Below are 72,089 nucleotides of genomic sequence, written 5' to 3'. Positions count from 1 at the left end.
CCCACTCCCCAAAATATTTATCGTTCATAAAGAGACTACAAGCAAATATATGATTTGTTTCTTTATATTAAAAACCTTTTCTGGAGGTTTGGAGTTGAAAAATTCCAAAGCATTACAGGCTCCAGAACTGACCTAGCAGCAGCTGTACCCTAAAAACTCTTATCAACTCTAAACCCTGTAATAAATTGTATAAGTTTGATGAATTTAGTGTAACTTGTATTTTTTATATTATGTACTGTGTCAATTCCTTATATGAAGTGTATAAACTGTTTTTAAATATATGTATTAAAATGTAACTTGAAGGCTACCACCTCTCCATGACCCAGTTTGCATAATCCCTTAAGAAAGGAGACCATGACCAAGGTCCCTTCAGCTATTTCCCAAGCCAGATAACTATCAGAACCATTGCATTTATGTAGATAGGGAGGGAGCGGGAAGTCTCGATAGTCATCAGAACTATATAAAATGTCATGCATTTCTCTGTGTGTTTATGCTTGTACCTTTTGAAGTAAATTACTTGTACTTGAATCCATTTTGGCTGAATTGTAATAAACCTCTGTGACTTGTCTGCAACCTGCTGAGTTTATTTCTCAGTTTGTTTCTCTGTCTGGTTAAGCATGCACTTGCTGGGCACGGACCCTTTAACCACAGTCCTTGCTGAAATCACTACAACAGGAACAGAATGCATGAGTAACATTTCATTACATATCTGAAAGAAAGCTTCAGTATTCAGACACTACCTTGTCAGAGTAACATGAATAACTTAACAGGACTGAGCAGTTGTCGTGGAAACAAGAAGGAAAATCACGTTAAAGGAAAGAACTAAAGAATGGTTGAAGCCAAAAGTTGCATTGCAAAAAAGGAGGGACACTGAGAAAATAGCTACAGCGGGCAGGATGTCAAGACAAAAATATGTCAATTTTCTGAATTACGAAAAGGGAGGACACCATTGCTATTAATCCACATTTCTATGGGATTTCTCTTGTTTGTTTGACCAAGGAAATGGCTGAAAAAAGATCTCCTGCAATTAATTAACCTAGGTTTCCCCAATCTGATGTTTTTGAAATGTGTTGGATTGCTATTCTCTCTATTGGACATAGCTGTGACTCATGTTATCTTTGTATATTGAATTATGGAGGCTGTAGTCCAACACATGTAGAGGAAATCTATGTTAAAACTATCCAATACCAGCCATACTTCACAAACATGTTTTACCTTCCCTGAAGTAACAGGAGCAGTCTGAAAAAGCCTCACAGTCTCCTGAATCGTTACCATTAGCTTTAAACTAGAAGACATTTTTATGAGATATTAGCTCCAGGGCATGTGGTTTGGCACAAAAAGCACATTTATTCACGCACAAAACAACAACATTAATGTAACATCAAAATTTGGCTTAAATTGACATAGAGAAAGAAGGCCCTAGAAAAGTCAGGCATTGAAGCTGACAACATGTCCTCAATTCACCCTCTGTCTGCTTTCATATTGCAGCTTGTATAGTTTGGTAAACTAAGTGGAGTTCTCCTCCATTGGGCCTGGCTGAGGTCCATCAGATGCAAAACTTCCAGGGAGGTGAAGGAAAGCATGGGTCATTGCCACATTTATATTATCTAGGTTTCCATGGTTACTACATACTGGGACAAACCCTTGGGAAGGCTGCTTTAAACCAGAAGCCTCCCAAACTTGAAACAAAAAACAAAGTCGAGAAAACTGAGCCAGGAAAGGGATCCTTCTAGAAAGAGTACAAAACATTTTAGGAATAGAAAAGGAAAGGATTGTTTCCATTATCACCCTATTTGTAGACAATGAGGATTAGACTGCAACTGATGGACCCATCCCCACTGAAAGATATTTGAGTGTTCTAAGAGTCAGATCTCTTTCACACCACATATTTATAGTGCTGTGACTTAACTGCTGTGCCAACATCTATAGGATCTTGGGATTAGTAGTCTAAGAGGGGTCTGGAATTCCCAGTCTCAACAAACTACAAGCCTCACTCACCCATGGGATGCAGTCATGGTTAGAGAATGGAATTAGATGGGAAAGGTAGTGTTGTAATTATGTCGTATGAAAGGGACCTCGGTCTTTGTCCCCAGAGAACATTCTGGGAACTTTAGTGGAACTGAGGGAAAGGGCTAAATAAGAGTACTTCCAGCCAAAACGCATGCCAGAGCCAGGAAAAGACTTAATATTGCCTGAGGGAGAGACTCAATTCTTGTCATATCTGAAAGAAAAGGAGGACAACGCTTATCTTCATAAAATGCTAAAGAAAAATAAGGGAGTTGGTTGGGACAGATCCTTGCAGAATAGTTCCACAGGCTGAAATTCCTAAAATGGGGAATCTACTGTTGGATTTTATTATCCAAGGTTGACCATAGGGCAGGGAGAATCTCCTTCCTTCATTATGCCAGGTATCTGTGTCATTATCGTATGTGCAGGAGACTCTAAAGACTGGCAGCCAGTGGCTCGGTTTACAAGCCACATTTGAGTAGATTTACTCTCAGACTACATTTCTAGAATGACAAAGCTGCAGCCTTAAGCTTGTTTTCATCTGATGGCATCTCCCAATTGTTTTATTTTGGCAGGCTTCAATTATATCAGTGTTTCAGTTGTTTATCAAAATCAAGATGGATTAAAAAATGCTGCTGCATACTAAAAGTTTTTTTAAAAAATTGAAAAACTCAAAAACTAGCAAATGACCATAACACAGTGATACAGCACTTGCCTTCCTTGCACACAATCACAGGTTCAAATCAGGAATTCTTAGATATGATTGGGAGGCATTTTTGCCTGAATTCTTAGAGTCACTGTTAGTCAATGTAAAGCACAGACAGATAACCATATAGATTTGGAAAATGATATAAGAGGGTTAGCCATGCCACTGATGGAAGAGCTGGCCACACACTTTGAAGTTTTGGAATCCCCTTTCCAGAAGGAAGGAGAAGGAAGAGCAATGGAGACTCTGTTGTGGCTTGTAGATGCCAATTGAGATTTGCATTATAAGGGAGGTAGAGAGATTGGTAGTATAAATGTTATTGTGCTAGATCAGTGGTTTCCAACCTTTGGTCCTCCAGGTGTTTTTGACTTCAGTTCCCACAGTTCCTAACAGCTGGTAAGCTGGCTGGGTTTTCTGGGAGTTGAAGTCCAAAACAACTGGAGGACCAAAGATTGGGAACCACTGTGCTGGATGGACTAACATAATAAACCATCTTAGAATCATAGAATCGTAGAGTTGGATGAGACCTCATGGGCCATCCAGTCCAACCCCCTGCCAAGGAGCAGGAATATTGCATTCAAAGCACCCCTGACAGATGGCCATCCAGCCTCTGTTTAAAAGCCTCCAAAGAAGGCCTCCACACTCCGGGGCAGAGAGTTCCACTGCTGAACAGCTCTCACAGTCAGGAAGTTCTTCCTAATGTTCAGATGAAATTTATCATTTAAATATGTGCCAATTAATCTCACCAGATATTTTCCAATATGATATACCAGAGTTTTTTTTTAATTATTTGGAGCAATCTTGGATTATTTAAAAGCTAATCACAAATTATTCAAGGAAACATTGTGAAATAGTAGGCATGTTTTCTAGAAGAAAATTTGTCAATGACGCCTGCTCATTCTCTGCAGTACAAAGACTTAGCAGAATATTAGATGTGTTTGCCATTCATTCAGAATGTATGGTAGTGGGTCTTAGAGGTCTCACATGCAAATTTAATATGAAAATAAAAACATGCCCAAGAACATAGATAAGATTCATTCCTCTTTAGAAGACGCTAGTGACTGGGGTGTTTGGGGACACGTATTTCAAAAGGAAGCTCTTCTTTGCCATATCCATGAACATGTCCAGTTGTTTCCTGAGGGGTACCCAAGCATGTTTCTTTGGGATATTTCTCTATAAAAATGTTCTGTAAACATATGAAGTTAAAGAATTATTGATACACACTATACACCAGCCAATAGTGCTGTCAAATATTAATTTATGTCAATTATAAAATGCCACCGAGTGCCATCTGCCAGATATTCAGTGTTGAAATCAAATATCATTAAGCATCAAATGTGAATTCATAGGATTTCTCACAAATACTGCTGGGGAACATTTAATATGATCATGTAACCAATTAAATGTTGGCTGTTCTCATCCCCCCCCCCCCCCCCGAGAATTATCTTCTCAGTTCTTGATTTTAATTGTATTGAGATATGGAGAGGAACATAATTCAATAAATTTCAGTCAAGTCAGAAGGTAGAATTTATAATGTTTCTTAAAAGAATTTTTACCTTCTTTCCCATAATTCAATTGTTAAGACTATTGTCATATCGCTGTGCTCACCTTTTAATGCAAAACTAAGTACAGACATACATTCTAGGTTATTACTGAAAATCAATTTGACCGATTCTTCACTGGAATGTTGACTTCTGTTATGAAGTAATTTTGTGAGATAAATTATTATGTCATTATATGTTGTTACCTGTCTAGCTAATGTGAAAATACCTTTGTTTACCTCAATGAGAAACAAACTAATAAACTATTATGAGGTAATGTATTGTGAAAGGCTTTTATGTCTGGAATCACTGGGTTGCTGTAGGTTTCTTCAGGCTGTATGGCCATGTTCTCTTGACATTTCACCTGCATCTATGGCAGGCATCCTCAGAGATTGTGAGGCCTGTTGGAAACTAGGAAAATTGGGTTTATATAAAGAATAAACAAACACAGGGGAGCTCCAGCCAAGAAATAATCAGGGACAGCTAATCACCTCTCAACAAAGGATTCCAGGCAGTAACAAGCTACACCTAAAAACCATCAGGCCATCAAATGCTAATCAAGATGGCCAATTGAAACATTCACACCTAGTTCCAACACACAAGAGTTCTTTCTCTCACCCTGGACTTTCCACAGATATATAAACCCAATTTTCCTAGTTTCCAACAGATGAAACATCAGGAGAGAATGCTTCTAGAACATGGCCATACAACCCAAAAAACCCACAACAACCCTATAATGAGGTAGACTAATATGTCATTTCAACTGTCTGCGTGAAGGGTAAATATCTGAGCCATATTTGGACATGCTTTCTTTCTCCGCTGCTATAAAAAGTTGTACCATTTTCATAATTTTCCACTGAAAGGGCCATGTCTCCAGTAGATGGATAATAACCTAAGAATGTTGATAAGACTAATTGGAGAAATGTGAAGTCTACTATTAAGTATTTCATTTTACAACATTGCTTCATGTTTCACTTGCTCTACGTTGATAAGAAGTAACTATTTTACAGGATTTTGCATTCATCCATTAATATATTAAAAATCAAAGCTCACGGCATTCTACCCCCACCTTGTGCACGCCAATGATGTTTTACTAAAATTCATAGAATTTTCCAGAGCTGGAGTCCAACAGAACTAGACGATAACAGATCTGGGGGGGCTGAGCTATCAGGAAGCACCATTTGTTATGTAAAATGGCAAAGGCAAAGCAATGTTAATAGGGACTGTTGACTGCGTTTACAGAAAGAATATGCCTTCTGGTGTGCGAAGCATCAGTGAGGTGTCTTGTTTGGTGGGGAATACAGAGGTCTCCTTAGGCAAGGAGAAACTTCCAAGTGTCTGCCTTCATTACATAAACAGCAAGGGAAACAGAAACAATTCAGATCGGTTTTTTAAAAAGGCAAAGACAACAATATAAGACCAGAGGCAAGAGGAGCAGCTGTGTGAGCCATGTTGTCCTTGAAAGTAGGAGGGAGATGTTTGTCAAACACTGCCCACAGGACTGTTAGAACAGGGTGTTTATGACTGACTTTTCAATGCAGGCGATTGAGGATACAAGCAGAACTAGCACAGGGAGACCTCCAAGCCTCTCCAGATGGCCCCCGTTTTATATGGTCGCACAGGAGTAAATGAGGATGGAGACAGCAGGTTCTGAGCGTTCCTGCTTATTGGGGACAGTACATATTCTCTAGCACCTGTTCCTGATGAAATATTTAAAAATACTCATGAGATGCTTTTTAACATTTTGCTAAGAGCTGCTCTGTCATTATTCTATAAGTAAGAGAAGTGATTCCTGGGGCAATCCTGATGCTATTTTTTCTTGAGCTAATAAATCTCAAGAGATCACCAGTCATAATGACTGGTTTTCATGCTTCACGTTGAATCTTTTTCACTTGCCTTGTTAATTGGAAGAAAATGGAATCCTGTTATTTATCAACTCATCTACTCTCAGCAGGTAATACTTCCAGATCTCCAGCCGCAAGCCAAATGCCCAGGGAGGAGTTGTGATTCTCTCCATCTCCAGGCAGACATTCTCATCCCAGAGGGAACAAGGCTCCTGGAGGAAGTTCTGTTTTTGTGAGGAAGGTGTGCATAGGTATGTGCAGCGGACATAAGGGCTAATTTCTGTCTCTACCACACTATTTTTGGCTGCAATATTTAACTGGGACTTCCAGGTTTATTCAACTGATTTGTAGAAATTGGGTTGTTGCTTTGAAATATTCTTCTATTAAAATAATTTTTGTGAAGTTGCAAGAGCTCATACTGTATATGGAACAAAAAAAGCCCATGATGCGCAAAATGGAGCAATGGACAGCACTGTTTCCATCTTCATATACCCTAGATACATACACATCACCATCCATTCCCAGCTGATAACAAGATTTATTCACTATCACATCACAAAAATATGTGTGTTACACCTATGCACAAAAAAATAGTGCACAAGAAAGCCGAGAGGAAGGGAAGAGGACTGGGTAGAAATGTGGTAGACATGTTTACTTTGGTCCATCATGTTTTGTTCCTTCCCTCAGTTGCCGTATTACTTGGTTAGTTGGATTTTCTCCTTCCCTCCCAATTCTGAGGTTATTTGTTGTCCTCATGTCTGCTTCCACAATTAGCTGACCTAGAAGCAGATCCAACCCACATGGCCATCTCTGTCCTTGCCAAATCATTGACATCATAAAGATTTGCCACCTGGTCTCAGGCCTTGACCTTAAAGTCTCAGGAAATGAATGTCGCTGGTCTGGCAATCCTAACCCCTAAACCTGAATTGCAATCCAGCATTTAAATGGATTACTGTTATTTGTCTAGTAGCTTTTTATGAGTTTTAGATTTGTATAAGCCTGTCATACTCATTTCATAATATTGCCACTATTGTTATGTTTGATAGGTTATTCTGGGAAATGTAGTTCAAAAAAGAAAACTTGTCCAACTTTTGGTTACTCACTTGTGACCATGAGGACCATGTCATGGCTTTTCTTCCTTCCCCCCTCTCATCTTCCTTCATGGGCCACACCAACTGGTAGTAGGAAAGACACACACACACATCAGATCAGGTAGGTAACTAGGTTGCTACTGCAGCCAGCAGCAACATGGGGCAGGGATAGCAGTTGGGTACCTGTCCAGAAGCATCAAACCATTTTTGGCATAGCTTAGCATTGGGGGTTTCCTCCTCCCATTGAAGCAGCTCAGGGATTTCATATAGGGTTGCAAAGCAGGCAGAAACCAGTGACCCAGATGCCAGTTCCAGCCCACTTTTTTTGTCTGTGTAAAAATTCCTCAAGTCAATCCACCTATAAATGAGGTGTACCTTTTTTCCAACTGCCTTCAACTTTACTAAGCATTATTATCTTTTTCAGTGATTCATGTTGTCTCATATGCTCAATACACAATTGCCTTAGTTTATTAATTTGGCTTCTAGTTCAGAGAGTTCAAACTTAATTTGCACTCAGATCCATCCATGTACTCTCTTCCAGCATTATATTCCAAAAGGGTTAGCTTTCTTCCTTCATCACTGCCTATCTTTCACAACCATATGATTGGTATTAATATCACAGTATTAATTCACATAGTTATACACGGATCTTATTTGTTCCTTCATAGCTGTCCTTGCAAATTTCTTGAGCACATTTTGAGTGCATTTTGATTTATGACTAAGCCAAAGTATATACAGGTTGGCTTTCCATTATCTAGAATTCCAAAATCCAAAATACTACAAAATCCAAAATTGCCCACATAGAGGGCAGAGACAGTGACAACTTTGCTTTCTGATAGTTCAATGTACACTAATTTTGTTTCATTCACTAATTTAAAATATTGTGTATAAAATTATTTTTGCGCTGTGTGTAGCAGTATCATATATATGAAACAGAAATTAATGTTGTGTTTAGATTTGGTTCCCATTACCAAAATACCTCATTATGCAGGTATACCAAAAAATCCCCCCAAGCCCACCCCAAAATACAAAAGACTTCTGCTCTCAAGCATTTTGAATAAGGAGCACTCAGCCTGTATAATCCTTAAACATTCAGATGTGTTCATCATTCATTTTGAAGTTATATGTATCTTCCGTGGTCATTCCTTTTGGGAGGAGTGGGTTCCTTCACTACAATATATTTCAATGAGAATTCACTGGTTTAATGTATGGGCACATATCCATTCATGTCATTTAATTACTCAAGCCCCCGGTGGTGCAATGTGTTAAACCCTTGTGCCAGCAGGACTGAAGACCAACAGGTTGGAGGTTCAAATCCAGGGACAGCACGGATGAGTTCCCTCTGTCAGCTCCAGCTCCCCATGCAGGGACATGAGAGAAGCCTCCCACAAGGATGGTAAAACATCAAAAACATCTAGGCATCCCCTGGGCAACGTCCTTGCAGACAGCCAATGCTCTCACACCAGAAGCGACTCACAGTTTCCCAAGTCACTCCTGAAATGGAAAAAAAATACTCAACTCTTATCTTCTATGTCTCTTATTGCTAGTCTCAACTAGCATAGGCTCACTGAATTAATTAGATTGATCTACATGTTGATTTACCATTCACCAATTGATTAAAATAGGCTATTGTAATCAGAACTAACCAAAAGATTTAGATGATTGATTCTGATATTTTCATCTTCTTAATTTGCGGCAGCTTTTTAAATGCAAGACGTTCTAGATGAACATGCAATTAGTTAATCAAGTTTCACCCGTCTCTGGCCAAAACATGACTGTGACATTCAGCTACAGCACAGAGAATGGCATGTGTAGCTGAAATACAACTGGGAAGAACTGAAATTATTTCCACATCAACCATTCACAATAATAAATCACATGATTTACATGTATGCAGGTTTAAATCTGATTAGCATGAAGACCTGGATAACAAAATTTGCTATAAATGTTGAGACAAAAAGGCAGGATGCTTGGATTTACATGCCCACCAACTACTGTATCCCTATTTGCTATTTATTTATCATGTCAGAAGTGAGTTTCTTTAACTGTATTCCTATCTGCTAAGGGCAGTATCAATTAATCCAATGCCATGCCTACTTTTTCAGCAGCTTTTAAAATGTCCCAGTTTCTTTCAGTTGTTGCAAAGTTCAAAGTGCAAACGTAATTTGTATTAAATTATCTCATTGCAGGTGGGCAAAAGGAATGAGTAAAATCTTGCCCTTCCCAGTTGGCTCATCTAGCTTTTGTGCTCTTACTCATCATAATGTTTGCCATCTAGAACACACACTCATCTTTCTTGGCCACACCAGACTCATTTTTCATCTGTGAAATGTTCTTTTAAAACCGTCCAAAAACATGCAATTCACACAGAACAAACAACCTGTATTTTAAAATTCTTCAAAGGAACTGGATCAGATTGTTCATCATTGTGCTGGATGATCTTATTTTTATTACATGTTTATTGCTAAGGGTCTAACAAGTTTTACCACTTAATGAAAAAGTCATTTCCCGTGTGTGTAACTGTGCAGTCTGTAGGAGAGAGGTGACCACATTTGTTTTGTTCAGTAACGATGGTTCTGAAAAGCCTGGGGCGGTACTTGATTTGGGCAACTAGGAATCAGTTCTGTTTTATTCCTGTCTGATTTTATCTTGTTTGACAGACTAATAGATTCTGTCAGCTACAAATAACTGGGATGGTAAAGGAACAGTTTCTCATCACCCCCCCCCCCCCCCAATGCAATGCATTATTTCTGATAATCTGGTGATCTGGTGCAGATCTCAGTCAAAGTTAACTGTTGCATTAAAATGAAGTCTCCTTTCTAGCTAATGTATTTAGGAAATAATTGTAAGTTATTTTAAAACAACTAGCAAATTGCCAAAGGCTTTCATGGCTGGAATCATTGGGTTGTTGTAGGTTTTTCAGACTATATGGCCATGTTCTAGAAGCATTCTCTCCTGATGATTTGTCTTCATGTATGGCAAGCATCCTCTGAGGATGCTTGTCATAGATGCAGGCAAAATGTCAGGAGAGAATGCTTCTAGAATATGGGCATATAGCCCATAAAAACCTACAACAACTAGCAAATTATTTCTATCACATACATGATTACAAATAATACTGGATCTTGAAATTCGTTTTGACTACTACCCATGGATTCCACAGCCATTCTGCTCAGTGACCAGGCTTTCCAAAGGATTTGGGGAACTTCAGTCCAGAGTAACAAGATAAATGAAGAAGGTTATGTTTTGACAAAGGAACTCAGACCTGTTCCACTGATTTTTCAAAAATTTCCAAATGAGGCTTCCCAAAAGAAATACTGAAGGAAGTTCTGAAAGAAAACATGGCAGTAATTCAGAGCCCTCATCAACTGTATGATAATTGTATAGAGGTAAGAAGAGACAGGAAAAATATAGCCTTGCATAGAAAGGAAGGGAAAGAATTGACTGCATGTTCCTAATTCTTAACTGCAGCTGATGTAACCTTTAAAAGGATTAATGTGGTGTAGTGGTTTGAATGTTGAGACATTATCACACCAGGGCTTTAAAGTGGGCACTGGGCAGGCACGCTTTTCTGCTGCCTGCAAAATTCTGGGAAATGTAGTTTAGGGCAGGGCCTTTTGAATTCTTGGCTACAGAGGTCCTTGCCTTCCAAAACTACATTTCCCAGAATTCCACAGGCAGTAGAAATGCAGGGCTGCCCACTTTAAAGCCCTAGTGTGATAACATGGTTGGACTGTGACTCTGGAGACCAAGGTTTGAATCCACACTTGTCCATGGAAACTCACTGGGTGATCTTGAACAGGTCATACTGTCTTATCTGCAGAATCTTGCCAAGAAAAGCCCAAGATAGGGGTCACCTTAGGGTCATCATCAGTCACTGTGTACTGTGTCTATTCCTACTAGATATAGTGTATAAATTGTTTTTAATATATGTATCAAAATGTAAATTGAAGGCAGTCACCTCTCCATGCCCCAGTTTACATAATCCCTTGGGAAAAGGGACTGTGGCCAGGATCCCTCTAGCCATTTCCCAAGCCAGATAACTATCAACCCTATATCTATATATATATAAATTTCGTACTGGCGTCCAACGGGGAAGCAAAACTCTAAAACCCCTCCACAAAACTCTACCAAAATTGCCATGCCCCAAGGAAAACCCACTAGGTACAAACTAATCCACTCAGAAATCAAAACCACACAACAACAACCACAAAAAATGGCAAAACAACTGAGCATGCGCACTGGCGCAAACTCCCCAACGCGCGCGCACACATGGCCCCTCACCCTCCCCCCCCGGCGCGGCACACACACACACCCACGCGCGTGCACCCCCTCACCCCCCCGGCGCAGCACACACACACACCCTCACGCGTGCGCCCCCTCACCCCCCGGCGCGGCACACATACGCGCGCACGCGCGCCCCCCTCACCCCCTTGGCGCGGCACACACACACACCCGCACGCGCGCGCCACCTCACTCCCCGGCGCAGCACACACGTGCGCGCGCCCTCACCCCCCCGTGCGGCACACACACGCACGCGCGCGCCCCTCACCCCCTTGGCGCGGCACACACACACGCGCGCGCGCCCTCACCCCCTTGGCGCAGCACCCCTTCTAAACCCATCCCCCCTCCCCTCCTCCCTCTTACCCTTCTCACGTTACCTCCAAGCCACGCCCCCTTCTAATCTGTCAAGGAAGAAAGGAGAGAAAGAGGGAGGGAAAGAAAGAAGGAAGGAAGGAATGAGGTAGAAAAGGAAGAAAGGAGAGAAAGAGGGAGGGAAAGAAAAAGGGGGGAGGAAGGAAAGTTAGAGAAGGAAGGAGAGAAGGAAAGAAAAAAGGGAAAGAAGGAAGGATAGAAGGAGCGAAGGAAGGGGGGAAGATGTAGAGAAAGAGGGAGGGAAGGAAAAAGAGAAAGAAGAAAAGAGAGACTGCAGAAGAGAAAAAGGAAGAAGGAAGGAAAGAGGGAGCGAAGGAAGGGGATAAGATGTAGAGAAAGAGGGAGGGAAAGAAAGGAGGAAAGAGAGAAGGAAGAAAACAGAGACAGCAGAAGAGAAAGAAAAAGGGGGAAGGAAGGAAAGCAATAGAGAAGGAAGGAAGGAGAGAAGGAAAGACGGGAAGGAAGGAAGGAAAGAAACAGGGAGTGAAGGAAGGAGGGAAAGAAGGGGAGATAGGGGAAAGGTTGGCCACAGCAACGCGTGGCGGGTACAGCTAGTATGTATATATGCAGATAGACAATTCCCTTTGTCAACAAAATGAGTTCAGAATGTTTATTCATTCAACTTGAGGCTGAGTGTCTGCCACTCCCGAGGAAGAAGGGGCTTAGTTGACACAGATCCATTCACTTCTCAGTGACACACAGCCAAACCCATGATTGTCTGGAAACAACACTTTTCTCTTCTGGGTTTCGCACCTTTGTCTCACACAGAACTGGACATTTAAGTTAATCGGGGACTCATCAGCATATCCATAGCACTATTTTTTCATGAATGGTGCCCTCCCAAGGGGTGTCCCTGCAAATGATTAGTTCCTTGAATTATCCAATCACTAGCTGTTTTCCTTCCCACCATGGAAATCCTCACCTGTGGCCTGTGTATTGCTTGTACTTGCATCCTTTTTGGCCAAATCGTAATAAACCTCTGTGACGTTATCTTCAACCTGGGGAGCTTGTTTTTCTGTCCAGACCAATCTGGTTTAGCCAATGTTCACCGGGTATGGGCCCTCTAACTGCGGTCCTAACTAAAATCACTACATAATGCCTGTGATAGTCTAGATCTACCTCAAATTTAATTCCTGGGTGCACTTCTTTATTGTGGACCAATTGAAATATAAAACATTTATAAACAAAGTATTTCCACATGTGATTTTTTGGCCCTTTCTCCCACTTAATATTGTTACAACCTTCCCCCATTGTCCTAAAGATACTATGCAAATCAAGAAAAATCACATTGGTTCTCAGTTGTGATGAAAAGGAAAGCTCTAAATAAAGTAAATTATTAATGAATTAGTAATTAAATGGCTCAGTACAAAATTACCTTCTGGTCATCTGCTGTCCATATTAGTGTCGGTCCTTGGTGTTCTCTCTCCTAAATTAAAATGCACACATGTTCTAGACTTCTGAAACAAATTGAAAATGCCTGCAATTCCTCAGGAAATGGATTCCCATAAGAGATAAAGAAATAAAGAAAGGCCATAAAATCCATGGGTTCTGGGTGAAGATGACTTTCTGATAGGGTTTTATGAACTCTCCAGACTTTCTCCAGATTCTTGTTTGCTAAAATGCGACTAAGGAAGTTTTTTTCTGTAGATTAACTACATATTAATGGAGATACAAAAGAGAAGGGATGTGTCTAAAGAGGGAAGCTGTTCCTAAACCCTTGAATGGCATACAAACCATAACCTTTGAATGGCATACAAACTAACAATTCGCAATCTTGCAAAGATTGCTCATCTTAACAGAAGCTGGCATAATTTATTTCTCCTTGCTTCTACTGTGTTGTCCTGAAAAAAATGTAGCTACTAATTTAGCCCACTGGATTCTAACCTTAGTTAGAATCCAGTGGGCTAAATTAATTTTTGAATTTCATTGACATTTGACTATTTGGTTGACAGCTTTTCTTTGTCACTGCATCCATATATGTATATAGATAGTCCTACAAAGGGAAATTAAGACTTTATATGTCTGATGAGGTCTACTCTAGTCAATTAAAGCCTATTCCATAATAACTGCATGAGTATTTAAGGTGCCACGTGTTTTTTGGATTTGGAAAAGGTCCCATTGTGTTCACCAGGATTTACTCATAAGTATGTATGATAAGGATTGAGGCTTTAGCGGTTCTCTTCTCTCCCTCAGGAGAGAGTGAATTTAAATAATAGTCTTGTGATTTTGTGGAACAGCTTCAACTTGTCTTATCTCTTTATAGCAGTTGGGATGCCTGCATTTGGACTGGAAGATAGCAGGTTTACATGCTCTCTGTCATCTTAACTGATTGGCAGAAGTGTTCAGGACTTTCCATGTGTATCTCTTATAAGTAAAGCTATAATGGAAATGCATTGGGAAAAACTAGGCACGTACAAATGATTTCAACAGTATCTCTGGATGTGATCAAACTCTTAATGGTATCTTGGGAAACCATTTGATTCTCTTTACATTGGAGTACAGCTAATTCCTTTCTGATATATTAATGCCTACTTCACTAGTTAGCGTTTATAGGAAAATTTAACAGTTATAAATATTGATATTCTATTTTACCACTGTAAAGACTTCAGAGCAATTTACAAATATGAAGCAAAGGCACATGTCATGTAACAAAGTAGTGTTACTCACAATAGAAACCTTAGTATCAAAGGTAGAAATAACTTGAAAAGAATAGGCATAAGTTCCTACAGTATAAAAACACACTCACAAAACCCAGTTCAACATGCTTCACAAACTTATTGTCCCAGACTAATGAACAAGTGAAATGAAACAACCAGGTCTAGTAAGCCTTGTATAATGCTATGGAATCTTGGGAGTTGTAGCTTTACAAGGTCTTTAGGTTTCACTGCAAAATAGTATTGGTGCTTCAGCAACCTACAACTTTCAGAGTTCCATGGGATTAAGCCATAGCTATTAAAGTGATGTGAAATTGCATTAATTCTACTGTGTAGATGCACCCGCAGGTGCTACAATGGGAAAGCTTCATGTTGATAGTTTGGAAAAATTCTAGGAAGAGAAACTAAATTTGTTTCACATGCAAAAGTGAGAACTCAAATTTGACTGGCAGGTCCAACAAGATTGGTCAGAGGCCTTGGACAGGATAAAGGATAGAAAATTTATGGTATAGGAATCTGATGTGGTCAGTGAGAATAGAGTGGGTGGCTGAAGAAAGAGGTCTCAAGAGAAAGTCTTTGGATCCAAGGGAATTCTGCTGGAAGAGCTTCATACTAGAACTAATTCTGAAGTTGTGATAAAAATTCCATTTCTAAAAATTGAGCTGTTCTGTAAAGGCACCAGAGTACACCAAGCCAATTTTTATCTGCTCAGTAGCCAACAGCAAATACATAAGCATTAAATATAAAAGAAAAAGCATGGGCTAGAATTAAAGAGTAAAAGCTGTATCACTCACAAATTGAATTTTAAATAAATTTGACAATTTAAATTTGTATCACTGAAAGATTCACCAGTAAATCAATTTTAAATCAGAGTTGGGGAATGTGTGTCACTATTATGATAGGTTTCTAGGTTAATTCTATTTTGTATCTACTTTGTAGGCCTCCTTTAGTCCTATAGTAGGAGACAGCCTGGATATCAATAAAATAAATCATAATCATAAAACTGATAGATATCCCCCATGATTTTGCCCATCTATTTTCATTTCTACATTTGTGTCTCTCCAAGAACTCTGTTGTAAGTAACAAGTTAGCCGCCCCAAGTCCTTTTGGGGTAATGTGGCGGGGCAAGTCAATTGCAAATTTCCATGTTGAACTGGGCACTTAGCTAGTTTACTGCAGGGAATGACAAATCATATTGTTGCCTTTATCTGAAATGTGAAATAACTCAATTAACTGTTTCCCCATTATCTGTGTGATGCTGTTCTACCAAACAAATGTGAGTGCAAAAATAATACTTCAGTTTGAACTGTGAGTGTAAAGCAATGGTTCTCAACTTTTTTTGACAAGGGACCACTTGACCAGGGACCACTCACCAACATTAGTACCAAAAGGGTTATGAATCAGTTTTTGGTCAACTTTAGATTCAGTTTGGGGTGCTGATTCAGAAAATTGCATTGTATAGACATCAGCTATAGTTTCTGATACAGAACATATGGTCAGCAACAGGGAAGGAGTGGCAGGCGGCGCAAAAAAAGAGTGGAAATAAAATCAATAAAATAAAAAAGAGGAAGGAGGCTCACGCACCAGATTTTTATCCTTATGGCCCACTGGTGATCTGCAAGCCACAGGTTAAGAACCACTGGTCTAAAGCAATGCTTCAGACTTTATCTTATGACTATCAGGATGTGGGGGTTATCTTTTGTGTGAATTATATGCATTTACTCAGAAGGAAGAATTACTTTCTCCCATAAATCTTGCATTTGTAGAAGTGGGCATAGGATCTCAATCTTGCAGTATAATGGAATTTACTGTAAGTGGTCCCTTGATTTTATTCTAGAGCTGAAAGCTATGGTTATACACGCCTTTTCTCTTAACTAAGAACAAAATGCACTGTCTTGAAATACCTTTATTTTCTTTTGGATAAGACACAGAACACCTTTGTTTCAAGGATGAGTTTTGTTTCCTTCAAATTCCTCATGCAAGTAATGGAATACATCACTGAAGGGAAATGTGTGGCCCTCTTGATGTCAATGATGAATGTAACTTCCACCATCTCTCACCATGTACTTCAACACCTAAAAGGCCAAGCATTGCCACCTCTGCTGTTTAGGCAGTAAACTAAATGTAATGGGGTCTACCTCTAGTAAGCTATTGGAACTACACATGGTACCATTACCTCTATTGGGAACCAGGTGTCATTACTGTCATTTAAGGAGAGAGTTGTGGTACTTGGTCTAAGCTAGTGTTTATGAAACAATAAGAGTGCCTTTTAATAAAAGTATACAGTAGGTCCTCCACTTTCATGGAGGCTAGAGTTGTTGTTGTTGTTTGTCTTCAAGTCATTGCCAGCACAGATCAGCCCTATCACAGGCTTTTCTTGATAATATTTCTTGTCCACTGCATTCCTTCAACGCTTAAACAATATGTCTTGCCTCAGAAATCCACTGGGTTTCTATGACTGAGCAAGGATTTAAATTCTGGTCCCCCAGATTCATACTTCAAGACCCAAATCACTACACCACAATGGCTTTCAATAATTTCAATTAAAATATGTTCTCAAAATGGTGATTGCTATATAAATTGAGTATTTAGAACTGGTTATTAAATTGATATGCCACTTTCCCCTTTTCCATTTTAGTTTAATAATTATGCCATGGTTAAAGCTGGAAAAGTTGTTTTTCTGGAACACACATCTAAGGAAAAGAAAGGAGTTGATTTCTTTTCTGTGGGCTTATTTCACCAAATTGCTGCTGAGGCAAAAGGCAATGGAGGAGCCATGTTCTCCCAGGCTAACAGAGTTCCTTCCTTGTGAGTGAATGGAAGTTAAATCTCAAGATGTTGAGAAGCAAAGAGATGCAAGCCAGTATTTGCTTTTATATATTTTTAAATTACACATTCTAAAGAGTAAGGGAGGGGAAAGTAACTTAGCACTGAAATACATCCAGCATCTCTATGGAAACACGGGATGTACTGTTTCCCTCAAATGAGTATTTTACGTCTTCCTGGATCATTTAAAGTAGCCTCTAAGACTCTCATATATCTTTAATTATATATTCTACTGTGCTAGTAGTAAGTGCTTAACAGTTATTTTATACTTGCATATTACCCTTTGACTTTACTTTGCCTAAATGATAATGACTCATAAATCCAGTAATTAAACTTCAGAGCAGGGGGTTGAAAATGAGTTTTCCAACATTTCTATGCACTGCAACCACCTTGGCTGCCAATACCAAATCTGGAATTCAAACATTTACTTTTTTTGCCATGGCTTGCTGCCAAGGAAATCTTGATAAGTAACAGCATATGAACAAGGCGTTGGTTTTTCCTCAGTCAAGCTAGAGAAGGGAAATTTCTAGAAATCTGACATTTCAGGAAGGTGAAGGGGAAGGTTTTTCTGCCCTCCCCCCCACCCCCCGCCCCAATGGAAATGTTTAGGAAAATTGAGGGAAAAGTAACATCACGGTTCCCCATTTACAGACTGAAGGTCATTTTGTAATGTTTTAAGTTTTTACTTTATGATTCAACCATCTTCAGCTTGAAAATACTTTTTAAAATTCCCCAAACCAAACCTTTATTTTGCCATTTAATATAAGAAATACCATTTTACTGTGCCATTATATATACCATAATGGAATTTGAGCATCCACTAATTTTGGTATTTGGAATTTGAGCATCCATCAAATCCCAGCAAATACCAATACGGACATATTTTATTTGTGCCGAATATCTATCTTTGGCATAAAATTATCACATTGTGCAGAATATAATTACAATTTGAACTTTTTAATATATATATATATATTCTGCTACAAATGGAACTACAACACCCCGAACTGTAACACCTAAACCACAAGATCCGCCTCGGGGTGAGAAAAGCAATATATAAATACTGTAAATAAATAAATAAAATAAGATACCTCTTTCATTTTCCCATCTTGAGAAGCAGGCAAAATTCCCAATAAAAACAGAATAAAACATCAGTATCTGTAAAACAAAGAATGTTGCTTTCTCTCCATTACTACTCCATAGTTTCAAGCAGATTGTTGTTGTTGTTGTTCATTCGTTCAGTCGTCTCCGACTCTTCGTGACCTCATGGACCAGCCCACGCCAGAGCTCCCTGTCGGCCGTCACCACCCCCAGCTCCTTCAAGGTCAGTCCAGTCACTTCAAGGATGCCATCCATCCATCTTGCCCTTGGTCGGCCCCTCTTCCTTTTACCTTCCACCTTCCCCAGCATAATTAGAATTCTTCATTTTCATAAAATGAACTGACAAAAGGAAATCAGGCCCAGGAATTATTGTGATCTGATACTGTTCACAATCCCACAGAAAATCCTTCTTTTATAGTTTGAGGAAAGATTTAGAGGCAGCAAATATATGAACATTTTGTCTTAAGCATTTTAGTCAATGTTATAAAATAATTTTTTTTTCAATTTTCTAGAGGGGAAAAAAGAGGAGCTCCCAACAATACTATATCCATTGAAATGCTAATGGATACAACTGTTTCTTTGGGCCATGGTGGCACAATGGGTTAAATCCTTGTGCTGCTGTTCTACTGACCTGAAGGTTAGCAATTCAAATCCGCGAGATGGGTGAGCTCCCATCTATCAGTCCTAGTTCCTGTCAACCTAGCAGTTCTAAAACATGCAAATGTAAGTAGGTAAATAGGTACCACTTCGGCAGGAAAAGGCAAAGAGATGCTCCAAGCTATCTCGCCGACCATATGACCAGGAGGTGACAACACAGTCTTCTCTCTTACTGGAGCATCAGATCTCTCCAGAGAGGGGATGGAGAGATGAAAAAAATGGAATTTAGAAAAAAATTGGAATAACTATCTATTTGAGCAAGTCCAATCGGATATTATTACATGAATAACCCAAGAAGATTCACAGGAGGACAAAATAGAAGTAATTAAAGAGAAATGGGCAATTTATATGAAATGAGTAGGAAAAGGTGAGGCCAATATGGATATTGTACAAAGATTAAGAAGGTTGTGTTCGTGGTTAAAGATAAAGATATAGAGGGAAATGTGGTGGTGGGGTAGGGAAGGGAGGTGGAAGGAGGGGGGACAAAAATAAAAAATATTATGTGAATGAACATGTAAAGAATATAAATAAATAATATAAAGATACTATACCTCAATGTAAGCCTACAATAGACATCTATTATCTGTTCAAATATTGTGTTAGTTTCTATTCAATAAAAATATATTTTTAAAAAAGATATCTCCAGAGTCAGAGATGAGCACCGCTTCCAGAAAACCGGAAATGAAAGGAGAAGCCTCTGCCTTGGTTTGTGTTTGTCTGTCTCATTGTACATGATTGTAAAGGCATTGAATGTTTGCCTATGTATGTAAATGCTGTAATCCACTCTGAGTCCACCAGGGAAGAATATAAATAAAGTGCATTTTAATTTTAATAATTGATGTAATTGTTTTATGTGTTTTAATTCTCTATTTGTAACATAGATGTTTTTACCAATTGTATGTTTTTAAGGCATTGAATTGTTGCCGATAAGTGAAGCTGCTCTGAGTCCCCCGCAGGGTTGAGAAGGGTGAGGTACAAATATGGCGAATAATTTTTTTTATTATTATTATTTTCTAAATGTTTTATGTATGTAGGACAACTGTGGAGTCACATGAAATACTAACTTTATTACAAAATTCTCTTGTACTGAAAACTTATTTATAAAGTTCTGTGAATTCTGGCTGATCCCTCTTGGCAACTGTCCATTCATACGTGGATCTATAAGCAATTAAAGTTGTTGTTTAAGAGTGTGTTTTCTCTCTAGAAACAAGGTGAAAAACAAAGCATGCTAATGAATGGATTTCAATGAGAAATTTTCCACTTCTAGATGTACTTTAATAATAAAATTGGATGTACTGGCAGCCAAGGCAAAGCAAATTAATAAAACAGCTGCTCCTGGGACTCTAATTGTCTGCCGTGCGCCTTCCCATTTGTGTCCAAGACAGCTTCTTTTCAAACCTAATAGCTTCTGTCTACTCAGAGCCCTTGGCTAAAAGCTCTCCTGTTAGTCTTGCTCCAAATACAACTCTATAGTGTGTTGCTGCTACAAAAAGTAGTTTTAAAATGTAGTCAGTTATTAGTACTCTGTATAAACCTGCCAAAACAATTAAAAACCACACTGTGTATATACGTTACTAAAAAGAAGACCTGCAGACTTTCAAATGTTTAAATTATATGAGACTCCTTCCCATTTTTTTAAAAAAAGCATACAATTGCTTTGTAAAAGTATCATTTAATTGCATGTAAAGGAAATGATTCCTAATGAGTCTGCAATGGTTCAATAAACCTTTCATTGCCCTAAGTTGTAATTTAAATTCATGCCTCTTTTGTTGTGCCAGTCACAAGATTACACACAGTATATCTTTGGACTACCAATTATAACAAGCCACTTAGCTGAGAGATGTTTTAAGTTTTGTTCTCTTGCCTGCCTAGCAGGTTAATAGACCGAGATGTCAAGATGATTGACCAGCAAGCTAAGAATCAAGATTTATGGCTTTATAATTTGGAAGGTTAAATCAATGGTAACAGGCACACTGATTTTTTAGCAGCACTGACAAAAGGTGTGGCAATACATGCACAAGACTATACAAATCAAATGAAAGATGCTAGCAAAAAAAATCTCAGACAATAACATAGTTCTACATACATAGATACAATACCCTGATAGAAGACTGATGCCTAAGTTATTCAATGCTCTCAATCCAACTATACTAGCTGTCAATTAAAACTATTCTGTAGAAAGATCATTTTAAAGCAATTATATTATTTAAACTGGTTCTCACAATAAGGTTTTTTTTCCTATTAACGGTGAGGCAGGTAATGTATTTTAAGATAATAACAGAAGACTGGCTTCCTTAGCACACAGAATTTGGAATTGTCCCATAGTAGTTACATTATGGAATAAAGGAAGGAAACACACAAGGTAAAATTGATTTTGGAAAGATCCTTACATAGTCTTTTGAGTTATTTACCCGTTTCATGGAAATTAACAAATGGCTAATATAAGTTAAACATAAAAATCCAAGATTATGGCAACCAGAGTGATTGATAACTGGCAAATAGAGGGAGAAAACATGGAGGCAGTAACAGACTTTGTATTTCTAGGTGCGAAGATTACTGCAGATGCAAACTGCAACCAGAAAATCAGCTGGATTATGGAGAAAGGCAGGTGGTTTCAGAAAAAACAATAAAATACTGAAGAGTAGAGACATCACACTGGCAACAAAGATCCGCATAGTTAAAGCAATGGTATTCCTCGTAGTAACCTATGGATGTGAGAGCTGAACCATAGGGAAGGATGAGCAAAGAAAGATAGACGCTTTTGAACTGTGATGCTGGAGGAAAGTTGTGAGAGTGCCTTGGACCGCAAGAAGATCCAACCAGTCCATACTCCAGAAAATAATGCCCAACTGCTCACTGAATGGAATGATATTAGAGGCAAAGATGAAGTACTTTGACCACATAATGAGAAGACAGGAAAGCTTAAAGACAATGATGCTGGGGAAAATGGAAGGAAAAAGTAAGAGGGGCAGACCAAGGGCAAGATGGATGGATGGTATCCTTGAAGTGACTGGCTTGACTTTGAAGGAGCTGGGGGTGGCGACGGCCGACAGGGAGCTCTGGCGTGGGCTGGTCCATGAGGTCACGAAGCGTTAGAAGCAACTGAACGAATAAACAACAATGGAGGTTGACTTTTTACACCCTTTATACTGATAAAAGATTGATACTTCATTCCTGGAATGATAATTTTTCTCTACTGGTGATCCAATGGAGAGAAGATATAACAATACTTAAAACATTTTAAATAATGATATATATTTAAAAAAATAACAATAGATTTATATTTAGACATTTGGCCACTCTTTCAAAAACAAATATGGTTATTTCCACCATCCTTTTGTATTTTTATTTTTCTGCTTTTATTATACTGGAACATGTTTCTATGAAACTGAGAACCATTCTGAACATGAATAAAAATATTCAAGTTTAAGGAAAAAAAGAATGAGATAATAAGAGAACAAGCCTGCCAGTGAGTGAATAGCCAATTCATTTTTTTTAAATAATTTTTTATTGTTTTATCACATTTATTGCATACTATTACATTTTGTACATCAACCTCTTTAACATGTTGTTTTGTTGTTTTGCTCTGACATTTCCACCCCTTTTCTCTTTTTTTTCCCCCCTTTTTCACCACAGTGCTCCCCTCCACCCGTCTCAAGCCACCATTCTTACATTTCATCTGTCCAGAATTTCATTTCTTCTTGTGACGGTAATTTTCCTTCCTTATTTTTTAATCCATTTACCACAAATCTTCCCCATACAGCATCAAAATCGCTTTGTTTCCATATACCTTTTTAAACCTTTAATATACATGTCAATTTATCATTTATTGCTATTTTCCATGCTTCTTTATACCAATTCAATAGCCAATTCAAAGGCGGAGGAAAAACCTCATCAAATGTTAGCTTGGCTGAATACTGGTGGAGTGGAATAGTAGATAGTATCCCTCTTTTTTCCATTTTATCTTTTGCATCCCATCGAGTTTATGTATGCCTGCTTTAGGGCTTCATCACACTTGATCCTTTATCCACTTTACAAACACCAGAAATCTGCAGGAGGCAGTCACTGCAGAATTCTGGGGTTTGTAGTTTATGGAGAGGCCTTTAAACTGCTCATCCAGAGAAGTCCTGGGCCTCCCTAAACTACAAACCCCAGAATTCTGCAGGAAGCAGCCACAGAATTTAAAGTGGATTAAAGTGGATAAATGCTGAAGTGTGGTGAGGCCTAGTCTGCATGTAAATTTTCATCAGTTCTTAAGGCTTGTAGAGGAGTAGGGAAGCTATGGATTCAAAGCTTTCCCCAATTGCTCCAACTATCAGTCTTTTTAGTCTCTAGTTACAGTAGAGTTCTAACACTGTAAGGCAAAGGCTGTGGATGTTTCTGTGTCCTTCGATGAGGGTTTAATGATCTCTCTTATTGGAGCATCAGATCTTTTTTTCTGACCTTCTCAGACAAAGCTCTGAAATTCTCTACAAACCCTGAAAGCCCATGATAAGGACACTATAATAGTTGAAGGTACTTCTTACCTTCGTTCAGTCATTAATGAGAATGGAGACTGCAATCAAGAAATCAGAAAAAGACTAGAATTTGGGAAGAGCTTAAAAAGATCTTGAAGTGTAAAAATATATAATTTGAACTTGAAATTGGGAACATTCATGTCATTGGGTTGTTGTAGGTTTTTCAGGCTATATGGCCATGTTCTAGAGGCATTCTCTCCTGATGTTTCGCCTGCATCTATGGCAAGCATCCTCAGTGGTAGTGAGGTCTGTGGGAACTGTTGGAATTCATGTCATTGTGTTTCCAATTTTTAAGTATAGTTGCCATAGCTGGACAGTGAAGAAAACTAACAAAAGAAAATCATCTAAATGTGTTGGAGAAGAGTGTTATGGCTACTGTGGGATGCTAAAGAGACAAATCAATGGGCAAATGGAGTCTGACCTCTCCCTAGAAGACAAGACAACCAAACTGGCACTGTCAAGGAAGCCATGGCCCTGAGTTTGTAAGACCTCAACATGGCTGATGATGATAGGATGACATGGACGTACCTCAATCATAGACTCATCATTACGTTGAAGTTGATTTAATGGCAGTTAACAATAATTAGACATAAAACTATAATCATACTGCATAAGGCTATAATTCTATGCAAACTTACTTGGGAGTAATTCGCAGTGAACTAAATATTTTATTTCTCTGTAGACATGCACAGAATTAGCAACAGTATATTATGTAAATGACTTTATTATGGCATATGCTTCATGGACACTATCTGATTCATCAGATGTGGAAGACTGCTATGCCAGAGTGTAAAGAAATGCAACCGTGACCTACTACTATCACACGAATAAAGGCCCAATGTAAGACAGAAATCTTACAGTTCATGGCTTAATAAGCATGCTCACTGTGATGCTTTATTTGAAATCAGTGGAGCCCCCGGTGGCGCAGTGGGTTAAACCCCTGTGCTGGCAAGACTGAAGACCGACAGGTCGCAGGTTCGAATCCGGGGAGAGGCGGATGAGCTCCCTCTATCAGCTCCAGCTCTTCATGCGGGGACATGAGAGAAGCCTCCCACAAGGATGATAAAAAACATCAAATCATCCAGGCGTCCCCTGGGCAACGTCCTTGCAGACGGCCAATTCTCTCATACCAGAAGCGACTTGCTCCTGACATGACAAAAAAAAAAGTGGGGCCTTGCTTGAGGCATAAGAAGTAAGATGAAATACAAGTGCTTTAAAATGACAAAATCCGGCCACCCAACTGCTCACTGTGAAATTGTCAAGCAAAGAAAACCAAACTTTGGAGGCAAGTGGTTAAAAAAGTTTTTATTGTTTTATCAATTAACTATTACAAATTTTCAATGCACAGTGTATTGATCTACATAGTAGAACTAAATAGTAAACCAAATCTAGTTTCAACATGTCTAATCAAACAACTGAAATATTTTGCCTGCAATACAGAAATCCACAATGCTTAACTGTATAACTTCCAAGACTATTTATTTCCTCAACATTCAGAATCCAGAAGAACAGGTTCAGCTTCTATCTGCCCGATTCACTCATTATTGGAACAGGAAGGCCCTCTTCTGGATTATATTTATATGTTCAAGGAGCAATCCAATAAAGCAAAGGGATGTCAGATCTAAACTTTGGCTTTCCTTATTGCCCATTCAAATTCCTACCTAATTGCCTTTCTGATTATATATTTCAAATATAATATGGGGGACTGGGACTATAGTTAGTTCTTAGTATCTCCAACTAAAAGAAACATTTGAACATAATTACAAAATAGTACAGAAAATGTGTTAGAAATGTCCTTTGCTTAGACCAACAAATATTATCTGCAGTACAGTCCCCACTCAGGAATTGCAAAGAACAAAGTCCTTCAAAAACTAAAATTTCTGCAGGAGTGATTGAGATAATGACTTCTTTGCTTTCTGATGGTTCAAAGTAAATAAACTTTGTTTCATGGATGAAATCATTTAAATTTAATTAAATTACCTATATACAGATAAAACAGAACTTTTGTGTATAGACTTCATCCCATCTTCAGCATATCTCATTATGCACATACATGCAAGTAGAGATGTTTTGAAATCAGCAAAAATACAAAAATAAGAGATTACAAATTGCAATCCAAATGGAGTGCATATGTACTTATTGATGGTAATAAGTTGAATAAGTAAAAGTACAGATATACAAGCCGGCTTTAGAAAAGGCAGAGGAATGACAGACCAAATTGCCTATATCAGCTGGATTATGGAGAAAGGCAGGTGGTTTCAGAAAAAACATCTATTTCTTTTTTTATTGACTGTTTGAAAGTCTTTGACTGTGTGGATCATAATAAATTGTAGCAAGTTCTTGGTGGTATGGGGATACCAAGACACTTTGTCTGTCTCCTGAGGACATCACACTGGCAACAAAGATCCGCATTGTTCAAGCAACGGTATTCCCCATAGCAACCTATGGATGCAAGAGCTGGACCATAAGGAAGGCTGAGCGAAGGAAGATAGGTGCTTTTGAACTGTGTTGCTGGAGGAAAATTCTGAGACTGCCTCCTGAGAAATCTGTATAATGATCACAGAACAACAGACTGGTTCAAGACTGGAAAAGGAGACTGTCTGGGCTGTATACTCTCTCCTGACCTATTCAACTTGTATGCAAAACACATCATGTGATGTGTGAGGCTTGATGAATCCAAGGCTGGAGTTAAAATTGCTGGAAGAAACATTAACAACCTTATATATGCAAATGATACCTCTTTGATGGCCAAAAGCAAGGAGAAGCTGAGGAGCCTTATAACCAAGGTGAAAGAAGAAAGTGGCAAAGCTGGATTGCAGTTAAACAACAAGAAAACCAAGTTTATGGCAACCAGACTGATTGATAACTGGCAAATAGAGGGAGAAAAAGTGGAGGCAGTGATAGACTTTGTGTTTCTAAGTGCAAAGATTACTGCAGATGCAGGCTGTAGCCAGCAAATCGGAAGCTGTTTACTTCTTGGGAGCAGAGCAATGGCCAATCTCAATAATATAGTCAAGAGTAGAGACATCACACTGGCAACAAAGATCCACATAGTTAAAGCAATTGTATTCCCCATAGCATCCTATGGATGCAAGAGCTGGACCATAAGGAAGGCTGAGTGAAGGAAGATAGGCATTTTTGAACTGTGGTGCTGGAGGAAAATTCTGAGAGTGCCTTGGACCGCAAGAAGATCAAACCAGTCCATACTCCAGGAAATAATGCCTGATTGCTCAGTGGAAGGAAGAATATTAGAGGCAAACATATGGCCACATAAGAAGAAGACAGGAAAGTTTGGAGAAGATAACGATGCTGGGGAAAATGGAGGGGGAAAGGAAGAAGGGCCGACCAAGGGCAAGCTGAATGGATGTTATCCTTAAAGTGACTGCCTTGATCATGAAAGTGCTGGGGATGGTGACAGCCAACAGGGAGCTTTGGCATGTGCTGGTTGATGAGGTCATGAAGAATTGGAAGTGACTGAAAGAATAAACAACAACATCAAACATATACACTCCATTGGAGTGCAATTTGTAATCCAATAGAGCCAGTATTAGTCCTACACAGCATTGATTGGAATTTGTTGGTAAGAGCAAATTTAAAACCCATTAATTTGTATGGGTTTAGTATAGGTAGGACTAATATTGGTGCTAGCCTATAATTTTCAATAATCATTCAACATATATTATTGAATGAATATTGAAAAGTATAGATTATCACCAATATTAGTCCTATCTGCCCTACAAAACTATCTTTAAGAAGTGTTTTTGAAAATTTGAGAACCTTGTATTGACTTTTTGCAAGAACAGAAAGATAAAATGACAATTGTGGGTTTTGAAAATTAGTAGTATTGAATAAAATGCTGCAGTACATAGTAGAGGAAGTAGAGCCTAACATCATATATAATTATTAGTAAGAAAGTTGGCAACCAATACTTTATTTTTGTAAATGTAATCTGTATTGTTTCTAATTCTTCACTATCCATATATTTTTCTGCCTTGTATTTCTGTATCAGTTTAAATTCTATTTCAATTAACTGAAATCTTTTTAAAAGTAGCCATTCAAGAAATACTCAAGATTCCAATTTTCTAGATAGTTTTCTATAACAAGTATGAAAAAGAAGCACTCATTTCCTTAATGCAATAGTTCAGTTAATTCACTGAAACCAAACTTACCTTGTAAAGAATATGGCAAAAATTGGTCACCCATGGTCACAAGCCAATTAGTTAATTTAGACTCAGACAAACTAAGTTCATTTTTTTAGCCATTAAACAAGAATAAACACAAGATTTCTGCTAGTTTTGATGGACTCCAGAGGTAAGGGGCAGGGAAGTTAAAAATATGAATTGTGACATTATAAAAATCCCCAGAGAGCGAGTACAAGAAGAGACAATCCTGAGCTAGATGGACTGAAGGGTTTGCATGACAGAAGGCAGCTTCAACTTGCTGAGAAGTCAGGTTCTTAAAACAGTTATCAGTATGGCAGACTCTGCTGATAATGACCCTCTGTTTTTAGTACCACAGGTGAAACTGCTGTGGTGGGAGAGACACAGAGGACTTGGAGCATTGTGAATTTCAACATGCTTTTGACACAATGGCTGATTAAGCTCTTCAAATATACACAGAATTCTTGAATAAAGCTCTTTGTCTATGGCATTAGTAGTAGCAAGCCAGGTGAAGTTGCACCAGCCAAGCTAAGGACTGCCAAAATAAAGGTTTCTTCCTCTGGTGAGCTTCAAAATCAACATGGCCAAAATAGCTCAGTCTGAATATTGCTGGAAGGACACCATCTCCTTTCCTCAGCTCTCACCTCAAATGAAATGTACATTTCAAAAACCACATCTACCACTTGGCATTATGACAAACACACAAAGTACAGATTATGATATCATGTAGAGGAAACATATGCCTTGCTCCACCTCCTCGTGGCCTCCAAGAGTAGGTCTGCACTGCCTGGGGGTTTCAGTAATTCCTTATTTGTCCAGCTTCGGTTTACTATCCATCACTTGCTGCATTCTTTTTTTCGAACTTTTGATTTGGGTGCTGCCATAAGGAAAGAAAGGAAAGCCGTTAAGATTTAATGATGCAGAAGGCAATATTCATTAGGATAATAATAAAACTTACCATTCGGATTTTCCTGCCTGTAGAAGGTTTTCAACATTTCCACAGCTTCCTCAGACCGATAACCAGCTATGCACTGTAGAGATTAGAGAATTTTGTTCATAAAGGCACCCAAATAGTTTTACGAAGGTCCAATACTATTAATAAAGTAATTGGTAAGTTCAAATCAAAGAGATTTGAACAAACAGAGACAGTGGATCTCCTTCACAGCTCTGAAGAAGCTGCATTCGCAATTCAAGTGACACAAATATGTCCGTCACTCAGGCTTCTGCAAAAGACAGCAATCTTAGAAATTGACATTTACCGACAACAGCTTTTAAACCTAAGGTACTTGTGTGTGTTTTCGACAATTGCTGAAGTATCTTTCTGAATGATTCTGTTGGTCCTAACTGGTATAACATCTTGCAAAATAGAGCTATCTACAGATGTTGTCCATACAACTAGAAATACTATACATACAGTATAAGAAACGATGCAGCAAAATGGAAGGACAGTTTTCATCATCAAACCTACATTGTCAGATTCCCAGAGAAATATGTACAGCCGTTTTTAGGAAACTAGGTTATTTGACTTGAAGCAAGCATGTTTCCCTTCTTCCTCCCTGCACACAACATACTTTACCTTAACAGTTAAACCACAGCGAAAGCCTAGAAAGAAGGATTTTAAGAAACCCTTACAAATTATCAAGTTATCAGTGGTATCCTAAAAACTAAAGTTTATCAAATTGAGGCATCTGACTAGGAGGACTGGTTGTTTCTGGCACACAATGTATTCTTCCTACCAACCACAATTTGTTGTGCTGTGATTGTAACATTTCCACCAGCCTTTGCATTTCTGCCAAAGAGCTTATCTTCAGAAATGTGTTTTCCCCATAGCTGCTCAGACTTCCTTAACCCATCAAAATAACTGAGCTATGCTACAAGTTATTCCACCCACACATCGTTCCCTTCAAACATTTATTCTTTGAAATGTGTGAATGAGTGTGGCAGCACACTCTCTTTCATATACACACAGAACACAGGATGCTTTCAGCATATGCACCAGTTTAAAAAGCATCCACCTACATATAGAAATGCTTTCTACACAGCCATCAACTGCAATTGCTTGAGAATGGAAATTAGAATACTTTAATACAAATGTTTCCTCTCCCAAAGCTGCCACCATGTAAAAGTCAAGTGTCACCACAGTGCTAAACGTAGAGGTACATTTTTGAAAACCCGTTATTTCTCTTTCTTCTTCCTCTTTTTCTTCTGCCCCCTCCTTTTTAAACATTTGTTTCTATCTCCATTGTTCTTTCCAACCACTTTTCATTTTCTTCATCTAGATACCATATTATTCATTAAATGTGTTTTGATCTTACTCTTCCTTTTGAGGTTACATGACATTTTTTTGTTGCCGTCCATCCATGCATGAATCAGATTTCCTTCAAAGTGCCCTAAGCTGAATAGTCAGGTGTTTGCAGAACTCATTTGTGGAGCTTGTTTCCAAAAGGTACCAAATCCATCTGAACAGATGTTACAGAAATGGGGGGGGGGGGGGGGGAGTTCTGAGGATATACTATAAATTCTTTTACTATAAAATGCCATTTTCCAATAGCTGTGCCAGAGTGACTGATACATTCTGACAGCTTTGATATGTACATAATATTCTACTCCTAGCCAACAGTGTGCTGCCACCTATAACTCATTTTTCTTTTCTTTTCTTTTCTTTCTTTCTTTCTTTCTTTTTTTTTGGGGGGGGGGGGGGATTTAGTACCATTTGGAAACAAATTCCACATTTTGATTCCTCCCAATTTCCTTTTTACACCTTAAATCAGGAGTGGGAATTATATGACCTTCCAGTTGTCAGTGGGCTGACGGCCCCATAAGCTATTCTTGCTAGTAGTAAGGAGTGCTGGGAACTGCAGTTCAACAACCTCTCAATGCCCCCATAGTTCCCACCCTTGCTTTAATTTTTTTTAAAAAAAATGCCATGCTGCATTATAATAATGCATTCCATTGCAAAAGCTTGGAGAATATTAGGGAAGAACATTCAAGCAGTAGTTTATATTTAGAAAAAGACACAGCTACTCTAAATTCTAGACATATTTGTGAATGTGGTATTTCTTTCTTACTCTCAAGTCTAATTCAGACTTAAACTATCACTAGAGAAAAGCTCACGCAAAACTATAAAGGATGTTCAATGGTGGTTTCAGAATTAAAATACTGGGAAGAAGGGTTTTTTTTTAAAACAAATCCAAATGTACATGATTTACTTGAATGATTGAAATATGAAAGAACACATGCAAATTATTTCACCTGAAATGGTTCCCCTGTGCCTGTTAAGGTATCAGAAGAGATGTTCAAAACCGAACCACAGCCTCCAAATCGTTCATTTTGGCAGCCATAGACGACCAGTGGGATTTATATAAATTAATTAAGGTATTAAGACAAAAAATTGAAAGCCTATAGAAAAGCATCCTGTTTTAATTGATTGTATAGCTTTGCCGACATTTCTACACTTTTAAACTCATGTCTTCATCTTTTTTATCACATACTACAAACATCTGTTTTCCATGGACACTTTTATTAACAAACTCCTAATGCCTCCAGACAAACCAATTTTCACCACTTCTGCTCCTTTAACTCTACCCAAGGCACTCTTCTGCCAGCCTGTGAAGGGAAACTAACACTATTCTATAATTCCTCTAACCCAGAATCAGGGATAGAGTAACACATTTTGGCATCTGAAGGAAAAAATCGAAGGAGGAGGAAGGGGAAAGAGAGGAAGAGGAGGGGGGCGGTGGTGTCAACAGTTGTCTTTTGATGACAGCCACATATACTACCTGAGACAAGTCTCCTTATGTTGCCTAACAGTACAATTTGTGCTGCACTTTATCTATTGCTTGCTTGCTGTCACCCACATCAAAGTTTTCTAGAAAGAACTTCCTGTTCATTAAGAGACAGTTTGTCTCTATCATCTGTTGAAATGGAATAAGAGCAGAAGTGGACTTTTTAAAAACTTTAACTGGGCTTTCCTAGGGACATCTCATTGACCACTGTGGGAAGAGAACAGTGCCATAAGAAAGCCTTTAACCAGATCTATCAGGGTCCTTCTCAGAATCATCATTTCTAAAGATCTTATGTCATGAGAAAATTAATGTCCATGTGCTTGTTAGCAAGCAAGACAAATGACCTGAAAGTAACAGGCACCTGGATCATTTTGTGAAGGATACTCATCATGCGAAGGGCAGCCGCACACATTATACAAGGCTCTACAGTGACATACAAGACAGTGTGCAAAAATACTTCCTCCATTCTCTTCTTCTGTTGATGACACCAATCTATAGCCTGATCAATTGCTACCATCTCTGCATGACGGGTTGCCTGTGAGAATACAGGAAATAAATTGTAAGACACAGCAACATACACACCCACTCTATTTTTAGAAAAAAGACACAAATACAGAATTTCATATAGCAAATAGCAGACTGGATCAAACGGTCTAGTATCCCCTCCCCCCCAGCTATAAAATGTAACATAAAATGTAACAACAAAAGTGTAATTCTTTTAATAAGTGAGATAAACTAAACAGCACATAGCCTAGCTATTTGTTTGTACAGGCAGCCCCCAAGTTACAAACATCTGACTTGCAAATGACTCATGGATAAGATACAACAGGAAGTGAGAGAAATCCAGCATGAGGAAGCGAAATCCACTCCTGAAAGAGTTACCATGGAGGAAGGATGTCTCCACTGATGCTTTATCATCAGTCCTTGTTTTCACAATAAGCCAAATTTTTCAAAATCCAATTATCACAGGGACAGAAGGTGAGGTGAAATCTGAACAGTGGCGCAGACAGCAAAACAAACACCACAGGGATGTTAACCCTTCCCTATGCCACTTAAAGTTAAAAAATATAGTTTTTAATACTAAAAAATGTATCTGTTCTGACTTACATACAAATTCAATTTAAAAACAAACCTACAGAACTTATCTTGTGGGGACTGCCTGTAAAGAAAACATTATCATACCACCAAAGCTACATGTCTGAATCAGTACATGGTTGAAAAATATATATCCATTACGGCAATGCCTGTTAAAACCAACACTAATTACAGTTGCAGATTAAGTCAGATCTTTTATATTTCTGTTGTCAACGCTTCTTTTCTTTTAAAATTTGTGTTTTTAAACTTTACTATGGAGTTTCCAAAATGAAAAGAGCATTGATACCAAAAGTTAACCGCCACCATACAAAACCTGGCCGAAAAAGGGGGGAATAACCCATCCCCATTAAAACAGAAGGACGTGGTATTTTGTTCTTAAAAGGTGCTTCTTTTCCAGAATCTGGCATATAATTGAAAAGCAAAGCAAAAAAGGAATCTGGTTCTCTTTAGCTTTAGTTAACAAGTGTTAAATTAGTAGGCTCTTCCATTATAAACCAAATCTCAAGCACAGCACTGCAATACATAGATTCCTTTTTAAGCAAGGACAGAGAGGTCAGAGAAAAAAATGGCCATTTGAAGAATGAAGTGCTCAGGCAAAATGATTTTCCTGCTTGTCAGATATCAAGTTCCTATTTTGGATCCAACTTGGTCTATGAATAAACATGAGGGATGAAATGAGACCTACTATTCCTAAGAGCTTGAAGGGTAGCACTGGAGACTCTTTCAAGAGCTTCAGGCAAATCCATGAATTATATCTGCAGTCATTTCCAATTAGGAGCATCTGAAAATGTTTCTAGGCTGAACTGAATGGCAGTATTTTTCCATTAATCCCATCTAATACCTCTAACTCCATCTATTTGTACTATATTAATGTATACCTTCACCCACTGTTAAACTGACATGGTCCCCAGAGCAGTTTTTAGGAAAGTGCGTTTTAAAAAACAAAAAAACAATAAAATACAATCAACAAGAGGAAAAAGCAGTGCAGGAGAAAGCAATTAGTGAGTTTTAACAGAGTCTAAAAACCAAGAACTAAAAGCACAAGGAATATAAGTGGTATCAAGGGAAAATATACTCTGCACCAAACAAACTTTTTAGGGAGATCATTTCAGAGTTGCCACAATCCCATTTTATAGCCTTATCTCCAGTGGCAGTAAGACACAAAATCTGAGAATGGGTTTTGTAATATGTAAACCCTTTTGTGTTGAGGAAGGCCACCAGAAGGTACTCAGGTCACCAACTGTGTAGGTGCCAAAACAACTTAAACCAGCATTTTGAACTCTGGTTGGAAACAGTGCAATGGTGGTAAGATTAGCCAGATGCAGTCTGCACTTCTTGTTTTGATTATTAGTTTTAAAGCTAATTTCTGAACTTAGTACAATATATAAAGAGTCTCCAAAAGTAGCCCCATGTGGAAACTACTGCACTTGTCCAAATAGGAAATTACCAGGGCATGAATAACCCAACCACCCCCTCTCTGTCCAAGAGGCATTATGAGTAGAATACCAGCCTACAAGGAAACATGTTTTGGAGTGAAGAAGTTATCTGTACCCAAATATTTAGAGCTTAGGAAAAATGAGCTCTGCCAGTTTTGCAGTCTACTTACTGTTCTGTGCCTGTTAGGCACAAATCAAAAGCTCGGCAGTGCTTGGAACATTATTCAAAATAAGGAATTTGTTCCATTACTTGATACCTGAGCTACTTTGGCTGAACCTTGATTAATTCCACGTTATGGGATTTACAGATGTGGGATTAAATAAGGATAGGATCCTCATGCCTAAAGAGCAATCTGAGGAGATGGCAGATCCTCCCAAACTAACCTTCCATTTAAACTTTCCTTCTCCATAATAAATTCCAAGCTGTACAATTGCCACACATTCAAGGAAATTCCCTGGAAGCACTCATGACTAACTTTTTTCCTGAGTTGCTTTATAGGGTTTTATTACAAAAGTGAAATACTATATGTAAACTACAAGTACAGCACAATATTATAGAGCTCTAGAATGTTCTTGCACTATAATTTTAGATTTCCCTAAAGGTATAGCTTAATACAGCATCACATGGGGAAGGACATGATTAACACTTCTGGGAGGATTCTTAGAGTGCTTTGGAACTTCCACAAAGCTTAAGTTATAGTTTTTTAAAAAAGAAACAAAGGAGGACTAAGAGATTTAATTGGAATTAAAAAAGAAGATATATTTTCAAGGAAAATGCTCTACTCATAATAAATAGCATGAGATGACAAAAAAGAGGCCATCAATATACTCCTCCTAAAGTACTGTATTACAGGCAATTTTACTTGCAATACTTGCCTCAAGCTCTGGGAACTACCTCATTATTGGGTAAATTGCTCATTACTCTCTCACAGTGCATCATCTTCTGATCCATCCAATGTATTAGAAATACCAGTTTTTAAAAAGGTTTTTACAACAATGCCCTCCATGAAGCCACATTGTTAAAAGTGGGTAGTCAGCAAATGGATGGGTGACTGAGTGAGTGTGTGAGAGAGTGCATTGGCAAGTGAGTGATTGGGAAGCTTGAAGGGGCATTGTTGGAAGTGGATTGTCAGCAAATGGATGGGCAACTGAGTGAGAGAATGCATGAGTGAGTGAGAGGGAGGGTGGTTCTGTGAGTGGGCGAGTGGATCACAGGGCGGATGGGCAGATGGTCGAGTGAGTGAAGCAGGCAAGACTGCAGGCAGGTGGATGGGCGAGCAGATGGAAGCTTATGCTGGTAAATCAAGAGTGCAACTATTGTGTGAGGAAAGCGGAAATACCAAAGCCAGGACCCCCAAAATGGCCGAGTGACTATTACGTAATGACAACTATTATGCAATGAAATATAGTATGTAGCAGACATGCTTGAAGGAGAGAACTAGTAGTATTCCACCAATGCATGGAAACAATTAGATAAATGTTGTTTAGCAGGCGTCAGTGGTATCAACAAATCAGAACTGAACATCATATATAGCAAATAGTTTTAAATGAAGTTAAATTGATTTTCCTTCTACAACATGAATACAGTGCCAAGTGATATTTCTCAGAACAAATGTTTATTTATTTATTTATTTATTTAACTATATTTATTTATACCCCACTTTATCTCCCAGAAAGGGATTCGAAGCAGCTTAATATAAAAGCACCACCATAACAATTTTAAAAAATATACTAATATACCAACATTAAAACAAGATTAAATTAACTGTTAAAAACTATGTATTAATAATCTCTTCCTACATTTCCAGAACACAAAATATACAAAAATTCCAAATGTAGCAACATAAGGGTTTATGTCTATGCTCAGTGGTATTTAGTTTATGCAGCAGAGCTAATGACTTTTTTGTAACTTTTTTGTAATTTGTATGAATTGTATGAATTGTATTTTAATGTATTGTATATTGATGATGTATATTGTTTTATTTTATTGTATTGAACCCGATGTTGTTAGCCGGCCTGAGTCCCTCCTCGGAGGTTGAGAAGGTTATAAAAACTCTAAATAAATAAATGAATGAATGACAGTCTTTTGGATCATTCAATATATATATATAGTGCAATTATTTACATTACCTTAAATAGCTTACATTTTTAGTTTCATTCACTTCATTTTTTCCCTTCCCTATTACTTCATTATTGTAGACCATGAGGCAACCAACAGGCACTTCACCATTCTCGAGGGCTTCTTTGGCCTATCGAACACACACACAAACACAAGAGAATCAGGAAAAACGCTACATAGAAACAGTGTTTAGTATGTTAAATTTACCATACAGACTGCATGTTTGGAAACAAAGTACATTCAGTTACATTCAGAATTCACTCCCGGGGGAAATCAGAACAGCACCAACCCTCCTCTCCTTCAGGAGGAGGGTGAAGACATGGCTGTGGAACCAGGCCTTTGGGCAACCAGGCAATTAGACAATGACAACCAAATAAGACAATCAGATGTGTAAGATCGGCAGGATTGTCGAAATGGAACCAAAAACAGATCTTTGAGTTAATGTACACTGATGGGTAGGAGGAAGATCCAGGTTTGTATTGTTTTACTGATTTTATCATTTTACTGATTTTATTGGATAATGTTGAATTGTGGGAATTTGTACTGTTATATTTTTGTGATGATTGTTTGTGTAGCAGGCGTCTAAGTGCGCCTTGCAGCTGTAAGCCGCCCTGGGTCCCCTTCGGGGTGAGAAGGGCGGGGTACAAGAACCCCAAATAAATAAAATAAATAAATAAGGCTAAAAATCTTGTAAGACTGCATTTCCCATGATTCCATAGCATGAGTCTGAGAAGTTAAGGTGGTGTCAAACTGCATTAAGTGAACATTGTAGATGCCTCCTTAGCTTTCTCCTTCTCACTATAGCACCAGGGCTCCCCTCTGCTCTGCAATCCACCTTCTGGTTAGGAGCAAAGATGCTCCATTAATATTCCTCATCCCATCATCTCTGTAAACAGGTGCGAAAGAAACAACCTCTTCCACTCACCTGGAACTGGAAGCAGCCTCTTTTAACTAGGCCCCTTCCACAAAGCTGTACAAAATCCACATTGAATTGAGTTAGATAGCAGTGTGGACTCTGATAACCCAGTTCAAAGCAGATATTGTGGATTGTTTGCCTTGATATTCTGAATTATATGGTTGTGTGGAAGGACCCTATGATTCCCCCCCCCCTTAAATTATATATATATATATATATATAGGTGCAAAGATTACTGCAGATGCAGATTGTGGCCAGGAAATCAGAAGACGCTTACTTCTTGGGAGGAGAGCAATGTCCAGTCTCGATAAAATAGTGAAGAGTAGAGACATCACACTGGCAACAAAGATCCGCCTAGTCAAAGCCATGGTATTCCCTGTAGTAACCTACGGATGTGAGAGCTGGACCTTAGGGAAGGCCGAGCGAAGGAAGATCGATGCTTTTGAACTGTGGTGTTGGAGGAAAGTTCTGAGAGTGCCTTGGACTGCGAGAAGATCCAACCAGTCCATCCTCCAGGAAATAAAGCCCGACTGCTCATTGGAGGGAAGGATACTAGAAACAAAGTTGAAGTACTTTGGCCACATCGTGAGGAGACAGCAAAGCCTGGAGAAGACAATTATGCTGGGGAAAGTGGAAGGCAAAAGGAAGAAGGGCTGACCAAGGGCAAGATGGATGGATGGCATCCTTGAAGTGACTGGACTGACCTTGAAGGAGCTGGGGGTGGTGACGGCCGACAGGGAGCTCTGGCGTGGGCTGGTCCATGAGGTCACGAAGAGTCGGAGACGACTGAATGAATGAACAACAACATATATATATATATACACACACACACACACACACACACACTAGCCTTCCCCTGCCACGTATTGCTGTGGCCCAGTCTGGTGATCTGGAAAATAAAGTAATGAGAAAGTGTTGGTTTCTAATACATGTAATTTCTTTATGCTTGTGGGTAAACAGTATTTCTTGCTGTTTCTTTGTCAGTGTTGATGTAGTGATTGTCTGGTTTGCCTACTCTGGAACATGCATCATATAATTGTCCTTCTTTAGGGGTCCTTTTCAAATCTAGGATACTATATCTGTCATATACATATGTGCGTGTGTGAATCATCCCTATATATCTATATCTATGGCTGGATGGCTCTTTGTCTGGAGCAGGGGTCAGGAACCTTCGGCCCTCCAGGTGTGGTGGACTTCAACTCCCACAATTCCTTGGGCCAAGGTAAGCCTTTGGGGCAAATGCCGAGCCTCAAGGAATTATGGGAGTTGAAGTCCACCACACCTGGAGGGCCGAAGGTTCCCCATGCCTGGTCTGAGGGCTTTGGTTACATTTTCTTGCCCTGCTGAAGGGAGTTGGATTGGATGGCCTTAAGTATGGGGGTTCTCTGTGGGAAGTTTGCACCAGTTCTGTCGTTGGTGGGGTTCAGCATACTCTTTGATTGTAGGTGAACTATAAATCCCAGTAACTACAACTCCCAAATGTCAAGGTCTATTTCCCCCAAACTCCATCTGTTTTCATATTTGGGCATATGGAATATTTGTGTTTGGTTCAGATCCATCATTCTTTGAGTCCACAGTGCTCTCAGGATGTAGGTGAACTACAACTCCCAAACTCAAGGTCCATGTCCACCAAACCCTTCTAGTGTTTTCTGTTGGTCATGGGAGCCCTATGTGCCAAGATTGGTTCAATTCCATCATTGGTGGAGTTCAGAATGCTCTTTGATTGTAGGTGAACTATAAATCCCTACAACTCCCAAATGACAAAATCATAATGTATTGAGTGATGGTCACTCCTAGTGTTGTGAGACGTTTTGTTGCCAAATTTGGTGTGATTTCGTTCATTGGTTCTTTTGTTTTTAAGGTACTCATTATGCCCAGAGCATTTATATATACACACACAGCTTAAGCGGCTGAGGGGGGAAAGGAAGGGGCCTGAGGCTGTTAGGAATGGTGGGAGTTGGAGTCCAAAACACCTGGAGGAAGGGGCCAAGTTGGCCCATGCCTGGTGTAGACGCCCTGTTAGTTTTCTCCTTCGCCCTCTCCTGTTACCTACCATCCCTATAGCTCTGTCCATCCAGACCTCGACCTCTGCCGCAGTCTCCCCCTGCCTTCCCGTGGCTTCCATCTCTGCTCTATCAGAAGGCGCTTCTTCCGCCATTGCTGCCCGGAACGCAGAGTGCGGGGCCAAGCTTCCGGGGGGACGTGTTTTGAGCGCGGACCGAGGCAGCAGCGGGGGACCAGGAAGCGGCGGGACGCGCGTGGCCGGCGCCGGGGGGCGGGGCTTCTTCCCACTGCTGGGTCTCCGCAGAGTCTCCGGGATGCTGCTGTCCGTGTGGGGCTTCCTGCGGCGGCACAAAAAGAAATGCATCTTCCTGGGCGCCTTCCTGGGCGGTGAGTGTGGGGAGGGGGAAAGCCAGGCAGGGACACACAAGCAAAACACTCCCGACAGATGGCCACCCGGCCTCTGCCCCAGAGAAGGAGACTCCACCATATTCCACTCTTCCTGTCAAGAGATTCTTCCTCACGTTTAGATTGAGTCTCTTTTTCTGCCGTTTGAATCTATTGCTTTTAGAAAAACAAGCCTGCCCCCTCCTTAATGTGACATCCTTTCAAATATGTATGTATTTATTTATTTACGACATTTATATGCTGTCCTTCCCACCCCGAAGGGGACTCAGAGTGGTTTACAGGTTATCTGTACGTATAATATATTATTGGCATAGCACAATATTAGTGTTATATATTGTACCATTATACTGTAATATTATTAGTAATATTACATGTAATATGAAATATAACAATTATTATATTGTATTATTATTAGTGTTATATTGTATTACATTATAATATCAATATTATATGTGTATATAATATATTATATTATTAACACAGCACAATATTAGTATTATATATTACTATATTATATATTACTATATTGTATTACACTACTATACTGAAATATTAGTACTATTACATGTAATGTGAAATATAAAATTATTATGTCTTACTATTAGCAGCATATTGTATTACATTTCTAATATTATCAATATTATATGTGTATACAATATATAATTAGCACAGCACAATATTAGTATTATATATTACTATATTGTACTGTACAACATTTGTATGCTGTCCTTCTCACCCCAAAGGGGGCTCAGAGTGACTTACAAGTTACATGTACATGTAATATTATTGGCATAGCACAATATTAGTGTTATATATTGTACTACACCATTATACTGTAATATTATTAATATTACATGTAATATGAAATATAAATTATTATATTATATTATTATTAGTGTTGTATTGTATTACATTGTAATATTATCACAGCACAATATTAGCACAGCACAATATTAGTATTATATATTACTATATTATACTACACCACTATACTCGTAATATTATTAGTAATATTATAAGTAATATGAAATACAAAATTATATTAGCAGTATATTGTATTACATTTCTAATATTATCAATATTATATGTGTATACAATAAATTATTAACACAGCACAATATTAGTATTATATATTACTATATTGTACTATACCACTATACTGTAATATTATGTAAACATGACTGTCATGTTCAAATTGAATCCTAACCCTCAGCCTCCTTTTCTCCAAACTCAAACCCACCCAGTTCCGTCAGGGCTTGGCTTCCAAACCTTTGACCCTTTGGGTCACCCTTATCTTGATTGTTGATAAGCAGGCTGGTTTGCTGAAGGTTTTATGGCCGTAATGACTGGGTTGCAGCTGTGGGCAAGTCTACATAGGGACCACCAAATGCAGCAAGGCCCAAACATGAATCAAGGAGCATGAAAGGCACTGCAGAGTAACTCAACCAGAGAAGTCAGCCATAGCAGAGTACTTCTTGAACCAACCTGGACACAGCATATTATTTGAAAACACAGAAATGCTGGACTGCTCTAACAATCACCATGTCAGTCTACACAGAGAAACCATTGAAAGTATGTTGACAATTTCAACAGAAAGGAGGAAAACATGAAAATGAACCAAATCTCGCTACCAGTATTTTTTAAAAAAACTCTAAAATTAGGACCGTAAATAAAGAACAACACTCTAAACAGGGGAATTCCAGACATGAAACAATCATGGCCAGCTAACGCTTCCCAACAAAAGATTCCCCCAGACAGAAATCAGCGAGGCCTTGAAGCTACAAGGCTTTGCAATCCTAATAAGGGTGATTAATTGCAACATTCACACTTGCCTCCAACAGGAAGACAAGTGTTCTTTCTCCCACCCTGGACATTCCACAGATATATAAACATCCCTTGCTTAGTTTCCAATATACCTCACAATCTCTGAGGATGCCTGCCATAGATATGAGCAAAATGTCAGGTGAGAATGCTTCTGGAACATGGCCATACAGCTCGGAGAGCTCACAGCAACTCAGACTCTGCTTTCCTATCTTTTTCCATTTTTTGTAGCTTTGCACATTCCTCCTGCTTTAGAAAACAAGTTTTTCCCCATAGTAAGGATCGCAATAATGCAGGGAATCAAGTTGAGGCCCATTCTTCGCGAATCTGCCTGCTGAAGCTTAATCTCTCCCTTTGCTCACACCTGCAGGCACAGACTCATCCCTGTCCTGCAGTTCCAAGTCTTATAATTATAACCTCTTCTTTAGAAAAGATGTCCCCCTCCTTCTTCCAAACTCTTATCTTAATGCTTAACCAGATGTTTTATCTTTCTTGTGCTGATATAATAATGCATCCCAGTTAGTTGGGAGCTTATCTAGAAGGAATACGTCCAGCAGTGCATTGAGAAATCACTGTGTTTATGTAAACCTTGTTCACAAAAGTGGTGCCAGTTCAAAATGCTACTTGTACTAACCTGCAACAGGGCGATGTGATGACATTCCTAAGTAGCGTCTTCAGGGGTGCTAAAATCTCTTTTAACAGACTGACAGAATTTCTTAATCCTAAAAGGCTTTGCTGTAAGACTGGTTTGTAAAACATTGTCCTGCTAATTGCCTACATCTTTCTCTGTAGGAGAGCCACATCCGGAAAGCCACGTGATTCCCACCCACAACCAAAGGCAACCCACTTCCTAAGCCAGTGGTTCTCAACCTGTGGGTCCCCAGATGTTTTGGCTTACAACTCAAAGAAATCCCAGCCAGTTTACCAGCTGTTAGGATTTCTGGGAGTTGAAGGCCAAAACATCTGGGGGCACACAGGTTGAGAACCACTGTCCTAAGCAGCCCTTAGAATCATAGAGCTGGAAGAGACCTCATGGGCCATCCAGTCTAACCCCCTGCTTCCTTCATTTTAAGATTTTCTTAGCCCAGCAGTTGTCCCTACTTAACACTGGAGAGAACTCCCATGTTGTCTTCACTAAAGTGTACTTTTACTGCATATTAAACATAGTTGTGTAGTGTTTTCAGTGTGGGGTATTGTGTAGTTTTACCATACACACTGTTTTGAAATGAGTTCTATTCTTTGTATCACTTAATCTGATTAGGAGAACTTGCTCTGGGTAGCACCCTTTTCCTTTGCAGCTTATTCTGTCATAATTTAAATATCAAAATGTAGCACCATCTGACACAAAACAAAGATATCAAGAAAAGAACATTTATGGTGTTGTAAACCATTAACCCCTCTTTTGTAGGAGTTTATGTACTTGGAAAATATGGGCAGAAAAAAATGAAAGAAATTCAAGAAAGAGAAGCAGCAGAATATATAGCGCAAGCACGAAGGCAGTATCATTTTGAAAGTAACCAGAGAACTTGCAACATTACAGGTAAGGTATTGCTATGGTTGGTTCAGTTTGAGCCACGTTATGGATTTTAGAAACTATACTTCAAACAAACCAAATGTTTTGCTCATGATCTGCTTGCGTTTCATATTTTATTCACATGTATTATAAGGTTTCTGGTACAGTTCAAGAGTATTAATTGAGCTGTTATTTCCATTATCTAATATGGGAAATGGGCATAATAGCTAGACTTCAATGAACTGTATCAGGTTTGGTATGTTCAAAGAGTTTTTTTTTTTTTTTTTGGGTGGGGGGGTTCTGTATAGTTGAGATTTTTTTTCGTGCCAGAAGTGACTTGATAAACTGCAAGTCACTTCTGGTGTGAGAGAATTGGCTGTCTGCAAGGATGTTTCCCAGGAGACACCCAGATGATTGATGTTTTACCATAGTAATAGCTCATAACAAATATGTTTTGAAATGTTCAAATCATTAATCCAAAACAATATTTTTAATGTATCTGTAATGGTATATTATTTTGCTGTATTTTTAAAAGCAGGCATAGCCATATCAAACTTCCTTTACTTTAATGGGCAAAGGCCTCTTTGTTTTTATAACACAAGTCATACAGTTATTTTTGTGTTAACACATACATCAGTTTTGAATAATGGTGATCAAAATTAGAAACAGTAATTTGAGACATTTCAATGTAAAATATTCTCCTTATGTTCTCTTCGAAGCTCATTTAGATAGATAGATAGATAGATAGATAGATAGATAGATAGATAGATCAAGTAGTACTTCCAGATTTTCTGAAGTCTATAGTGAACATGTTAGGCTTCTGTTACAATGGAAACTTTAATTTTTTACTTTCTGATTCTCTTACAATTTGTCATTATTACTATATGTGTTTACAACTTTATTATTTTTAATTTGGTGAGGAGGCAAAAAGTGTGATTCTTTTCTTTATCATTTTTTCCCTTTGATAGTACTATCTATGCTTCCAACGTTAAGGGATGCTTTAATGTATCAGTTGAACTCTGAAAGTCTCACTTCTCTACTGAAAAACAAGTAAGCACAATCCTTGTTTTCCCCTCTAAATTTGATGTTAAGTAGTGTGTGTATATCATGATAGTGTGGGAGAACTGTTCTCTGCGACCCTATTTTGTAGGCTGCTGAACATTTAGAACCCTTTAATCGTAACAGAGCAACTTAGATTTAAAGTGACATATCCTGATAAATATGGGAGAGAATAATCACACTTTTAAAAGTCTAGTATCTGTCCTAGCATGTACTCTCAGAGGAATATATTTTAACCTTGCACTATAGCGTATAACAAATCCCACAGTGTCTCACGTAGTTTGAAAAATGCCTGCTGATATTTTACCAAGGCCATACAAGTTATCTTTTTAAGTGTAATTTTTTAAAGTGTAATGTCTTTTAGCTTTATGATAGCATAAGGAAGGGTGAGCACCTCTGTGATGTTTGTTTTGTTGTCTGTGCCCCTCTTCACAAGATTTCACTTCACTTTCTGTCCCTGTGATAATGGGATTTAAAAAAATTGGCTTGAGGAAACAAGTATTGATGAGAAAGCTTTAATGGAGACACCTTTCCCCCATGATAATAACTCTTCCAGGAGTAAATTTCCCTTCCTAGGGGTAATTCCTAGTTGTCTCACCCCATTCTTAACTATGAGTCGTTTGTAAGTTGGATGTTTGTAACTCAGGGATTGCCTATAATCACTTTGTAAATATTACTTCCCATAATCCCAGTATTGAGTAAATACTTCCTTTCAGTCTTGGTTTCAGAAATTCTGCACACTTCAACATCTGAATTTCCAGTCAGATGCAGATTTGTTGTAAATATTTTCTTTTTCTTTTTTTCATTTTACAGACCAGCCAACAAGTTAGAAATATGGGAAGACCTGAAAATTATTAGTAAGTACAAATGAATAATGCTTCTGACCCAGTGAATGTGACGTTCTGACTATTGCTTAAAATGTAGATCTTTTTACAGGAACATATTTCTAATGCACATGATACATTGTTGTAAGGATAATGTAGCAGTATGTATTGATCTACTCACATTTTCATGTTTTCGAGCTGCTAGGTTGGCGGAAGCTGGGGCTAACAATGGGAGCTCCCTGGATTAGAACCACCAACCTTTCGGTCAGCAAGTTCAGCAGCTCAGCAGTTTAACCCACTGTGCCACCAGGGGCTCATTTGCTGTATCTAATATAAAATCTAACATGCTTTTGATAATCTTGAGCTCTTGGTTATTGTATAATATATTAAAGAATACAAAAAATGAGATCCAAACAAACTATATACTTAACTATAATATAACACAAAGTAATAATTGCTATGTTTGAAACATAGTCTATATAGCTTTTTATTATAATGACAGCTTTTTATTATAATGACAGCATTCTAGAGGAGTGATTCTTAAAGTGTGCTCCGAAGCATACTAGGGGGTTCCTCAGTTACCTTCTCCTCTCTCCTTCCTCTTCCCCTTCCAAGCTTTTCCTTCTCTTTCCTTCTCCCTCCCCCTTTCCCCTCGCCTTCCTTTCTTCCCTCCCACCATTCAGGGGGTGCTTTGATTGTGCTTTCCCCGCATGGCAGAAGGGAGTTGAACTGGATGGCCCCTGGGGTTTCTGCTGCTGCTGCTGCTGTTGTTGTTGTTGTTAAGAGCAGATGGTCATCTGTTGGGGGTACATGGCTGATATATATGTGTGTGTATATATATATACACACACATTATGTATGATACAATATATAAACATTGCTTGAGGCTACACAAGAAACTTTTGCTTCAAAAAGAGCTGCACAGCTGAAAAAGTTTGAGAACCCCTGTTTTAGAGCAACAATTGCCCATTTTTTTATTTAGACATCCAATTAAAATAATATCTGCTTGTTTATTAAAGGTTTTACAAGAAGTATTGTAGCAGTATATAGCACATGTATGCTTGTAGTTCTTCTGCGAGTCCAGTTAAACATTATTGGTGGATACATCTACCTGGATAATGCAGCAGTTTGCAAAAATGACACAGTAAGTACATTGTTTGAATTGTTTTAGTCTCCAGGATGGAAAATTTTGAAAGGGGCAGTGGTTACTTTTGGAATCAGAAACACTTGTTTGGATCCCATTAAATTAAATTATACGAGTTTCCTTTATTAGTAATAAATAATAAATAAGTTTTATTTCTGCTCCACCACCATCTCCCCAAAGGGACTCAGGGCACCTAGGAAAATACAGACAGGTGCCACATATAGACAATACATAAATCTAAAACGATAAAACCATAGAGTTACAGTCATGCACTTATGTAATTATTACAATGTAAAACACTAAAATTCATAAAATGCAGTCATAGCTGCAGATAAAAACAAGTTGTTTCCAATTGTACTGAAGGACTGATCTGATAGGCCCTATATCCCAGGATCTGATCCCAGGTTTTTTTGCTTTAAACTGGATTATATGAGTCCCTACTGCCAGATAATCTGGGATAAACAAAAAACCTAGAATCAGGTCCTGAGGTATATGGTCTGTCTGGAGGGCCCTGAGACTTCTTATTACAAACAGGACAATGTTGAGAAGTAGAAAATGTGGATCATTTTGTTTTTGCAAGGGGATTTGTAGAAGTATACCTCATTTTACAAAGTATATGTGTTCCTAGGCTTTATTTCTGTAATGGAAACTTTTGTACCAGAGGTAGAAATAACATGAAAATAATAGAGAGAGGTTCCTACAGAGTGAAAAAGTAGACAATTTCAGCAAACTCTTTATTCAGAACTGTCATTGTGCACACATGAAATAAAATCATCCAGGTTGATTTTATGCAGCTTTGGAATATGGAAGAAATACTCTGACTGTTATGTTGCTGATGATGATTTTTTTTCAATATGTTTGATTAAAATTCTTAACAAAGAAACCACAAATAAAAACCAATACTTATACATACATAAACACAGACATACCTAACAACAATTATATATCAAACTGTACAACATATATCTCTTTTCTGATTACATATAAGTCTAAACTACAAACATAACATACATTGATTTTAAAGGTGAAATTTCTTCCCTTTTTTGATAATTTCTCACCTTTATCTATTGATTAAGGCAGGGAGCAACAGGTTAAAATATAGTAATAAATACTCACATAACAATACAGTTAAGAGAACGTAACATCAATTTAAAAAGCATACACATTTATTAAATTCACAATTTAAAAGCCATCTGGATAGGCCTGAAGGAAAAGATTGGTCTTTAATCTTTTTTAAGGGCTCCTATCATGTTTGCATTTAAGTAAACTCCAGAAAGGATCTCTGAGGTTTCCCCCACCACCTTTTTGAATTGTTGTGTCCTCTGCTGTTCTGTATTCAAAGATGGCTGAGGCTGTTAAGAACCAGGATGCCTTGAAAGTGGTCCCAGCTGCAGGAAAGAGAAAGCAAGGGGAGGGGATGCGGCCTCCTGATTGCACAGCCCTACAGACATGGAGGATAAACACACTGCTCCATAAAGTAACAGAAACATGACAGAATGTTTTTCTCCTCATAGACCCTTCTTGCTCCCCCTGACGTCCAACAGCAATATTTATCAAGTATTCAGCACCTCCTTGGAGATGGTACAGTATCCACAAAAACTACTTGTACATGATTTTGATTTTTGCTGAGTTCAAACAAATGGCAATCGGTCCTCAATAACTTTCTTCTTCTCTCCTAGGTTTGATTGAATTAATTACTGTGGTTAAAAAAGCTGTGCAAAAAGTATTTACTAGGTAAAAACGACTGCCTTTTTTTTTAAAGTTTCTGCTAAAGGCTTAATAAATATAGCATGACACAGCACCTGCAGTTTCACCTATTCTCATCTGCCAAAACAGGTCCTCTCTACAAGTTTTCTAAGTGGTCCAGGCAATGTTATGGTATGCTTCTGCTGTAGACGTTGGAATAAAATCATGTTGGAAGACTTAACAAATGTTTCTATGGCAAATCTATGGTATTCACACAGATTTGATTTTAATGTTTTATTAGGTGTTTTAATTCTTATATTTAATTTTTAAATTATATTTTAATTCTGTTAAATTTAATTATATTTTTATATTTAATTCTTATATTTTCTGTTTTAAATATCCTTTTATCTTATGATTAATTGTCCTATTGATTTTATTCTTAGTTATATGGTGTTGATTGTGATTTGGTCTATATATGTAAGCCATTGAATTTTGCCACTATTTCTGTGTAAACCGCTTTGAGTCCCCGTCCCCAAGGGGGAGAAAAGCAGTATATAAATACTGCAAATAAATAAGTAAATAAATAACTTCTAGTGGAAGTTACTGATTTCAATTGACTTTGCTATTATCCAGTTTCCTATTTGCCTCCTAATTCCAGGATGTATTTCCCATTGATACAGGGCTTGTGCTGTATATGAATCATTTGGTAGAGGTACAAGTAACTCATGTGATCAATATTTGGTCACATCATGTTAGCCTAGTTAACATCACTGGCCACACAATCAACTCACATATCTTATTGAACCTTCATTGGCTTCTGTACATTAATGTGGATGTTTTATATTTAGGTTTTATGTTAGATATAATTTTTGATAGGTTACATTTTATTTAATTTATAGAAGATGACATGTTATATATTATTTTCATATAACATATAATGTAATATTTTGGGCTATTAAATGTTTGTATTTGTTGTTGTACTGAGGCATTTAATGTTTGCCTTTTTGTTTGTTGGAATCCGCCCTGAGTCCCCTCTAGGAGATAGCAGAATATAAATGAAGTTTTATTTATTATTATTAATTAACTCTCTTTCTTGCAGTGTTTCACTTAAACATGCGCTTTCCCTCTTGGATTTGGATGAGAAGCTTAGAGAAATAAGGAGGGCAGTAGAACAGCCTGAAGATAATCTCACATCAGAAGAAACTGGATCCCATTCTCTGCTCTGTCATTACATGATGCCAGATGAGGAGAATCCTTTAGCTTCCCAGGTATTTCCATTGATTAACATAGTTAGGGTTTGTGTGTGTTTTTATTTAACTACCACTTAATGATTATCGTTTAACTGGATAAATCCGAAAAAGAACCCATCCTCCCAAAGCCAAATTATCCTAAATAAATCAAATCTCACCAAAGTGCTTTTATACTTATCTTTCTAGGCCACTGGACTTACAGAAAAAGATATTACTACTATTAAGTTACTTAATGAAACAAGAGATATGTTGGAAAGGTATGTAGTTGTGCTATTGCAACAATCTATATTTGTGGTAAACTTCTTGCTTACATGAGGAAAATTCACGTGGATTGAAATTTGGAGGTCTGTCATATAACTGATCCCTTTATAACCTTGTGAGTTCATTTCTGCTTAGATAATGCCTGCTTCCCCCTTAACTCAAAACATTGTAAAATACGCATTTATGTGGTTGAAACAGGCCAGCCTTTCTGATGCTTCCATTTCATTTTGTTGGAATTGATCTTATTAAATGCTTTTGTTGTTTTGCATGTTTGAAAATACTGTCTAAGACCCCATCTATACTGAAATATAACAATTCAATTGAGTTAAACTGCATTCTGAATTTACATTATATGACAATGTAGATGTGGCCTATGTGTATGAGGACAAAAGGGGAGGACCCAATATGAATGGACATTATCAAGTATCAGTCTACCTCTAATAATAATGATGGCGATGATGACATGTGTACCAGCAGAGCATTCATAATAACGGGTTTGTTTTATTTACTCCAGTCCAGATTTTAATAGAGTTTTGACTTCATGCTTAAATAGAGGATTTAGTAGATTACTGGACAATGTGGCAGAATTCTTCAAACCTACTGAGCAAGATATTTGTCATAGCGCTTCCATGAACAGGTAACATTATTTTAAAATACATACTGAAAGAAGGTTCATTTCTATATAAAAATGAATTTATGCAGAAGCTTGATGTATACCTAACTGGTGTTAAAGAAATTAATTTTTTGACCAAATAAAAAGACATTACTTAAGATTCCACTGAAGTCAACCTATCTGTAGATATAAGTTATCAAAACTTAAGTATTTCCTTTGGCTCATTGTTTTAGAATATTCCATTCTAGTTAGGTTGTAGAAATGTAACACAATACTTGGAAAGAGTAGCTTTAAAATATGATTGTTAGTAGTAGTAGTGGTAGTAATTTTAATTGTGGTAACTGTGTTTTAACTCTATATCAATGACACAAATATTTATATTTTTGTATTTGCTTTGTTTTACATTTGTATTGGTTTGTATCATGTTATTAGCTGTCTTGAGCCCCTATGTAACTCTAGCCAAAATATATATTTATTTTAGCTTTGGATAACATAGGGAAGGGTTAACACCCCTGGGATGTTTGTTTTGCTGTCTGTGCCCGTTCAGAAGATTTCACCCCTCTTTCTGTCCCTGATTTTGAAAAAAAAAATGCTTGTTGTGAAAAGAAGGATTTGGTGATAAAGCTTCAGTGGAGACATCTTTTCCCCATGATAACTCTTCCAGGAGTGAATTTCCCTTCCGAGGGGTAGACTTCTCTCACTTCCTGTTGTCTCGCCCCCATTCTGAACCACGAGGCATTTGGAAGTCAGATGTTTGTAATCCAGGGACTGCCTGTATATGAAAAATTTAAATCAGTGGTGGAAAGGCTCTAACACTCTTGTATATGAGATGCTAAAGTCCAGAGTTAATCAGCTGCATAGGGGAAGAATGTCTGACTTGTAAGTTTCTGGTGCAGGTAGTCTGCACTTGCTGTTCTGTAAATAGTTAACAATATGGTCTTCCACATTTATATTAATGTAACCATGTTTCACTTCCATTTTCTTGCCTAGTCTTTCTAGTGTCAGTCTTCCTTTAGCCAAGATAATTCCTATAATAAATGGGCAGATCCATTCAATCTGCAGTGAAACTCCTAGTCACTTTGTGCAGGTAAGAAGACATTTTTGTCAACTCATTATTTTAAGTCCAATTTAAGATATGTCTACAATTGTTTCTGCATTTTGCTTTCATGAAGTCATAAAACCAATTCAAAACAGTGTAAGGCCAAAAAACCAAAATAATTTTGCATCCCAAATCAAGTGAAGATTTTCAGATACTTAGGAAAAGCATTCCATCAGCCCATTTTGTATTATTGTTACAGACATTGTATTATTGTGTGTTATGATAAGAGTAAGGTGGATATAGTACTAACAGAATGGCCAGTATTTTATATGGAAGAGGAAATTTAGAAACATAAAGGAAGTCCACTGTTGGTTGAAAATATATTAACAAGAGTCAGGCCAAGAAAGTAAAATATGATCAAAATGGCTTGAGATTTGCTTGATGTAGAATACTCTTGGGACTGCACTTGGATGTGATCCAGTTGTAACTGTCAGCATGTATATTTTTTGTATTTTGTTGTCATGTTTCAATTGTATCTCTGACATGGTTTGTAAAGTACCATATATACTCAAGTATAAGCTGACCCGAATATAAGCTGAGGCACCTAATTTTGCCACAAAACTGGGAAAACGTATGAATTTGAGTATAAGCCAAGGGTAGAAAATACAACAGCTACTGGTAAATTTCAAAATAAAAATAGAAACCAATAAAATTACATTAATTGAGGCATCAGTAGGTTAAATGTTTTTGAATATTTACCTAAAACTGTAATTTAAGATAAGACTGTCCAACTCTGATTAAACCATTATTCTAACCTTCTTCAATGTAAATGTGCTTACGTATCCTTCCAATAATAATAGAGTAAAATAATAAATGTGATAAAAATAGAGTAAAATAATAAATGTAGTAGTAATAATAATAATAATAATAATAATAATAATAATAATAACAACAACAACAACAGAGTAAAATAATAAATAACGCTGGCTCGAGTTTAAGCTGAGGGGGGCTTTTTCAGCCTAAAAAAGGGCTGAAAAACTCAGCTTATACTTGAGTATATACAGTATCTTCAACTTGAGTCTAAACACTTAGTGCTGTATAACACATTGTGTGATTGTGTCATAAATGCTTGTTGATGCTATTCGTTTATTGTGTTTAAAAAATCAAAATTAAATAATCAGTCGTCGTATATTGTTTCCAGGACCTGTTAATGATGGAACAAGTGAAAAATTTTGCTGCTAATGTGTATGAAGCTTTCAGTACTCCTCAGCAATTACAGAAATGAGGCACATGGCAAGATGTATGTGATACAAATTAATAGTGCTCCATCATTGTGAATATTTTATTTTAAAAAATCTCATTATCAGAAAAATGTAGGATTATTAGGCCAGCAAAAAGTCATTCTAAAGAAATACAAATTCTACATTTTATGTTGATGAAAATGTCAACTGACAGGTAAAATTTTATTGGAAAAAATCATTGTATGGTATGCCTTTGTATGAAGGCAATCTTGGCTGTTGAACAACTTGCTGGATATATAACAAGACGTCAAAGCCAGGCTTCTGTTCTTCAATAGGAAAGGTGGGTGAGGAAGAAAAAGAGGTGATGTTTTGCTAGTATTTCCCCGATATAGGAATAGTGCATGGCCTATGAAACAAACTTCCATTCAAAAATCAGCAGTAACAGAACACACCAGGATTGGCAATGGATGAAACATATCTAGCAAATGAGCTTGAAACCTCTTTTTCCACTGGCACAAACAACTTCTAAGTTAACTCTTTCTTAATAAATATCAGTTGTTAAACACAAAATTTGGCCTGTATGTTCTGTCTACAGCTACTTAAGCTGTGAAAGATCAAATGCTCATTTCCTATTATATTAAAAGAATGCAAGCAGTTTGCAGTTAGTTCTCTTGTTCACCTACTATCTCACCTTCAGGTCTCCTGGCCAACTGAGTGTAGAAAGTGTTTGGAAGGAACATATTGACTTCTATGCTTTTGACCACGCATGGGCAAACTTGGTCCCTCCAGGTGTTTTGGACTCCCACAATTCCTAACAGCCACAGTCCCCTTCCTTTTCCCCCTCAGTTGCTTAAGGAAAGGGCCTGAGACTGTTCGCAACTGTGGAAGTTGATGTCCAAAACACCTGGAGGGCCCAAGTTTGCCCATGCATGCTTTAGACTCTCTAGATTGGGGCCTCTAGAGTTGAGAATATAAATTGAGGAGCTATTTTTTGACCAGTGCAATGCTCAGTGTTCTCCTGTTGCAGAGTTGAGCTGATGTTTCTAGCAAATATTATGTCTATGCTGTTTACAAACAGCTACTGCTGTACACATTCATTTTGTAAATATTTTTAACTTGTATTGATTGAAACCTAATGAAACATTTAAATAAAAATAAAACTATTTTTAAAAAGTGTGTGTGTGTAAACACTCAACATCCCAAATAATGCCATAGTTCCTGTTTATGAGTTTTTTGTTTTTTATTTTATTTTTTTGCAATGGGAAAAATAAAGTGTTTAATTTTTGTAAGAAAAGAAATACAGGTCATTTCAAAACCCCAAAAGAAGTGTTTATTTTTCTTATGCCTTGCTTTGATATACCATATTTGTTCACAGAAGGACATTTCAGTTTTGAGGGCATAGTTCCAGTGCTCAGTTGTTCTTACTCTTGTTTAAGAGCATACATGACCAAATCATCAACATTATAAAAAAGTCTTGAAAACATCACAAACCAGATGAGCTGTACAAAAGATGTATTGAAATACTTACTTGAAAATCCAGGGCTACAGCAACTAGCATGTGCAAAGAAATTGTAACTTGTGTACAATAGCTGCCATTGTTAGACATCTTTACACACAGTGCTTATTCCACTGACTTTCTAATATAGTTCTAATTCAGTCCCCTAGATATTCTCTTAAAAAATTATAAAGCATCGGCTAGACCCTGCTCCTCTTAAGATAATTGCAATTGGTTGACAAATGAACCGAAAGTCTTCCTCTTCAGCCTGGAGTGTTGTGACTACTAGGGTACCAGTAAGTTCTGTTTGATGGGATAAAGCACATACTTATCAAGTTGGCAGATGATACCAAATTAATAGGAGGATCTAATGTGATAAATAACCTTAACAGAACTGAAATGCACAAATACAGGATTGGTAACACCTGGCTTGACAGCTGTACATGTAAAAAGTATTGTCGGTCTGGCCACATGCTTAATCATGAGACAAGTGTGATGGAATAGTTTCAAAGGCCAATGCAATTCTAGACTGCAGTGAGAGCACAGTCTAGATTGAGGGAAATTACAATCCCACTGTTCAGCTTTCATCACATCTTATCTGGACTACTGTATCAATTTCTAGGCATCATCATTCAATTTAGGATATTGACAAACTGAAATGTGTCCAGAGGTGGAGTAACATGGTACAATATCTGAAACCAAGCCATATGAGGAGTTGGATATGTACAGCTTGGCGAACAGAGAGGTGATATGCTATCTTTAATATTTGAAGAGGTTTCTTTTAGAAGATGGAGCAGCCCTGTTTTCTGCTGCTCCAGGAACTAGAACACCGACTAGCAGATTCAGCTTACCCACCCCCAAACTGAACTTTAGACAAACCCGGTGGCAAGTGCTGTTCCATAATGGACTAGATGGCCTGGGAGAATGAGGGATCTACCTTCTGAAGTTTTCAACTATGGTTTGAATGGGCATCTCTTGGGTGCTTTGGTTGTGTATTCTGACAGGAGCTGGGCTACATGCCCCTATGGATCCCTCTACCTTGTGGCTCTATAGCTTTTATTTCTATTGATGAAGGTAGTTAAGTGTGATTAAATCTCATTGCTTTTTTGACAAGATTAAGGTTGCAATAACAGACAGACACAGGAGCAAATTCCACTGAACCTCATGAAACTTTTAGCTTTTGTGTAGACAAGGATAGGATTCTATGAGCGCTTGGTTTTTATTTATTTTTTAAGAAACTAAAATCTATGCATCGACATACAAAGCATTAAGTGCACCCAGTTTATTTTGAGACACAACAGGGGAGACATTGTATCCAAACTCTTTTGTCTAAAATTCTGCAGCAATCCCAACACTATGCAAAATTGACTTTTTTTACTTCTTTTGTGAACCTCTAAAATTCAAGAATACTATTGTTTTAATTCCATTACCTGGCCATTCTTGATATGTGCTGTAAGTACTTCATAAGGGTTTACTTTGAAAGGTGTCTGGAAAAGTTGATTATGGACCAAGATCAATGCATTACATCTTTTCTATTTCATATTAATCATCTTGACCCTCTCTCCCCCCCCCCCCCCCATGCACATACCCAACAGTGATGGGGGATTGATTATCCACAAAAAAGTCTTAAGATAGATCAAAATCTGTTGTTGACTAAGAAACGTGAGTCAGTGCTAGAGTCCAGCCCCACTGATGTGGAAACTTCATAAATGACAACGGAGGTATAGCCACTACCATTCCCTTTTTCACCAAAGAAAACCATGGCAATGATTCTGTATATCCTAGCAATGTCACCTGAAATTAAAAAGACATTATTAAACAGAAGTACTGTTTCAAAGATTTGTTGACACTAAAGGGCACTAGATCTTAATGTAACTTCAAGAAAACAAGGCCCCATCTACAGTGACCATTTAATGCAGTTTCAAACCAGTATTGAAGAAAATGGTTTCTCCATGTAGATGATTACATAGGAAATCCTGGAACCAGTTTGAGGGGTGGATGGTGATTACATAAACCACAGAGCATTGATTCACATTTTGTGGGAATTTGTCTGGCTGATGCAGTTTTGAACTATTAAATTATCATTGTAGAGGGGCCCCAGACATCAGAATGACTCAGTCAGTTTTAGTGTCATGCTTTCATTGTGGCCTATGGCTTTAAGTATACAAGAAAGCCCACTTGCACAATGACACCTTAGTTTCAGCTTGAATTATAATGTCAATCTGTGTAGATTTCTAAGGCACATTTATCTGAGTTTCCCAAATTGAGGCCACATTGTCCCAGATCCAATTTGCAAGATCCACCCCCCAAAGCCAGGTTTTTGAGAAATAGATGGCTTGGAGTTAACAGCTTTATCCTCCAAAAGAAAATTGCCAGTGCAGAGAGTACCGTATACAACTGTAGGATCCCTGCTGCTGTATACAATCAAAGCACTTGTAATTTCAAGGCATAGCTAAATCCAGCCCACCTATACAGTAGCCACACATAAACACTGTCATAGGCCCCTTCTACACAACTGTACAAAATCCACATTGAACTGAATTATATAGCAGTGTGGACACAAATAATCCCGTTCAAAGCAGAGATTATTGGATTATCTGCCTAGATATTCTGGGTTATATGATCATGTGGAAGGGCCCATTGTTATCTCTTGCGATTGGATTTCTGGTAACTGTCTTGCAATTCCTCATGGTCTGTAAGTATTCATGCTAAGCCATTCAGTTTCTGAGGAAAAGGCTATGATTTAAAGTTATAGTCCTACACATAAGGAAGTTTGGGGACATGATACTGTAATAGATCAAATTTTAGTGGTTCTCCTATAGATGTGTTTACTGTACAAATCGAGAGTGATGGATGACACCCATGATACTCGCTCTGAATACTTTGTATGACTATCTAGCCATGACTATTACCATAAGAAGAGTCTTCATTGCTTTTATCCCATGTTTTGACGAACATGCTTAACAGTATTTCTTTTAAAACTCAGCCACCCTTTAACAGGCAAATATCCCTTACCTTTGTCTTCCCAAGAACACCCCTTGGTTCACCAAGCAACAGAGTTCCTGAAGTTGGCCAGTTAAAAAAAATGGCATATACAGTATCTTCATTTGGTTTGAAAGTGTACCTATAAAAAGTCACAAAAAATAAATAATATGAACAATGATATCAAGTATAAATCAAGTATGGGCAAACCCAGGCCTGGAGGTCAGATGCAGCCCTTGGGCTCTTTTCTCAGGCCCTCCTCTCTCACACCATCCTATCCTATCCTTCCTTCCTTCTCTCTTTCCTTCCTTCCTTCCTCCTTCCCTCCCCCCTCCCTTCCCTCCCCCTTTCTCTTTCCATCCTTCCTTTCCTTCCACCCTTCCACCCTTCCTTCTCTCTTTCCTCCCTCCCTCCATTCCCTTCCACCCTTCCATCCTTCTCTTTTTCCTTCCTCCTTTCCTCCTGGCGGATGTTTAGCTGGAAGAAGAGAAGGTAGAGAGGGAACATGAGAACCATGTTTCAAAAATTAAAAGGGTGTCCCATTGAGGAGGGGGAAAGCTGGTTTTCTGCTGTTCTAGAGACCAGGACACAAGGGAGCAATGGTTTCAAATGGCAAGGGAAAAGATTCAACTGAAAGATTAGGAAGAACTTCCTGAGGAATGGCATAGGTTGCCTGGGAGTGTGGTGGATTCTCCTCTGGAGGCTTTTCTGCAGAGGCTATCTATTGGGAGTGCTTTGATTGTGCCTTCCTACATGGCAGGGGATTGGACTGGATGGCCTTTGGGGTCACTTCCAACTCTAGGATTCTATATCAGGAGGAGGCAGTACGGGATCTAATGGATACACTTTTTCTCTCCAGTCAATCATCTCATCGTGACCAAGATCAACCCTTTTGGGATCCCAGCAGTTCCTGTCTTTCCTTCACTTTCTTTCCCCAAAAGAGAAGAGGAAGGGGGGGAAGGGCAGGGAGGGGACTTGGGGATAACCCCCTCACTCCTGGGCCGCCCACACAGCTCCCAAGTTAGAAAGTTTGCCCATGCCTGGTATAAACCCTCCCGGGCAACTTACAAGTCACATCAACACATATTAATAAATTAAAAAGTAAACATATAAAATAATTAAGATCCTTCCAGCTGGACAGTTGGTGACAAATGTCTCTACAAGAGGAGAGTCCAACTAGGATGTCCTCATCCACCCCAAGCAGTTAATGGTGGATGGCCCAGTGTAGGGTGGGAGGACAGGCACAGTAAAAAAAATCTTTTTGTGTGTGGGGGGGTATTTACAGAAATTAATTTCACCATTCAGTGGATTTGTTCAGCCATTTTTAACAAATATTATCACCAGAAGGGGTTTTTTGTCTAAAGTTATATGCATTCTTCCTCCAGAACAGTTACCATGATTATCACCCTCTGGTTCACACCTACTGGTCCCAAAAGACTGAGATATTCCATTAAATATTATGCTTGCTTATGAAGGTGCATAATTTTCAATAAGTAAATAAAGATATTTAAAACTGTAACATAAAACTGTAACTCCTATATAAAAACTCTTTAATACTTGGCATGTATTTTCTGCATTTTTATTTGTTTGTTCCATGGATGTACCATACTCCTGGGGTGGAACTATCATTCTGGGCTCTCCAAGGTTGAGTGTTGAAAATGCCATCCTCGTTTATTGCCAACCAGGTCCCCATCTGTCTCAGGCGCTCTTCAAAAATGACAGGAATACGACCATCGTGAGTGGGCCCAACATTCACCAAGAGATTTCCCCCACATGATACTGTTTCCACAAGTTCCTGAAATTATTTTGGGAACAGAAATAAAAATAAAACCATAGTGCAAAATGAATGATGAATGTAGCTATCTAAAGTCTGAACCATTTAAACCATTTTAAAGGCAGCAGGTGGAATCCTCTGTCACAGTCTACATTATGTAACTTTATAAATAATAATAATAATAATAATAATAATAATAATAATAATACTTTATTTGTACCCCGCTACCATCTCCCCAGGGGACTCGGTGCGGCTTACATGAGGCCGAGCCAGAATACAACAATACAAGCAAAATAACAACAGTACAAGCAATTAAAATATAAAAAACACATAGACAATAAAATATACAACTTGAACAGTAAGACAACACACAATTAAAAACAGTGGGATACTTAGCTACGTAGCAGAAATCCTAAGAAACCCTATTCATGAATTCTGAAAGTGTGTTATGGACACCAGCAAGTATGTTCCAGTGCACATTAGGTTGTAGCAATGCGCTTCATTACTCTCTAGCAGGGGGTTCCAAGACATAATGGTTTCAATGTGCATTGGTCACTTTACCAGCTCCCTAACATATTGGCAGCCCCTTTCTGAATACAGACATTACCTTACAGAACTGTCCAATCCTAATCCTCACAGACACAAGTCCCCAATAAGATTCTAGCCAGTAAACTGATAAGGGCTATTCATGTTTCTATATAACAACGCCAGAACTTTACATTAAATCAGAAAGGGAAACAGATCTTGATTGAATGAGGGATTCCTCAGACTGGCTATGCTTTTGGGCTCATGGAGGTTGTAATCTAACATCTGGAGAAATATACATTGCCCATCTCTGCTATAGTTTCAGATGGTCAAGCAAAGATGCCTCTTCTGTGGTTTCCATAATCATTTTTGTTAACATTTAGAATAAGTGTATTATTTTTCCAAATTATGCACACACATCCTTTTATAATTCAATTATTTTATCAAAGCGTCATAACTAAGACCTGTGGTTGTAGGGACATAAAGGTGCACGTATGTGGGGGTTTGTTTTTTCTTGTTTCTTACTCAGGAAGTCTATTTGTAGAAAACCTATGACAGTTCCATGATTTAATAAAGATTTTCATTTAAAAAGCTGGAGAAAGTGATTTTAATTGTAAAGTACTTGTATGTCATCCTTTTTAGTGTACAATATGGTTCAAAATAAAATCATAGAATAATAAAGTTGGAAGAGACCACAGGGGCCCATCCAGTCCAATCCCTGCCATGCAGGAAAAGCACAATCAAAGCACCCCCGACAGGTAGCCATCCTGCCTCTATTTAAAAGTCTCCAAAGGAGCCACCAACACAAACAGAATCTCATAAGATTATAAAAAAAAACCTGTAAGATTTAAAAGAACACATAGAAACTAATATACTTTAATGACTTTAAACAATATAAAACTTTTTATAACATATATGCACAGGAAAACATTAAACTCTGGTTATTTTCTTTAAAACAGAACAGACAACTCACAATTATCCAATTCTGTCTTTGTCTCATTTTACCTTAATGAGCTCTTCAGCCGTCAGGTAATCACTCAACTGTGCATTCCTACGGTATCCCCACGACTGCTTATCAATTGTCATGCAGTTTTCCCATTTATGAGACAAAAGGTGTCCTGGATTGTAGCGATCAGCGCAAGTATAATATCCTCCATGTTTACAAATAGTGCCAGCTCCCCAGCGATCATTTGTAACTATTTTGTCCCGAACAGGGCTGAAAAATACCAATCACATTATTAATCAATATATTGTGCTTGCAGTCCAGAATCCCAAGTTTGTGTGGACCTTCTACCACTGGCTATGGGGGAAAAAATATTAGTAGAGAGGCCTCTTTCCTTCTAGTAGTTGCTAGTAGGGAGATTGAGGGTGCACAACAGCAGCAGCAGCAGCAGAGTAGTATAGCCTTGCTGCATGCATCTTCCTCTAGATAGTAGATAGTGTCTCCAGTTTATAAAAAATCCTTATTGTTACCTTGTTACTTTCCAATACTGTTTACTGTGGTATTGTATAACTGCTGCTTCAAATTATTTAGGATTCCAATCTTCTTGTTAGTACTCAAGAGGCCATTTAAAACAGAAAGGAAATAATATAAAATGGCCCGTTCTCTCTCCCTCCCACCACTTTCTCTATACTACATTGATCATAACCACATTCTGTATCATCAATTCATTATTAACAGTGCAACTCAAAATGTTCTCAAAAAAGGAAAAAAGTGAACTGACTGTGACTTTGTCAGTGTGTGTTAATGGGCCTTCAAGTCACCAATCAGCTTCTGGTAAGTCCATGAATTTTCATAGAGTTTTCTTAGGCAAGGAATACTCAGATGTGATTTTGCCAATCCCTTCCTCTGAAATATAGCCTACAGCTCCTCGTATTAGTAGTGATCTCTTACCCAAGTACTAACCAGGATTGACCCTGCTTAACTTCCAAGGGCAAATGCAAACAGGACAAAGTACAGCACTATTGTTGAAATGAGATTTACAAAAAAATTACAAAGCCCAACAAAAAACAATTCTTGATGTCTTAATTTGTGGCCTGTTCTTGGGTTTATTTGGGATGGTTCAGAAAATGTTATTTGCTAGACCACATTAGCTCTTTTTTCTTAAATATGGTTATCATGATTTTCTATAGAATAGCAGATGATGCCTGGTAGATGGCGTATGTTCTGTATCTCAAAAGGTGATGGGGGAAATTGCAGCCGTATTTAGAATCAGCAGGTCAAATATACCCAGAAACAAGTCTAACATATGAGGCAACAAAATGTGTGTTGGCCAGTGTTATGATAAGCAGCAGTGAAGGTTTATTTGCTACACTTGTGACTTCCCATGAGAAAAAAAGACCTACCTGTCATTATAAAGCCATGCTAGGAAGCCAGTGCTGTTCCAATAGGTGTCAGGAGCATCCCCATCTCCATCTGACCACAGGATCTCTGGGTGGTACTTGTTCACAATTTCATACAACTCTGGGAGCGTCTTGTGACGTGGAAACTGATTTTTCGTGAACACGCTGGCAGCATCATCAAGAAAGAGAGGATTGAACCATTCAAACAGGGAGTGGTATAGCCCAAAGTGTAAGGTAGTCCTGTTTCTAATGGATGATGCTAACTCGGCCACAATGTCACGCCTTGGTCCAACATCAACAGCGTTCCAAGCCCATGAATATTTCGATCCCCACAAAGTAAAACCTAGAAAATGAAAATTAGGGGGGAGAAAGTAGGATGTACTCCAGAGTCTGCAATTTCCTCCCTAGTCATAAAGACCCATTGGATGACCTTGGACAAGACATGCTCTCTCAGCCTCTGAGGAAAGTAATGGCAAGCCTCTCCAAATAAATCTGGCCACGAAAATCTCACGATAGTGTCACCCCAGGATTGTATTAAGTCAGAAGTATCCTGAAGGCACACAATAGCAACAAAGGCAAATGAACAAAATCTGGCTACCAGTATTAAAAAAACTCAAAAATTACAACAGCAAAACAACAGAGGGGAAACAAACAGGCACATAAAATCACTCTCAACAAAAGATTCCCCTCAGGCACTTCCAAGCCATTGAATGCAAATCAAGGTGATCAGCTGAAACATTCACAGCTAGCCCCAGCAGCAGGCATGTAGCCGGGGGGGGGGGGGGGGGCTTGAGGGGCTTCATGCCCCCCTCCCAGAAATTCTCATGATGGTTCGCGAAAATGCCTTACTGGTGCATTATTTAAACTGTTATGTTTATTCATATCATGATCTGATCACCATACTCAATATATCCCATATGCATGGGGGTATTGGGGTAATGATACAAAAGGTTTGCTAGGCTAGACCCTCTTTCACTCAGACTCAGCCCCCCACCCTCCACAGATATATAAACCCATTTTTCCTACTTCCAACAGACCTCACTACCTCTGAGGATGCTTGCCATAGATGCAGGCGAAACGTCAGGAGAAAAATTGCCTCCAGAATATGGCCATATAGCCCGGAAAAACCTACAACAACCCAGTGATTCCGGCCATGAAAGCCTTCGACAATACAAAGGCAAAGAAATCTGCATGATATAATGAGAAAAGCACCAGACACACTGCAAGATGATCTAAACTCTATCCATTAAACACATTAGAGAGCTATGGATGAGTTACTCTCTCAATATAAGTTTGAGTTGTTCATGGAGATAAAATGTGATGACAAGGTAGTTAAGACCATAAAATGTGATCACCTTCCTACAGCATCCACCTTTGAGAAAAGTTAATATGACCCATCACCATTATCGGTAACATACTCCTATGTAAGGCTTGAAATTATTATATTCTATGTAGCTGTGTAAAGGCTCTTCCTCTGCAGGGAAAATAGTCAATTTACCTTCATGGTGTTTTGAAGTCAAGACAACATATCTGGCACCAGAAGCACTCAAAATGTCTGCCCACTGGTTGGCATCAAAAAACTCAGCTGTAAACAAAGGGCCAAAATCTTCATATGTGAATCCAGGACGGTAGTTTTTTGTCATAAATGTTACATAGGCTTCTCTCTTTTCTTTCTGCCAATACCACCTACAAAAGAAAACATCCTGAGTATCTGCACACCAATGTGAAAAGCAGCAGTGGAGGTTTATTTGGGATGTAAAAACGTCCCAAATAAACAGCTGACCAAAACATCTGGCATGCATCATTTAACATCATTGGTTTACCATACTCAAGCACCTAGACAACACCAGCCATGATGTGACCCTGAAGTTATTCTCTCAACAAAAAATAGTGTTCTGAGTGTCACGCTCTTTAAAAAATTTGAAAACACAGTTGTATATAATACAAGCTTTAGGACAGAGCAGGTTTTCCTGAGTCTCCAGAGTTCTTTATCCATCTTCCTACAGATATTTTGTCCCTTTCCTTCCTACTTAAATTATCTGCGTCGTCCTTGTCATTTGCTCTTCCACCATTCCAATATTTTAAAAAAACACAACTGTGTGTAAGAAATGTGTTTGAACTACAGCTGGTTTTTGAAGGAGTCTGAGTTCCCTTTCTTTTGGAAGAGGCATTTTTGGCAGACTGAAAAATAAACACAAATGTAAAGAAAACTTATTTTGGCAATATTTATATCTGGGTCCCTTTGTTGTATAGAAACACTGTTAAAAAGAAGAAACATTTTGCTAAGGAAGTCACTATACATGGTTGCTGAAAAGTGGATCTTATGGAGTCCCTGGACAGACAACAATACATAAGTATACATACAATGACATAAGTATAATATGTCAACAACATATAAAAATATCACTGATAAAATTATAAAAATATAAAATTATGAAATTCCTAAAACACCGTAGAACCTCTTGGGTAAGCCAGCTATCTGTCATAACAGTCAAAGTGCGGACAAAACTATCAATGATTCATCACAATGACCTTGGATTACTCAGGATCAAAGACCTGACTGAAGAGCCATGTTTATAGACTCACCCGGAAAGCCTGAAGAAACGGAGCTAATCTAATTTCTTTAGGGAGGGCAAGTGCTCATCCACTGGCATAAACCCTTTAAAGACTCCCAAGTAAACCCCATTTGCCTAGTTTCCAACAGACCTCACAATCTCTGAGAATGCCTGCCATAGATGCAGGCAAAATGTGAGGAGAAAATGCTTCTGTAACATACAGCCCGGAAAACTCACAGCAATCTAGTGATTCCAGCCATAAAAGCCCTCAACAACACACTCCCAAGTAAATTTATATCCAGCCTTTGAAAACACACTCCTAAGTAAGTTTATAATATCATAGAATCATAGAATCAAAGAGTTGGAAGAGACCTCATGGGCCATCCAGTCCAACCCCCTGCCAAGAAGCAGGAATATTGCATTCAAAGCACCCCCTGACAGCCCTTCTAAATGTCAATACTAACTGCTGACTGCCAGGCACTTTCCGAAAGGAATAATTGAATTTAAGAGCCTATTCATAGGTTTCCTCCATGAAACAAAACAAGAAGGGAGAAATCTGAAATGTCACTGGTATCTAAGGACATTGCGTGATAAGGAGTGCATTTATGCTGTTCCACCGCCATAAATACACACCCAATGCAATAATGTCCTTTGTCAGTGGCACCAAAACAACCTAACTGCTCTCTTCTAATCCACCTTGAGGTTGGGTGGAGACAGGTGAGTTTTCAAAGGTGTTTTGTGTGTGAGAGAGCATGTGTTCTTATATCAGCGACCAACTTGTTCCCTTTTGTTGGCTTTGTTGTTTATATTGAGCTCAGGATTCGTGGAAGGCACTTCCTCTACACCTTAACTTACTTAGTTAGGTGAACCCTTATTGTCCAAGTAGGATAATCTTCCAGGGTGGGTCCGTAGGTGACTATGGAGCCCTTTTCTTGATCTGCATCGTCTCCCGCAGTGAGGGCATTGGTTTCCAGGTAGAAGGCAGTCCCGGTTGGGGTTGGCTTGACGCGTCTTCCTCTTGGCACATTTCTCTCTTTCACCCACCATTCATGCCTCTTCAAATTCTGCAGCACTGCTGGTCACAGCTGACCTCCAGCTGGAGCACTCACAGGCCAGGGCTTCCCAGTTCTCAGTGTCTATGCCAGAGTTTTTAAGGCTGGCTTTGAGCCTTATGATAGCATGATCCCTGGGCGACTCTAAACCTTGACCTGTTTTTCCTCTCCATGCTTTAAAACAGTGGTTCCCAACCTGTTGTCCATGGACCACTTGTTGTCCACAAGAACAAAAATATGATCCGCGGCCTCCCATTACTACATTGTTGCCTTGAAACCATGGGGCAACGAGATCGACTTGTCTAATGGGGATGTCAGGAGCCCGCGGTGGTGCAGTGAGTTAAACCCCTGAGCTGGTAGGACTGAAGACCGACAGGTCGCAGGTTCAAATCCAGGGAGAGGCAGATGAGCTCCCTCTATCAGTTCCAGCTCCTCATGCGGGGACATAAGAGAAGCCTACTACAAGGATGATAAAACATCAAATCATACGGGTGTCCCCTGAGCAACATCCTTGCAGACAGCCAATTCTCTCACACCAGAAGCGACTTGCAGTTTCTCAGGTCACTCCTGACACGACAAAAAAATTGGGGATGTCAGGAGGGGAGAGGCTGATCACCCATGAAAGATTACTACTACCACATCAGTGCTCGATTATTATAGTTTTCTGTGGGTGAGCAGATGGCGACTACTGGGTGGCATATGTCCTGTATCAGAAACTAGAGCTGATGTGGTCTATCCAATACAATGTTCTGAATCAGCATCCCAAATCACCAAACCGAATCTAAATCTGATTCGGAAACCCTTTTGTTACTAATGTTGGAGGGTCAAAGTGGTCCCTGGTCAAATAAAGGTTGGGAACCGCTGATTTAAAAAAGATACAAACTTTGCCTAGAGAGGAAATGTGTGTTTCAAAAGCTGGCATAAAGAAGGGTGCACACCAATGACCTCGATCAGACCTGGGCAACCTTGGGGCCTCCCTCCAGGTGTTTTGGACCCCAACTCCCACAATTCTTAACAGCCTACCGGCTGTTAGGAATGGTGGGAGTTGAGGTCCAAAACACCTGGAGGGAGGGCCCAAGTTGGCAAAGTGCAGGCTAGAGAAGAGGAGGCGTGGGAAGGGGAGCTCACCAGAACCACTCGCTCCCGAAGCTGGGCACCGAGAAGAGGCCCCAGTGGATGAAGATGCCCAGCTTGGCGCCGTCGAACCAGGCCGGGAGCGGACGCGAGTCCAGGGACTCCCAGGTGGGCTCATAGCGGGCGGAGGAGCATCCCGGCAGGAGGAAGAGGAGGAAGAGCAAGGAGAAGAGCAGCCCCAGCGGAGACCCCGCCACCGCCGCCCCGCCAAGGACAGGCATCCGCCAACGGCCGGCTTTCTCTTTCTCTCTCTCTCTCTCTCCTTCCCTCCCTCCCTTTCTTCCTTCCCTGGCCGTCAGCTGACCGTGCCGCTTGGCTTCCGTTGCACAGGCTTCTCCTCTCCTTAACTTGACGGGCTTCCTCGAAATGTCCACGGAATGAACCACATCGTGGTGCTGGGCGTGACGTGGAGGCAGGCAGGCAGGGAGGGAGGGAGGGAGGGAAGGAGGAAGAGGCCACGGGGAAAGCCTTTGCCCCCTCCCTTTCTCCTGAACTTGGCAGTGTGATCATTTCCTGGGTTGGTCTCCCGCCTATTCTTTGCCTGTCATCTCTCTCTCTCTCTACCTTGCTTGGATGAAGTACTTTGGCCACATCATGAGAAGAAAGGAAAGCTTAGAGAAGACCACGATGCTGGGGGAAATGTAAGGAAAAAGGAAGAGGGGCCAACCAAGGGCAAGATGGATGGATGGCATCCTTGAAGTGACTGGATTGACCTTGAAGGAGCTGGAGGTGGTGACGGCTGACAGGGAGCTCTGGCGTGGGCTGGCCCATGAGGTCACACATTTATTTATTTAATATATTCTACCTCCCCCCCCTTCTCAACCGCCGAGGGGGGACTCAGGGCGGCTTACAGACAGGCACAATTTGATGCCCACACAGTAATACAAAAACGCATAAAAACAGCAATTAAACAGTTATAACAATTAAAACAATCAATATATATCACAATCAATAACCAATGTCATACTCAGCGTTCGCCAACTCAGAGTCCATACTTCATTCCACATTGTCTATTCCTATCCATCATTGTAGTCCTTTATTTATCTGCCAGATTGCCCAAACGCCTGCCATGTCTTCAATTTCCTTCTGAAGGAAAGGAGGGATGTCACCGATCTAATTTCCCCGGGGAGTGAGTTCCATAGGTGAACTCCCCATTTCCCCGGGGAGTGAGTTCCAAAGAGTTGGAAACGACTGAATGAATGAACAACAACAAGCTTGGATGAGTCTCAACAACTAACAATGGTTTTTTATCACTCTAGGTAAAAAGGTAAAGGTTTTCCCCTAACATGAAGTCCAGTCGTGCCCGACTCTGGAGGTTGGTGCTCATCTCCATTTCTAAGCCAAAGAGCCACTGTTGTCCATAGACACCTCCAAGGTCATATGGCCAGTATGACCGCATGGAGTGCCGTTACCTTCCCACCTATTGATCTTCTCACATTTGCATGTTTTCGAACTGCTAGGTTGGCAGAAGCTGGAGCTGACAGTGGAAGTTCATGCCGCTCCTCGGATTCGAACCTGCAACCTTTCAGTCAACAAGTTTAGCAGCTCAGCAGTTTGCAGCACTGCGCCAGTAACATTTATTTATTTCTTTATTTATTATTCCCCCTGCGCCAATAACGTTATATATTTATTTATTTACGACATTTATATGCTGCCCTTCTCATCCTGAAGGGGACGCAGAGCGGCTTACCAGTTATATGTAAATACAATATATTATATTTTTAGCATAGCACAATATTAGTATTATATACTAGCCATACCCTGCCAGGCGTTGCTGTGGCCCAGTCTGATGATCTGGAAAATAAAGTAATGAGAAAGCGTTGGTTTCTAATATATGTAATTCCTTTATCCTTGTGGGTAAAACTGTTGTTTCTTTGCCAGTGTTGATGTGGAGATTGTCTGATTTGCCTGTTCAGGAACATGCAACATATAGTTGTCCTTCTTCAGGGGTCCCTTTCAAATCTATGATACTATATCTGTGTGTGTGAGTGAATCATATCTATCTATCTATATCTATGGCTGAATGGCTCTTTCTCAGGAGGGCTTTGAATATGTTTTCTTGCCCTGGTGAAGGGAGTTGGATTGGGTGGCCTTAAGTATTTTCTTTTGTTCATGGGGGGTTCTGTGTGGGAAGTTTGCCCCAATTCTGTTGTTGGTGAGGTTCAGAATGCTTTTTGATTATAGGTGAACTATAAATCCCAGTAACTACAACTCCCAAATGTCAAGGTCTATTTCCCCCAAACTCCATCTGTATTCATATTTGGGCATATGGAGTATTTGTGCCAAGTTTGGTCCAGATCCATCATTGTTTGAGTCTACAGTGCTCTCTGAATTGAGGTGAACTGCAACTCCCAAACTCAAGGTCAATGCCCATATTGGTCACGGGAGTTCTGTGTGCCATGTTTGGTTCAATTCCATCATTGGTGGAGTTCAGAATATTCTTTGATTGTAGGTAAACTATAAATCCCAGCAACTACAACTCCCAAATGACAAAATTATTTTTTTTAGTGATAGTCACTCCTTGGGTTAGGAGGTATCTTGTGGCCAAATTTGGCAGCATTTCGTCCAGTGGTTTTGGAGTTCTCTTAATCCCACAAACGAACATTACATATTTATTTATATAGATTACTATATTATACTACACCACTATACTGTAATATTAGTAATATGAAATATAAAAAATATTATATTGTATTATTAGTATTATATTGTATTACATTGTAATATTATCAATATTATATGTGTATACAATATATTATATTATTAACACAGCACAATGTTAGTATTATATATTACTATATTGTACTATATTGTAATATATTGTACTATATATACACTGTAATACTATATAAACATGGCTATCATGTTCAAATTGAATCCTAACCCTCAGCCTCCTTTTCTCCGAACTCAACTCACCCAGTCTTCCAGTTAAACTCATTTTCCATCTCTCTCTTTCTGTCATCTATCTTTCTATCAATTCTCTATCATCTCTCTGGCTATCCTCTATCTCAGACATGGGCAGACGTCGGCCCTCCACGTGTTTTGGACTTCAACTCCCACAATTCCTAACAACCTACCGAAGTTTGCCCATGCCTGATTTATCTGTTATCTACACATAATCCACCCATCTAAAGGGGCATGCACTTTGCACGTTCTCAGGAGTCCTCTTCTGACCCAGGAGGATGAAATGGAATGACACACTCACGAGTTGAATCTCTCTGAAGATTAGCTTTTATTTGCCGGCCGTGCAAATGGCAGCAGCTGCACTCTAGGCATAATAAGACTGCCGTACCCCAAAATGGGGCTGCAGGGTTTTATTGTTTTACAGAAATCCAAAAGGCACATTGGTCTTGTACATCGTTCATCTTAATTGGTCTAAGCTTACTTAATACATTCTGATTGGCCCTCAAGCAAACAGGTGCAAAGCAATGAAATCTGGAATAAGCTACACTTTTCATATCTTGCTGAGATGCGTCCAGGCGGCACCGGCTTATCTCTTAGTTACAAAGTGAACACTGTAAACTGTGAGAACTAAAAGGGAGAATAGCATGAGAATCACTCCTTTAAAATTGCAATGGCAGCTGCTTCCCAAAGTCAGATTTTGGCCTGCATGTGCTTTATGATGAGACCTACAGTCACATATAGCATTTATGAAATCTTACATATCCATGACTCCTTCACATCTATCTGTATTTGTCTGTCATTTGTCACCAATCTGTCTATCTGTCATCTCTCTACTGTGATCTCTGCCTTTGCCAGCCTAGGCAAATCTCTTTAACATCTACATATCTATCTGTCAACCAACTGTCTATCATTTTTCCATCATATATCTCTGTCATCTGTTTATAATCTATTTATTTACAACATTTAAATTCTGCCCTTCTCAAAGGGGACTCAGGATGGATCACAGAACACATACACAACATTCAATACACGACAGAACACATACACAACATTCAGAAAGAACAGACAACAGAGAGAGGTATGATGTAGGCATTTTTCCCAACTTCGGGGTCCTGGAGGTTGTGTTCGATTCTGGCCACAGGGGGTGCTGTCGCTCCATCCTCTATAACAAAGAGCCTTGATCACAGGCTTCCTCTTTCCTTTGATCCTTTTCCTTTCCTTTTCCTTCCTCTTTCCATTTTCTGGTATTTCTTTAATGGTGCCATAAAATACCTCCCTGCTTAAGCGGTGCCTAATTTCTCTACTCACAGCTGTTTTTGAACTGCTTAGGTGGACAGTAAGCTGGGCTGAAGGTCAGGTGCTCACCCCGACCCGGGCTTCGAACTACCAACCTGTCGACTGGTAAGATCTATTGCTGCTGGTGATTAACCAGCTGTGCTAAAGCCCTGCCATATCATCTCTCTTGTTGTAGCTCAGCCAGATGAGGATGATGTGGAGGGGTCTGATATAGTGCAGCCAGCTGAGGATGTTGATGAGGGGTCTGGGGGTGTAGGGCCTGCAGGCCCTGATGTTTCTGAAGGTGTTCAGACAGAGGGGATGTTGGAACAGGATGGCAATTCTCCGGTTGGGAGAACTGAAGGGGTTTTGGTGGGCTCTGTGTGTGAAAACGAAACTGTTTTGCAGGATGACAGGAAGCGAAGACAGGAAGATAGAGAATCGAGACTGCTTCTGCATTCGAAAAATTCCAGGTGCAAGTCAGGCGATGGGAAAGAAGGGCCAAAGGAATGCTTTCATGCATTGCTGTTCTTAATAAGGGGGAAAACTGCTTTCAGTTTTCAGATCAAGCAACTTAGCAATTAGAGCAAGGAGCTCTTGCCTCAGTTCCCACTTCAAGTCATGTCCTGGTCAAGTTTTGCTTTAAGTCTTGGGGATTTTACCATGAACTCAAGCTAATGTATTGTTCTTTGATTGGGTTGTTGTAGGTTTTTTGGGCTATATGGCCTAGTTCTAGAAGCATTCTCCCCTTAGGAGAGAATGCTTCTAGAACATGGCCATATAGCCGAAAAACCTACAACAACCCAGTGATTCCAGCCATGAAAGCCTTCAACAATACATTGTTATTTGATTCTTGGATTACTTAAGTGGATGTTTTTTTCATAGTCTTTGGATTATTCAAGCTCATGAATTTACCCTACTCCTTGGATTTATGTTCATGCTTTAACCTTTGCTTTGGAGTTTTATTTCTAATTTTTAAAGACTCTTTTTATCTTATCTATTTGGATTTTTTACTCTTTTACTGTGTGTGATTTTTCAATAAACTGTTTATTTCTACGTTGGGCTTCCTGGTGAGTGCTTGAGCAAGGTGAACCCTAGCTGAAGTGCAACATCTCTATCATTATTATTCCTTATTATGTTTATTTATACCCCACTTTTTCTCTCTACAAGGAGACTCAAAGCGGCTTACATGAAAAGCCTTTCTATACAATTTAAAATCTACAAGCATAAAAACATTAAAACAAGAATTAGATATCAGCGGTATTTTAAAAAATCGGTTAAAATCCATACATTCTATCTGTCATGCCACTAGAGAAACCATCACTAATTTCCCCTAATCATCCCCTTTTAGTTAGGTGGGTTTAGTATTGTATGTACAGTTCTGAATAGGGTCAGTTTAAATAGTCTTTTCCCTTTTGCTTCCCTCGCCCTGCACCTGTAAGGATCTTCTGAGGGACAGAGCCTCAGCCCTGACCCTTCTGGCTTCATGAGGAGACAGTTAGTGTGTTCAGTTAGTGTAGTCCTGGAAGGTAAAGAACGAAGGACTGGAAGATCTACAAAATAGTATGTCACGTTGGAGCTATATACAAAATAGTAAAATAACACATCACGTTGGAGCTATATAGTAATGTAACACATCATGTTGGAGCTATATAGTAAAATAGCACGTCATGTTGGAGCTGTATAGTGAAATAATATGTCACGTTTGAGTTATATAGTAAAGTAACACATCACGTTGGAGCTATATAGTAAAATAACTCATCACGTGGGAGCTATATAGTAAAGTAACACATAATGTTGGAGCTTTATAGTTAAATAACATGTTGAGTTGGCACTATATAGTAAGATAGCACATCATGTTGGAGCTATATAGTAAAATAACATGTTGCATCGAAGCTATATAGTAAAATAACACATCACATTGGAACTATATGGTAAAATAAAACGTCATGTCAGAGCTGTATAGTGAAATAACATGTCACGTTGAAGTTATATAGTAAAGTAACATCAAGTCATGTCAACATCTATAACATCTAAGAGACAAACAGACAACTACAAGCAACAGTCATTAAGAAAGAG

At 38.9% G+C, this 72,089-nt stretch overlaps 3 protein-coding genes across 4 annotated transcripts; 1 reads left to right on the top strand and 2 right to left on the bottom strand.

Moving 5' to 3' along the window:
- Window positions 1–24,890: 24,890 nt before the first annotated feature.
- On the bottom strand, window positions 24,891–39,326 carry ADAT2 (adenosine deaminase tRNA specific 2). Of its 2 annotated transcripts, XM_060753491.2 has the most exons (6): window positions 39,165–39,323; window positions 36,221–36,325; window positions 31,930–32,080; window positions 31,013–31,119; window positions 28,719–28,791; window positions 24,891–28,637 (listed from the first exon to the last, which is right to left on the bottom strand). In XM_060753491.2, the coding sequence occupies exons 1-6, from the start codon at window positions 39,267–39,269 to the stop codon at window positions 28,597–28,599; spliced, it is 582 nt and encodes a 193-aa protein (XP_060609474.2). In that variant the 5' UTR covers window positions 39,270–39,323; the 3' UTR covers window positions 24,891–28,596. The 2 variants fall into 2 exon arrangements, with proteins under 2 accessions (XP_060609474.2, XP_067322406.1); XM_067466305.1 differs by lacking the exon at window positions 31,013–31,119 and having other exon boundaries at window positions 31,907–32,080; window positions 39,165–39,326.
- A 31-nt stretch (window positions 39,327–39,357) lies between these two features.
- Window positions 39,358–53,147, top strand: PEX3 (peroxisomal biogenesis factor 3). Its single transcript, XM_060753490.2, has 12 exons — window positions 39,358–39,502; window positions 42,750–42,881; window positions 43,823–43,904; window positions 44,727–44,770; window positions 45,757–45,881; window positions 47,396–47,462; window positions 47,561–47,615; window positions 48,667–48,835; window positions 49,004–49,074; window positions 49,593–49,715; window positions 50,682–50,778; window positions 51,932–53,147. The coding sequence occupies exons 1-12, from the start codon at window positions 39,430–39,432 to the stop codon at window positions 52,013–52,015; spliced, it is 1,122 nt and encodes a 373-aa protein (XP_060609473.2). The 5' UTR covers window positions 39,358–39,429; the 3' UTR covers window positions 52,016–53,147.
- Window positions 53,148–53,278: 131 nt separating this feature from the next.
- On the bottom strand, window positions 53,279–66,291 carry FUCA2 (alpha-L-fucosidase 2). Its single transcript, XM_060753488.2, has 7 exons — window positions 65,826–66,291; window positions 62,589–62,776; window positions 61,094–61,433; window positions 59,753–59,963; window positions 58,053–58,243; window positions 56,482–56,590; window positions 53,279–55,260 (listed from the first exon to the last, which is right to left on the bottom strand). The coding sequence occupies exons 1-7, from the start codon at window positions 66,050–66,052 to the stop codon at window positions 55,120–55,122; spliced, it is 1,407 nt and encodes a 468-aa protein (XP_060609471.2). The 5' UTR covers window positions 66,053–66,291; the 3' UTR covers window positions 53,279–55,119.
- Between the last annotated feature and the right edge of the window lie 5,798 nt (window positions 66,292–72,089).

This window comes from Anolis sagrei, chromosome 1 (genome assembly GCF_037176765.1).
Source record: "Anolis sagrei isolate rAnoSag1 chromosome 1, rAnoSag1.mat, whole genome shotgun sequence".
Classification (NCBI taxonomy): Eukaryota; Metazoa; Chordata; class Lepidosauria; order Squamata; family Dactyloidae; genus Anolis; species Anolis sagrei.
This window is presented reverse-complemented; position numbering and strand designations above follow the sequence as displayed.

Coding starts and splice junctions, on each gene's coding strand:
- ADAT2 (XM_060753491.2), bottom strand. CDS start 39,269: ATGGCGGAAGAAGCGCCTTCTGATAGAGCAGAGATGGAAGCCACGGGA. Junction 36,326..39,164: donor TGGACAGAGCTATAGGGATG/GTAGGTAACAGG, acceptor TGTGTTCGATAG/GCCAAAGAAGCCCTCGAGAA. Junction 31,120..31,929: donor GGCTGCCCTTCGCATGATGA/GTATCCTTCACA, acceptor ATTAATTTATAT/AAATCCCACTGGTCGTCTAT.
- PEX3 (XM_060753490.2), top strand. CDS start 39,430: ATGCTGCTGTCCGTGTGGGGCTTCCTGCGGCGGCACAAAAAGAAATGC. Junction 39,503..42,749: donor CCTGGGCGCCTTCCTGGGCG/GTGAGTGTGGGG, acceptor CCTCTTTTGTAG/GAGTTTATGTACTTGGAAAA. Junction 48,836..49,003: donor AGAATCCTTTAGCTTCCCAG/GTATTTCCATTG, acceptor TTATCTTTCTAG/GCCACTGGACTTACAGAAAA.
- FUCA2 (XM_060753488.2), bottom strand. CDS start 66,052: ATGCCTGTCCTTGGCGGGGCGGCGGTGGCGGGGTCTCCGCTGGGGCTG. Junction 62,777..65,825: donor TTCGGGAGCGAGTGGTTCTG/GTGAGCTCCCCT, acceptor TTTCTTTTGTAG/GTGGTATTGGCAGAAAGAAA. Junction 56,591..58,052: donor AGTTCCACCCCAGGAGTATG/GTACATCCATGG, acceptor GACTTTTTATAG/GTACACTTTCAAACCAAATG.